This window comes from Arvicola amphibius, chromosome 6 (genome assembly GCF_903992535.2).
Source record: "Arvicola amphibius chromosome 6, mArvAmp1.2, whole genome shotgun sequence".
NCBI lineage: Eukaryota > Metazoa > Chordata > Mammalia > Rodentia > Cricetidae > Arvicola > Arvicola amphibius.
In genome coordinates, this window is record NC_052052.2 from 11884 (window position 1) to 83972 (window position 72089).

Here is a 72089-nt window from a genome sequence, read left to right on the forward strand (position 1 = left end):
GGACAAGGCATTGGCTTTCCCTTCCCGTCCCACATAAGCCAGATAGATAGATAGATAGATAGATAGATAGATAGATAGATAGATAGATAGATAGATAGCCAGCAGCAGCTTCTCAGACCCTTTAGAGCTCCTGAGTACTGGGGCTACAGTCATGGCAGAGGATACGACTAGGCCAGGGCTCCCTTCACAACTAACATCCAGGCCCCAAGCACTGCCTGCCTGGTATGCCTGCCTGCCTTCCTTCCTTCCTTCTTTCCTTTTTCTAAATGTCAGGGTTACTAAAATTTTAGTTATTTATTATTGCGTTGGGAGGCTAGAAACTTTTGGGTTTTCAGGAGTGGGCAGACATATGGAAGGAAGGAAGGAAGGAAGGAGGGAGGGAAGGAAGGAGAGAAAAAAACCAGAATGTCACCAAAAGGACAGCCTGGTCTATAAAAGTGAGTTCCAGGACAGCCAGGGCTATTACATGAAATTGCCTGAGTTCAAATCAGCAATTTCCCAACTCCAACAAGAATGTTTACAGGAAAGGCAACAGATATGCACATGAGGAAGTCCAGTCCAGTGTGGAAAGTCAGTCCAGTGGCTGAAAGAGTTCCCACAAGCAAATATTAGTTTAAAGGTTTATTTTTATTTTCGTTATGTCATGTCATTGTTTCTTTGTGTGGGTATGTACATGTGCATTCTGGTTTGCAGAAGGTTAGACTCTTGAAACTTTTTGTATCGGGAATGTACTGGAAGTTGTCAAAAACTTTACCTTGGTCCTGGGAATGAATTTGTATTCAGGTCTTGACCATGTCTCTAACACTTTAAATACTTTAAAACTTTCTTTGTATTATCTTAATATCAGGAAAAAGAGAGGTAGTCAAACAAGAGAAAAACCCTATTCATGTAAACAAACTGGTAAAACTTTTATCATCACGGTTGTCTTCAGATTCAAGAAAAAACTTGCTTCATCATACACTTGAAGTAAGCAAACTATTAACAAAGTTTACTAAAGAATGATGTAAAAATCACATTGTGGCTTCTATTTTGCAACATTTGAGGTAGATATGTCTGGTGCTATGTGTGCAGCAAATCTGTTCATTGGAGTTTATTTGTGGGTCCTTAATATTCCTTCCATGGCGATTGTTCATCTTCTGTTGTGAGGGGTATTTTTTCTGCAGCAATGTATAGAATGGGAATGGCCATCATCTAAGAGGTCCATTTTTATTTAAATATCAGCAGTGTGTGATCATACTTTTCAAGTAAGGAGTCTGTTAAGGGTAGTAGGGTTTTATTCCTAGTTTTATCTTTCATATTTTTTCACAAATTCCCTTGAAATGTTGTTATCCAGCTGGCTTGTAAGTCAGTAAATAGCTGGGATACGTTTTGAAGTCATGATCCTCCTGTGTCAGTCTCCTGAGTACAAGTATTAAGGGTAGATGATATACACCCAATGTTTGCTGTTTTGTCAAAACGTTTTAACAATGTTATATTAAAATGCTTTAACATTTAACATTGAGAAACATTTTTGTCTATCTGGAAGGAGTGTAATAAGGTAGGATAATCAGCAAACAACTGTATATTTCACTATATAACTTGATGTGCTTTGGGAATGTATATTATCTGAAGCTCCATGCATCTTCTTGTCTTCCTCAGTTATCTATTTGGCACATCATCTTGAAGTATTTGTCTCCCAGGGGGAATGACCAGAGATGCCAGATGATGTAATGGCAATGAGATTTATTTTTAAAACTTTGTCGTCTATGTAATGTGACTGGGCTTTTAGGCCATGACAGATATGTAGAGAGCAGGGAACAATTTCGTGGTGTCCTACTTTTGTATATCTCCATATGGTGACCATGATGAGGCCCAGCCTTACACAACCCAGACATTACCAATAGAGCTGCCAAAATTAGATTAGTTGAAACAACGCATCAGTAAAACATTGTCTTCTTTTCGGATTGTAAACATATTGTTTAATGAAAGATAATGGAAGACAGGAGGAATGGAATAATAAATCCTATTTGCAAATGAAACGATATACTGCTATCTCTTTGTTTTTCCTATTTGGTGTGTGGAATGTTTAAGTTTATTCTGAGCACTAAACCTTATTCATAACACTTTCTCAGAACTACAAATGAATGACAGAGAATAGTGTCTATGAGTAAAGGTGGTTGCTGCTAATTTGATGTCCTGAGTTCAATCTCTAGGAAACCCATATTACACCTATGAACTTTTATTTCTACACTTGTGTTGTGGCATCTGCACACTCACATAGCAGCCAAGACATACATAAATAATTTTAAAACCCAAACAAGTGTCATTGAAGTTACTTGCAGCCAAATGATTCCCTGGCTTTCATACTCTAGAACTCACATAGGATAGATAATAGATACCTATCCTCTCATTGGCACACAAACATCATAGCAAAGGTGTTGAAGGAAGGGTGGAGGACCTTCTTCCTGCCACCCGGCTAGCTTTACCCCAAAATAATTACATGGAAACTGTATACATGTTAAACACTGCCTGGCCCATTAGTTTCAGCCTCTATTGGATAATTCTCACATCTTGCTTTAACCCATATTTAGTAATCTGTGTAGGCACCAGGAGGTGGTCGCTTACCAGGAGAGATTCTTAACTTGCGTCCGTCTCAGAGAGGAGAGGCATGGCAACTGCTGAGGCATCTGCCTCACTACCTTCTACCAAGCATCCTGTTCTGTTTACTTTGCCTACCTAATTTTCTGCCCTATTAAAGAGCCCAAGGCAGTTTCTTTATTAACCAATGAAAAAAGTAACACATAGACAGATGACTCTCCTCCATCACAAAGGTATATATACACAAGCATAGCTCAAACATTTTAAATGGATAAAATTAAGAAGGCAAAGAAAATAACCCAATTATTGAGAACATATGAAATAATTTGCCAGTTTACATTGTTATAGAATTTTAGGAAGTATTACTGTTCATAAAAACATTGATGGTTCCATTTTAAATCTTATTTTAAATTTAATTATCTGATTCAAAGATAAGTCATTCTAGAAAAAAATCTCAGCTGGTCTTAGAGTTGCATGCCTGTAAATTGAGCATTTGGGGAGATAGTGGCATGCCACTCTCTCTTAGTTTGAAGGGTATCTTGGGTCCACATAGAGAGTTCCAGAACAGCCATAGGTATGTGGAGATATTCTATCTCCAAAAATTCCAGAATGAAAAGGTAATCTCAAATTATAAAATATCCTAATATAATCTGGCCAGACTCTGACCGGTTTCAACCAAACCTTTTGTTTGTCTTCACTCGCATTAAGAGAACTGTGTTAACAATAAAACTATAAAGCAATATAGAGAGTCCATTCACAGAGGTGTAGAAGGCCATTGAATCCTTTGTCAACCATCTAGGAGGGAACTTTCATCACCATCAATAATAGGAGACAGAATAATGGGGCATTTTCTCTTTGACATTATAATAACATTAGGAGCTGGAGAGTTTGTTCATAGTACTGATACTCTGAGGTACCTAGGTTTGGTCCTAGCACTTACATCAAATGGCTCAAAACTACTTGTATTCAGGTCCAGGAGATATAATACATTCTTCTGGTCTCCGAGGGCACCAGACATGCAGATAGTGAAAAGACAGATATATATGTAAGTCCATATTTTTTAACAAGTTCTCTTCTTGGATATGTTACTTTTAAACTGAATAAATTTAATTTAAGTGTAAAAGTTTTGCCATTGTGTAGATCAAGTACATGCCAGTGAAGTCAGGAGAGCATGTCTGATCCCCAGTGCTTGAAGTTACAGACGGTTGTCAGCTGTCTCTGGGTGTTGTGAATCAAAGGCAGGCACTGTAGATAAGCAGTCGATGCTCATAGGTGTTGAACCATCTATTCATTCACACAAACATTTCATTACAGCTATAAGGTGTAAATGGATGATCCTGATTTCATCTTTACCTCAGCCCCGATGATCCAGAGAAATACAGGATTGATAGAATCATAACTCACTTGACAACTGTGCTAAATAAGTTTCTAAGCCTAAATCTCCACAAAAATGAGGGAAGAGTACAAAAACGGTCAAGAGTGAAAACTGACTGTGCTCATCTGTGAAAAGTGGGTCACGACTTTACCAAAGCCACAAGACTGAGATTACCTAAGTGTGCTAAATAGGCAGCAATGGGAGGCTAACAAGAACACATGTCAGGTGTACCCTGCGGAAGTTTATGCCTCCTGTAAGGGAGAGAAACAGAACTTGCAGTATGAAGATGGAGTTGTCTAAATAGAATGGTAATCTGCTTCCTGATGCCTGTAAAACTTTCATTAGGAGGCCCTGAATGGTTGTTGGCTCCAGTTGACATGCAAGTTGTTAGGAGATCCTGAGACTTTAAACAGAAGTCACTCTAAGGATGGAGCACTCAGGCATTTACAAAGGTCTGTGGAGTCTGAAGAACTGTTATGGAGGGAGCTTTGGGTGTAAAAGCCAAAAGATCAAATGCCAGAGAGCAAAGCTTGGGGTGTAACTAAGGACAAGTTGGCTCCTATTGTGCTCTCTGTACTCACATACTTATGGTGGGATAGCCACCTCTAGGTCTCCACTATTCCCTTTTTTGGCAGCTATATGTACATGTCAGTAACAATATCCTACAGCTCCCACCTTTGCATCCCACTTGGACCTAAAGCTTCTCAGTCCCCACTCTGACACCCCTGTAACTGCCTTCAAGTCATGAATAAACATATTCTTAAAAGACATATCTTGCTTTGGCTAACATCCAACACAACAGTAGACTCCATGAAATTCTAATTTCCTGGGAATCTCCTTTTTGAGAACAGTCTGAGTCCTCAGGATGAGTATGTCTCTACTGAAGAACATTAACTCTCGTCTGACCATGTGGCAGGAGACACAGGAGCTAAAAATGGGAGCTGGAAAAAATTCATTATTTTATTGATTACTTATTTTTGTTTATCTTTGCCTTCTATCTAAACCTCTAAAGGGACCCCAAGAATGGATTAGTTACCTTATGCTTCATCACTGTACCAAATTAGTAAAAACTGAATAAATATTATGTTTTCAGTGTTTATTAATAACGTGTTTTTATCCTTTTCAATTCTTTTTCTTCTTTCTTTCTTTCTGTCATTCCTTCCTTTCTTTTTTTAAATAACAGTATTAATAGGAATCCTGGACTGTCCTGGACTCACTCTATAGATTCAGCTGATCCTTGGACATCAGAGAGTTCTGCTCACCTTGCTTCTAGACTGCCTACATTATAGGTGGTATGTCACAACTGGATAGCTTATTTTCATTTAAATGGCTTAATAAGGATGAATGGGTGAGCCTGGCTGGTAAGGACAGCCAAGACATAGGCTCTAGGTCCAACTCCAGTAACAGAAAAAGGTCCTGTCCAGTACAGTCCTCCTACCTTAAAGTCCACTGTCTTCCAACTATGAGCAATATTGTTTTTCTTTATCAATGATTCTAATTGTAACTCTCATGTGAGTAGGGTAGAGTCCTGTCCTTACTCTGAAGATGATGATACTCAAACTCACAAAGATATTTGGTTTTCAATAGATTTAGTGTAACTGTTCATATTATTTATCCTGTCATCTAAGGCCTCACTAAATGAAGTTGAAGCCACATAGGCAAGGCATGGAAGTACAGACCTGCACTATTTATGGTATTTAGAAAGTCAAGGAAGAAATTTCAGTATTTCAAAGTCATTCCAAGGTAAACATGATCAGCTGGATATGGTGTGAGATCCATAGCACCAAGGGAGACTCTGACTGGTTCAGGACAGTGTCCACAGTCTTCCTGCAAGTCCAGAACTTCAGAAACCATAGCTCCAGCATGTGTCGACTGAGGTATTAACACTCCAGGTTCTCTATTATTATTAATGTTCTCCTGACTAAGGCAGCCTACGTCACTTTGGGGTCAGATTACTGATGCTCATTAAAGAGTAGAATCCTGGTCAGAGTCATGGTGCACACCTTTAATCCCAGCACTTGGAAGGCAGAGAGGCAAGTAGATCTCTGTGAGTTTGAGACTACCCCTGGTTCTACAGAGTAAGTTCCAGGTCATTCTCCAAAGCAAAACAGAGGAAACCCTGTGCTGAAAAACACAAAACAAAGCAAAACAAAAAAAAAAGAATTCCTCCCTGCAGGTGAGAGAATTAGCCTCAGAATGGATGATTTCCCTAATTGCTTATCCAGTGTTGTGGTTCAGCTTTTGAAACCATGTACACAAAACCAAAAGAATTAGATTCAGCAGATTTCATTCATATATTTGTGCATATTTAATCACACATACTTAACAAGGAAAAAATGAAAGGGAAGACATTTGGGAAGGAGTGGGGAGTGAGAGACAAGGAAGAGGGAAAGTATGTAATACATTTTAATTAAAATGTATGAAAATAAATTTTAAACTAAAAAAAGCAACTCGAGACATAGCTTAGAAGTTCAGAGCATTGGATGCGTGTACAGAGTACACAGGTTCCATTCCCAGAAACTCATCTGGTAGCTAAACAGCTCTGTAGCACCAGTTTCTTCATTCTGGCTAGCCTCTCCTATCATGAGCTCCTTTTGTTCTAGGGTGTCCATAAGTTTTCCCAGAGAGCGAGCCAGAGTCCAATATGCCTCAGTAGTTTGATATTATTATTATTGGTAATGTCCTAGAACATCTTGATCTGCTGGCAAGGTAAAAGAACTACACAGAATACAGAAAACAAAGAACAGAAAGCTCAGTACAGGGCCAGGGCTAGCGAGGGCGAGTTTGCTGATCCGGAATCATGACTGTGGCTGATTGCAGGGAACCGCCGGGGCTCAGCTCCTGGGAGCGCAGACCCCAACCCTTCAGCGTCTTTCCACCTCAGCGCATTTTTCTGCTACACAGGCGTGACAGGCGTGACGCCGTGGGCGTAGCAAGCTTCTGTGACTATTTCAGACTAATCACAAGGTTGCATTGGAAGGCAACATCCTGTTCTTGAGAATCATGAATTCATGGTCACACCTTGAAACAAAAAAAAAAGGGATTAAATCAGATCCACTGTATATTTTTAATAACATCCCCTCTGGTTCACCCAGAGGAAACATCATCAGGGGCAAGTTTTTTTAATACAATAACCATTTCATCTATGGCTCTAAGAAAGTGAACTAAAGGCAATCAACAAAAATTGTGTAAGAAAACTAAGGAGCGCAAGGTAGCAATATGCTCCTGGAGTCATGCCCAGAATTATTCATCAAACTATCCATTGGTCTGTCAAAAATGGGTTTAAATTCTCCTAGGCCTTGCAAAAAGGATAACTTGTTTGTGCTATCCTCAGGCCTTGTCCCCTGAAGAAGTCACATGGCTCCTGGCAATTACTAATGAGATTTTTGTTTATTAATCATTTAAATATATGAAGTAATTTCTTCCTGGGAAAAGATACTAATTCCAAAACAGCTGTACCTCCAGTCATTAAGAAAATGTTTCTGAGACAAACTCTCTCATATTGACTCAGGTGAGCTTGATTCCAGTGTGTTCCTTCCCAGGGCAGTTAACCTTGCTGTCCTCTTGATTAAACTAAGTTCTTAAATTAAAAGGCTGTTCCACCACTGAGTGCCACGGACCGGCTCAGTGAAGTCACTTCGACTGTGGGAGAAGCCGACAGAATCTTGGTACTCAGGGAAGGCACGAGGGTCAGCAATGGCAGACAGACAAAACACAAGAGAGTAGTTTGAATCTGCTACAATTTTACTGATTTCAAGTCTTCATTATATAGTATTCAAACAAGGAACAAATCAGAAGGTCGTGTATCATCAGTTGGCACAGTATGAAAGCTTCTTTTAGTCAAATCAGCGATTTCTAAGAAAAGCATATTATCAGGAAGAGGTGTTAGACATAAAAGCATCCTTAGAAGAGGAAATCTTGTCCCTGGGAATAAATAAACCTCAGACAAGTGGTTTCATCTTATCTAGGAATAGAAAGTTTCTGTCTCATTGCCGCTTCATGCCCCCCCAACCTCCTCTTTCTAACCCTTTCTTTATCTCATCTAGTGACCAAATATGCCTGACAGCTCTCTTCACCTGCCAAAATATACTTTTTTGTACCTTCTTATGCAGCAGACACCATGGGGGTCAGGATCTAGCAAGCCTATTCATAAAATTAAAAGTATATATAACACTCTTTGTCCACCCAAAGGACTACATAGGTTGCCAAACTCAAAGGGGCCTAGTTTCAAATGTCGTCTAGAAGTTCTCCACTTCAAATTTGGAATTTTTATCTAAGGTCCCGATGTATTGAGAAAGTAAGAGAACGCCTTCTCTAAAACAGGGAAATTGTACGGTAGGGTCTTTGGCAGAGGACTGGCATCAGATCCTGAGAACCCACATTTTTCTACAGTTGGGGCTGCGGTTATCCATCCCAAGGCCGCTGTGGATTTTGTTTATAATGGCCTTGAGTTACCCTGTGTTCCTCTTGTGCAAAATTGTCTGAGTAGCCTCCTTCTGAATTTGTAAAACTGAACCCATTGGTGTTGAATTTGGCACAAATCTCCAGCCAACCTGGATAGGTCTGTCCTAAGATTGGAAGCCAGGGCTAGGAACTACTGTGCATTGTGCCTTAAGCTCACCGGTCCTGTCATTCAGGCCTCACTCTCCAATCAGAGCCTCTTGCGGACCCAGTCAGCTAAATGGGAAGGGTACTTCTGGGAGCCAGGCTTCTGGCTCAGCTTGTTTCCTGTGGAAGTCGGAAGTTGTCCTGTGTGTTGTGCCTTGGGCTCCAACGTGGGGAGAAAGCGGGTTAGCTTGGCAACTGCACCATGGTGAGTAAAAGAGTCTGTTCTCCACAGATAGGGAGAAACGGCTGGCTTTGGTGAGAAAGAGGCTGCTGTCTCTAGACTGTGTGGCGCCGCGCGGCTGACTGAGCTGCGAGAGGTGGTGTTGTGGCGAGCCCTCCCCTGGTTTGGTGGGAGTCTGGGGGCTAGACACTGAGTTGGGCGTGTTACTGCTGGTTCTGTGTGGTCCTGAGTGATCCTTGCAACTCCCTGGCCCAGGGAGGCAGCCCTGATAACCTCACTCCGCCGGCTGCATCGGCACACAGCATTGGGAGCAGGACTGTACTTAGAAATATCCTTGTTGTTGAAGTCACTATGAAAGGCGGGCGCCTGTAGTCCTTGTATTGTCTGTGTGCCACACTTGGAGAACCCTGGTCTCTAGCATCTTCCAAAAGTTCTGTAGTTTTAACATTTAACATTTAGGTTTCATATCCGCCTGGAGTTAATTTTATGGGGCTTGTAAACGATTATCTCCTGTGTAGAGTGTTAGGAACAGTCCTAAGAGGAGCACCTCCGCCGGCGCAAAGAAATCCAATCAGGTCAAATCAAACCAAATTAAAATGCCCATGTTTTATTAAATGCACACTCTCGGGTGGCCGAGAGCACAGCAGGAGAGAAAGAAAACCGAGGAGCAAGTGCAAAATCCGGGACCACGTGTTCTTCCTCTGGGCGCCCATGTAAACACCCTGTGGGAGTGGCCCTGAACCCTCCCTGGAATGCTGGGATTTGGAGTCCAGACCAATGCAACTCCTAGGCCAAGGGGCTGGGATGGAGGCCAAGGGCCCTGGTGACTCTCCCAATTTAACATCACATAGAGTAGCACTCCACTGCTAAACTGTGATGTAGAAGAGTAGAATTAATTTTAATAGAATTGATGGTATAAGGATTTCCTTTCTTAGGAGAACTTAAGTCACAAAGTAGAATTTAGGTAAGGGCGGGTTCCATCCCAAATACCCCTACGATAAGTCGTACACTAACCATGCCTGTTAGAGAATGCTATGGGAAGATGGAAAGTTGTTAAACGGTATTAACCACCTTTAGAGCTGAATTCCCATAACAAGGGAGACAAGCCTGATTTACAGCCAGCATGAAAGGCCCATCCCTTCATTAAAAGGCAGGCCTCTAAATGCTGTCAAGGGGCCATTCCAGGTACAGTCAACATTAAGTCCTGGTGTGCCATGAAGGTATATAATTCTAGAACAGCTGCATCTCTAGTCTTTTTGAAAATCATTTTGAGTCAAAGTCTTCCATATTGATTGAGGTGGACTCGAACCCTGTCTGTAGTCCTCCAGGGCATGGCCCTTGGCTCTCCTTCCCAACAGACTACCCTCAATTCTTAGTTTACAGGTATGCAGCACCACATTTCTAAAGTTAGCAGTTTGAGTCACATAGTGGGCTATCCATTGCAATAACAGGAAAAGGATTTGCACGTGGAGCATAGCTTCTCCCTGTAGAATGAAAGATCAGTGTGCTGTGTACGCTGCAGGGGGAAACAGACTAGACAATAGCTAGATCACAGACTGAAGCTGCAGGGGTCTTTATCATAAAGAATGACCTGATAGGGCACGGTGAATGACATTCTGTGTAATTTCCCAGCATACATTAATTTCTTGCATGTGAATGAAGACAGACAAAATTGATGGGTGTACGATTTAGGGAGGTAGCTTGAACTATTGAGTGTTCAGTTTCCAATTGTGGAGCTCTCCTATGCAGATGTGTGCAATCATGGTTGACACAGTAAGTTAGCTCAGAGGTTTGAGACACAGGCCATTGGCTGGAAATCTGTGTCAGCTTACAGCATTCAGCAACTAACAATTTACATGGGACAGTCATACAGTCTCTTATTAATGGCATCCATTGATGCTGGGAACCATATGACTTCATTGGGGGACAAGGCCTGAGAATAACTTGAATAAGTTTTCCTTTTGGCAAGGCCTAGGGGAATTTAAAACATTTTTGGTAAGGCCAATAGATAGTTTGCTGTATAATTCTGGGCATGACTCCAGGAGCATATTGCTACCTGCTCTCCTTGCTTTCCTTACAAAAATTATTGTTGATTGCCTTTAGTTTCACTTTCTCAGAGCGATAGATGAAATAAATATTTTATTAGGAAAACTATCCCCTGATGATTCTCCTCTGGGTGAGCCAGAGGGGATGTTGTTAAAAATATACAGTGGATCTGATTGAGCTTTTAAAGCCTTTGTTGTTTCAAGTGTGACCTTGAATTCAGGATTCTCAAGAACAGGATGTTGCCTTTCCAAAGCACCTTGTGAGTAGTCTGAAAGAGTCACAGTAGTTCAAGACATGATATTTTTGCATGATAGACCTGGAGAGAATGATTCTAACCACAGGAGTCTAAGAGTAATACAAAAGAATAGATGATATCAAGAGTTAATAGGAAGAATTTAAGAACAGGGAATGAAGTAGAATCATAGAAACCCACAATGCCCTCATTTCTCTAACTGTGTCAATACTGCAGGAGGCAGTGTGAGGAATAGCAGCAGTGCCAACTATGAAGAGCAAACTTTTTAGTTATGTAGCTTACAGGATGATAGGAAGAAGCCTGGTATACCCCCTATAGGACATAGAGTAGTATAAAATATAGACTGAAGTTATTCAGCCTTGACTGAGTTGATTTTAGATTTGATTAGAGCTGAAATTCTCTTTTAGTTTGCATCTTGATGTAACTGCAAATGTTGCCAACTGGACACACTGGTCCACCTGTAGCTGTGCCTAGTTAGTAAATACCTATACTCCTCAAGATGTTCCACATAATAGAAACAGGAGGAACATTGCCAAACTCCTTTTTGAGATTAGTTACCCAGATACTGAAACCACACAAAGACTCAACCAAGAAAGAGAATTACAGACCAATCTCCCTCATGAACATAGATGCAAATGTATTCAATAAAATACTGGCAAACTGAATCCAAGAACACATCATCCGTGGTCTCTGTGTCTACATAACACTTGACCAGGACCTTCTAGCTTTCATTGTTTCCACTGAGAAGTCAGGTGTAATTCTAATAAGTTTGCCTTTATATGCTACTTGGACATTTTCATTTTCAGTTCTTAATATTCTTTATTATGTATGTTTAGTGTTTTGATTATTATGTGACAAGGGGACATTATTTTGGTCCAGTCTATTTGGTGTTCTGTAAACTTCTTCTACCTTCATAGGCATTGGGAAAATTTTCTTCTATGGTTTTTGTTGAGTATATTTTCTGGGCCTTTAGGTTGGACTTTTTCCTCCTTTTATCCCTATTATTAAGTTTGGTGTCCCAGATTTTCTTTGACCTATGAATCTATTTCCTCTATTGTGTCTTCAGTACCTTAGATTCTTTCTTCCATCTCTTGTATTCTGCTGTTTATGCTTGCATTTGTGGTTCCTGACCATTTACCCATATTTTTCATATCCAGAATTCCCTTGGTTTCTGTTTTCTTTATTGTTTCTATTGTGGTTTTCAAGTCTTCAATCATTTTTTTTTTCATCTGCTTGATTGCTTTTTCTTGGTTTTCTCTAAGGAATTTGTTGATTTCTTCCAATTTTTTGTTTGTTTTTTCCCCCCACTTCTTTGAGGGAATTTTTCATTTCCTCTTTAAGGGCCTGAAACATTTTCCTAAAGTTATTTTTCGGGCATCTTCTGCTTCATCTGTGTTGAGGTGTTCAAGTCTTGCTACTGTAGAGCCACTGTTTTTTTTCATGGTGCTGTGTTCCCCTTTGTGTTGTTCAGTGTGTTCTTACCTTGTTGTCTACCCATCTTTTCCTGCAATTGGTGTAGTTGGGGTTGTGTCTCTGGTGGTTAGCCTTCCACGTGCCAGTGAATCCTAGGCTCAGATGGTCTCTCCTTGTGGTGGAGTAAGGGCCATGGTTCCAGTCACAACAGATGTTGCTCAATGGCAGAGCAGAGATTGGGAGCAGGAAGACCTTCTTTGTGTGCTGGCTTTGGTGGAGGTCAGAAGTGGGTGGGCCTTCCTTGCCTGCTGACTCTAGCAGTGGTTGGGATGGGCGGGCCTGCCTTGTCTGCTGGCACTGGTGGAGGTCTGGCATGTGCAGGCGACTGGGCCGTCTTTGCTTGCTGACTCAGGTGGTGGTTAGTCATGGGCAGACGGGCCTTCCTTGTCTGCTAGATCTGGCTAAGGTTGGACATGGCAGGTGGGCCTTTCTTGTCTGCTGGCTCTACCAGAGGTCGGGTGTGGACAGGCTAGTGGGATTTCCTTGCCGGGTGGATCTGGCAGAGGTCCCCAATGTAGTCTTGACCTCCAAAAATAGCAATCCTGCCTCCAGAAATCTCAGAATGAGACTCCAACTCTGTCTTTATAAAGCTTTCATAAGCCCCTTTGTCTGCCTTTCCTCTGGGATTTCCCTAGTATTTCTCAGCAGCCACAATGAGTTCAGCCAACCTCTTACCTTTAAAACCTTCTAGTCTTTGCAACTTATAGTGGATATCTGGTGCTGACTGGTTGACAAAAGCCAGGCTGACTACAGATCAATTCTCTGGTGCTTCCAGATCCAAGGGTGTATAGGTCTTATAAACTTCTGTCCACCTCTCTAGGAATGCTCCTGGTGTTTCCTCAGACCCCTGGCATACCTGACTAACTTTGGACAGGACCCCCCCCCCCATTAGAGTCTTGAGGTAGACTTTCAGCCTCTCCCTAAATTTGTCTGTGTAGAATCCCAACTGAGACACATCACAGAAAACCCAACATTTATGAGATCTGATTTGGTGGCCAGTCTTCCATCTGGGCCTGGAACCTATTTCTAATCTTCTATCCTAATCCTGTCCCTCTCCTCAGTAGTGAAGAGGACTTGGAGCAGTTGAAAACAATCATCCCAAGTTGGTTGGTGAGTGAAAAGAACTGAATCCAACAGGTTCATTGAGCCTTGCTGGCTTCTCAGAAAACAGGATTTTATAATTTCCAGTTATAAAGGTTGCTGGTGACAGAGGGCCAATGGACTAGATGTTGCCTGCCCTTAAGCATCAGGTTGGTCCACAGCATGCAATGGAAGGGCCATGGAATTATCCCCAGCTGGTGACTCCTCCCTTTGAGAATGGGTGTGTATGTGGGGAGCTCCTTCATCCCTCCCCCTCTGCCTTCCCATACCTCTCATCCTGGGGTACCTGGGGGTAAAGGTGGGATAAAAAAGCACCCTTTCTCCCTGTTGCCTGGAGAAAGAAAGGAAGGAAGGAAGGAAGGAAGGAAGGAAGGAAGGAAGGAAGGCTGCAGGGGTGCAGTAGGCAGTGGTCTGTTCCCCTCTCTCCTTTAAAGAGAATAACCCCATTCCTAACACAAACATTTTGTAGTGAATCATCAGCTTTGTTTTTTTAAATAAAACAAATGAGAATTAACATAACATGGCCAAATCTCATACCTCCTCTGGCCTTTTACAACTTTCTATACATCCTCAGGTTCCTGTCTCTGCTCAGACAGCCTTCTCTTTTATTTCTCTTCTCCTTATTATTTTAGTCTCCTGCCTTTTCTCTTACTTTCTATACACGAAAACTTTTTATCAAAGTCCTTTCTGTGGCTTCTTTTAGCAGTCTAGAATATTGTATGCCTTTAATATTTAAACAAGAACAGAAACATACATATACCAAAGCAGAAATAACTCTAAATTTGCATCATCACAGAAAAACTTGTACCATGAGAAACATCTAAGACTAGCAGTAGGGTTTTTTTTTTTTCACCCTAACCAATGATAATCAGCTTTCCCAGCCACCACAGTGATCAACCATTGGTTCTCTGTTAGGCACCCAAAATCCTACCATGTCCTTATCAAGAATGCCTTCACCCCCTCCAGATAATGAGCCCCAAGTCATTGACTTGGGTTTGAAAGTCCTTGGAATGGTCCAAAATAAGACTCCAGGGAAGAAGTTGGGTTTGACTGACCCACTCCTAAAAGAAGTAAATGAGGTAACATTACAAACAACAGGAAAACACAAAAATAACACTGACAGAATTATATCAACACAGCACTTTAAAAAGAAACCATGAACCAAAACAGGCTGATGGCATATCTCCCTGGGGAGTTCCGTTTTGAAACAAGTGTGACCTGTGTTCCCTGTTCAACCAAAGGGACCCTCTGTCCCATCCAGGTGGGCCCAGGACATCTCCCAGCCCACATGGCCTCTAATGCATCCATCGGTCAAAACCCCAGGCTACAGATTCAGTTATTTTGAGCCACCCAGAGGGGGAAGAAAACACAGACCATAAAACAAGGAACAGAACAGATCCAGACAAAAAAGGGCTCACTCACTTACCAGCCAGCCAGGTTATCAGACGCTCAGCATGGTGGGGTTCTCTGGGGAACTTTACGGACAATGCCCCAATTGTTAGGGTCTGAGAGAAGCCTCCAAGGAAAGACCAACAGCCATGTATGCGATAACAAGAGTGCTTTATTGATTCCAACGTTGGGGTAGCAGTTGGCAACCCCTAAAGAAGGTCACAAGCTCCTTTTAAGCAGAGTTAGGGAAATTCCAGGGAGGAGAGACTACTCTGTGACTGATTGGTGGAGGAAAGATTAGTCTGGGGCCTGATTGGTTAGAGGGAGGTCCTAATGCTTAGGGACCTTCTAGCAGCAGGGTAGGTAAAGCTATCTTTAGTTATCAGGAGACTGGGGGTCATGTGCTGAGCCAGCAGAAGGGGCCATGGGGTGACTGCTGAGCTAGCAGAAGACTGGGATGTCTGCTCCTAAGTTGTGGTTTTTCGGATGACTGTTTAGCTCTGTCCTATTTTAGTGAACCGAAACTAAGGCCTGATCTCTATTAGGGCTGCAAGGAGAGCCTGTCTTGGCTCTGGTCTACCCTCCCCCCCCCCCCCAAGCTTTCTCACTGGTAGTGATCTGGGGCCAGGGCTTTGGGGGAGGGGTTGATTCAGTTCCTGAGAATCCAACTCTTCCCATCACATGGAGCTATGGTTATCAGTCCAAGGCCTCTGTGGGCTTGGTCTTAAGATACACTGTTCCACTTATTTTATTAGTCCTCCCTGAACTTGTCCCACTGTATGGTAGTTTTTTTTTTTTTTTTTTTTTTTCTTTTTTTTTTTTTCTTTTTTCACTTTTTGGTTTTTCGAGACAGGGTTTCTCTGTAGCTTTTTTTTAGGCAGCCTGGGAGAGTTCAGCTCTCGGGGCTGCACCCAGGGTCACTAAGGAAATGCTTTTTAGAGTAGCAGGGCTTCATACAATCTGAGGATCATTCCCTTTTATTCTTCTTCAGCTCTAATTCTCTTCATTGTTTTATTCTCCTTTTTCTCTTTATTCCATTCTGCTCCAATTCTCCACAGCTTATTTCAACAACAACCTTTCTGCAATAAAAAAATTACAAAAACTGAGGGGAATGAGTAACCATGACAGTGCCTGAGCTCAAGGAACCTAGTTTCCCATCCTGAACCTGGGGCCACATTGCCTTGTGAGACACACTGCTGAGGAATTTATACAGGGAGTGATTGTGGCCTTTATCAGCTAGACTTTCAGTAAGCAAACAATCGGCATAGTATTTTACATTGCTTTCTATTAATAGCCTTGGATAGACATCTGCGACTGTCATTTTTCATATCTGTAAAGTTTTAAATTAAGATGTGTATACAAAACCATTCAGTCTAGTTTGAAATTGTTCTGAGGTTTCAAATCAGCTAAATGTGTGTAGCCTGTCTTAGACTGGGGGAAATTGTTGTTTTCTTATGTTATTCTGAGTGAAAAGAAAAACAAAACAGACTTTTAAGTGTCTTACAGTCCTCATGGGACAATAGATCTAGTTATGAAGCATATCCTAGCATATTCTGTTCTTTAAAATTATACAGATAAATGAGAAGTCATCTTCCTGAATATCCATGGATATATGTGTTCATAAGATTGAGATATAATCATGAGATTACATATACATATCACATGAGATACACATTACAGTGCAGATATTGGGGAGATACTACAGTTGTTTCTGCACATGTGGAATTACAGAGAGAAGCAACAGTTTCCAGAGTCAGTAGTTCCATAAGCCTTGCTTGAACAAGGTTTTCCTCCATCAGAGAATTATTCATCTGGTGGGTTGACATCAGATTTATCAATTGCTATCTGCTGCATTTGCATCCTGGCCCGCAATAGTTCATGACAGTTTCTGCTGACTTCATAAACATCTCCCATTTCTTTCCATTTCCCTCCTAGTAGTATACACGATGCTATTCTTTTTAAGAAGCTTACTTGGTAAGAGGCATAGCTTGTGCAGGACCACCTCACCCCAGCCTCTATCTTTTCTACCTTCTCCATTTCCTATCTTTCTCCTGGCACCTCCACCTCAGGACCCTGTCACTGGAGAATGACCTGCTATTTTATGTTGCTGTTATACTTAAGAAATAATTCTGGGAATATCTTTACTGTGTAAATCTCCCATGTGCTTATTTAAATTGTTCAAAGTGTAACCTGGAGCCTGAACCTAAAATAAGGATGACAGGAAGTGTGTGATGCAAAGTCTGTTCTAGGCTGGCTCCTCTTTGAGCATTAGAGTAAGGTGAAGCATACTAGTACTAAAGCGATTTTTCTTTATTAAACTCTTAAGTGTGTAGAGTGATTTCTTCTTGGGAAGGCATATTAATTCTAGAACATCTGCACTTCCAGCCTTTTAGAAGAATATTTCTAAAACAGGCTCTCCTATGTTGTTGACTCCAGTAGCCTTGATCCCAGTCTGTTGCTCTCCAGGTCATTGACCTTGCTATCCTCCATAGTACACTTCCTAAATTGTTAAATGACTGTACAACTTTGGAATTTAAAAAAAAATTAAATTATCAGCTATCTATTGCAGTCATAGAAAAAGATTTCCATGAGGAGCATGACTTCCCTGCCTTCAGACTAGAATATGAGGAATAGTTCATGGTCTACACTGCAGAGGGGAAACAAGGTCCACAATTAGCTGCTGGAGTCACAATTATGAAAAAGGACTTGATTGTGGCAGGGGGAGTAGTTTTGTAATTTCCAAGCGTGTATTAATTCATGTCCTGTGAATGAAGGCAGACCAGATTGGTAGTTTTTCCACGTTGAGAAGGTTAGCCTGAGCCAAATAAAGATCTTCCAATTAGGGAACTTTTCTGTGCCAATATGTTCAGTCCTGCTTGACACAAAGATTGGTAAACAGAACTTTGACTATTACTATGTCAGGTTACAGATTTCAGCAGTCAACATCTATCAGTCTCTTATTAATGGCATTCCCTCTACTAGGGAAGGGACTACTCTTTTTCTAAGTCAATACACCTAAGTTTTTTTATCTTAAAAATAAATCATTTTCACCATTTAAAAATGCCAATTACTGGTATCACGTTTGAAAATTTCATTTTCTTTAATTGCATTACTGCGCTAATCTCTATTTGTTTCTGTTCTCCAGTGTTTCTCAGTCGTTAGGAATTTCATTTCTTTTTATCAAGTACTATTGATTTATTTCTGTTTAGAGCAATGCCTTCTCTTTCCCACGCTAGCACCACACTATCAAGTCGATAATTGAATACCTACTCCTTCCTCTGCTGTCCAGTGCTGGGAAGACAGTTCTGCAGCACCTTCCAGGCTGGGCCTTGACTGGTAAGTAAGAAAGAAACATAGACCAGTTAATGAGTGTCCTGCAACATCTCTGGCTTTTATTTGGGAAAATGAAGAGTGACCTGTTCAAGAATTGAGTTCAATGACCAACTTTGAAGCTGATGTAGTCACAGTGCAGAAAGGGAGGGATAGGATGGAGGTTGAAAGCTTTCCTGCTTTGCAGTAGTTGAGGTTAGCAATGTGGATCAGGTAGTCAGGTTTAGATGATCAACAAATATCCTGACTGACCATTTACTGGTGTTCACAGAGGAGGGCAATCAAGAATCAGGATAAAATCTGACCCTATCACGAAACCCAATTACTATAGTTACACTTGTTCAAGTAGACTACAAAATCTGGATAAATTATGTGGCTTTGCCTAACAAGACTGTTATTTTTATGATTTAAGGTGCACATCCTGGGAGAAAAGGTATAAGTATCCCTTCATGTGCTCTCATACAAATCCCTAGTCTCTGGAGAACATGGTCATGAAGCCTGTTTCAAATTTTCAAAAGAATTCTTTGAGATTATAACTACATCGTATATAGTCTCTTTCCTGCCTCTAAGCCCTACCATGACCCTCATTGTTTTCTAATTCATGGCCCCTTTTGCTTTAACAATAGTTACACAGTAACAACAGTTACTGTTAGAGTGTGACTTGTGTTTGACTGCACTGGACATTGAGTATATAATGGAAGGTGTACAAAACTGGAAGAATTTCTACTAAATTACACGTTTCCTAGACCATGGCCCTGTCTGGGTCTAGGCAGGGGAGAAAAGGAGTTTCTAAGCTGCAGAGATTTTTCTAGTATGCTTGGTGTTAGGTGGGTGGATAAAATAGATTCAACATCTTGTGCCACAAATCTATGTTGCAGAAAATAGACATTAGATTGTTCTTTGACATTGTTTAGTGTGTAGGCATCTTTGAGACTGGGTTTATCTGAAAGCTCAAGGGGGCATGAGAGTTTTCAGAGCTATAGCAGGAGATTACCTCCATTTGTAGAGTGGTCTCTAGAACATGGGGATTCTCTTTGGAAGAAGTATCTGTAGCTGGAGGGTCAGAAACATAACAATTTTAGTGTCTGTTTGAGTTAATTTGGTAGGTGTTATGAAGTCTGTTTATTTAATTTTTATATGCATAGAATCGTAGGTAGTTGGATAACATTGGTCAACATCACACTTTTTCTGGCTGAGCTTCCTTTAGTCTTTTGATTAAAAGTTGACCATATCTTTCTGCTTTTATTCTTGGCTTTTTCTCACCATCCTTTTATTCTTTCACAAATATTGTACACATTTTTAATTGTTGTAACTTTATTGTAAGTATAGAAGGCACATTGTGTCAATGTGCATACTATTTTTCATTGAGGATTCTTTGTGTTTCCACTTTGCATGTAGCTTTGTAATCAGCTTTCCTGTTATAAATTGTTGGGAATCTTCCTTGGATCATATACAATTCATGCTGCAAATTTACCATAGACAACATATTAATATTGTTGCATTGTATTTCCAAGGGCCATTAATTTACTTCTTTATTTATTTGGGTTTTTTATTGTTGTTAATTTATGAAAGATGTTTAGTTTACTGGATAAAAATACTATGGTGCTGAGTAGGTTGCTCAGCAAAAATTCTTCTTGGGGATGACCTGAGTTCATATCCCAACACCTAAGTTGGGAGGCTTATAACCACCTGCTACTCCAAATCCAGGGGATCTGACACCTTCTTTAGTGGTTACCTGCAGGCACATGAAAAATTGGTCTCTCGCATACAAACAGACACAAAAAATGGGGATAAACTCATTTTCAGAATTTCTTGTGACTTACAAAACAATTAGAATAAAACAAGTTGCTTTGGATGTACAAGTCATACACTGTTTCTTTAAAAATCTGTTATCGTGCTTTTGGTTTGGAAGACTTTCCATTTCCTCATCTGATACAGACTTGCATCCATTCATCTATCTTGGGAAACAAAATGGTTTTCAAGTGGTCCTAACAAATATCCTGGGCTGGAGAGATGGCTCAGAGGTTAAGAGCATTGCCTGCTCTTCCAAAGGTCCTGAGTTCAATTCCCGGCAACCACATGGTGGCTCAAAACCATCTGTAATGAGGACTGGTGCCCTCTTCTGGCCTGCAGTCATGCACACAGACAGAATATTGTATACATAATAAATAAATATTTTTTAAAAAAAAGAAGGTCCTTTTAGTACACAAATCTATTTTCTACAAAGTTAAAACATCAGACGACTTCGATTGAATTTTTCTAGTTTTGGTTGAACATCCCTCTTTGAACACCCCATTTTCTACTATTAGCAAAGGAGAGAACTGGAGTTCACAAGATGAGTGCTAGCCAGTGATTTCTTGGATTTGGATTTTAAGTAGAATCTTGCAGTTATTGGTTAAAGGACCATGGTATGTATTTGCAGGTGTGCCTTTCTGTTTTGTCTGTAGTGCCATCTATGTTTCTGATTTTATTAATTATCATCTAACCATATTGTTGTTTCTCTGGAAAATGATGGGCCTTCACCAGCTTTTGTATTCAGAAAATTTACTACATTATATATATTATGAGTTCCTTGAGTTTTTGTTAGTTTGGGAACTTTCTGTGGAGAGATAGTTTTCTTGATCTTAGAGGCTTGCCTTTCCTCATTTCTTGGCATATATTTGTTTTCAAGTTGTTGCTCTTTTATGTTTGGGTATTTGCTGCTTAAATAATTGATATGGTTAATACATTGGTTTTGGGTTTTTAAAACCTCATGTGTTATTATTTCTTCATATTAATTTGCTTCATCTGTCAGTATGGCCTCATCTGAAGTAACATCAATTGAAGTCATGCCCCGTCAGAATGGCTGGTTGCTTTCTGTTAGGAAGTGTGTTGATGGTTGAGGGATGAAAGCTCTTCCACCGAGGCTGCAATGCTCTAAACAAGTGGGCCTGAGATGAATAAGTTGAGAATGAGGCAAGTGACCAAACAAGAAAAATGTTAGCAAAGTTAGCCCATGTTTTTTACCTTCAGCCATGAGCTTGAGTTTCCATTCTAAACTCCCACAATGGTAGATTGTGATCTGGCAGAATCAGCCCAATAAGCCTGTTCTTTACCTGAAACTCTTTTGGTCAGAGAACTGAATCACTGCAAGAAACCAGCAAGTTAGGAAAAAAAAAATGGTGCATCAAAGGTGTTTTTCTTATTGCAACCAACCTGGGAATGTTGACTTCTGAAGAATGTTGAATAGATCAAGACTTTAGATGGCAAAAATCAGAAAGCTTCACATAGAGCTTAATCATATGTACTTGTAGGACTTTAAACTTGGGAGTGTTTTGAGTAATGCAGACAGTAGGTTTTCAGTGGGAAATAGACTCCATGGAAAATTTAGCTAGTGGTCATTTGTATAAATTTTGTGTCAACGTTGTTCTTATTTTCTCTATTCCCTGAGAGATTGAGTAAGGAAAAATTAAAAGCTAACTGGGCTGATTTCTTAGACGAAGTATTAATTCCGTTGGATGGTTATTACTAATATAACTCATTTAGGTCTATAGTGAAAAAAGAAACAAGTGGGGAAGAAAGAAATGAAAAGTCTGTGTTTTGTAGAGAAAAACAGCACTAGGTAGTTGGAGATGACAGCCCAGTAGTGAGACAGAGGGAGGAATTAAAGTGTTTGGCGCCATTGACGAGAAGGCCCTCGCTCTGCATTGGAAGCCAAGGAAGGTACCCAAGGGTACCTAAGCCTTCAATTTATGGGAGGAATAGGCATACAACTTCTCATGTAAACTGACTACAGTTTCCCCTACCTCCACTCCTTCCAGTGCCCTCCCCACTCCCCTGGCCCCAGATCTCCTCCTCCTCCATTTCCCTTCAAAACAGAGGAGATTTCATAAGAATATCAGCCAAACATGGCGTAACAAGTTACAGCAAGACTAGGCATAAACACCTGTAAATGGAGACTACTTACTCATTTCCTGGCCACCTAGATCCAAATAACCACTCAAAAACTATATTAATTACAACACTGGTGTATTCCTAACCAGATCTTATATCTTAAATTAACACATTTTTATTAATCTGTATATTGCCACGAGGCTGTGACTTACCAGTAAGGTTCTAGCATCCTTCTGCTTCAGCAATTACATGACATCTCTTTGACTCCTTCTTTCCTACTTGCTATATTCTGCCCTGCCATAGGCCAAAGAACTTTTTTATTAACCAGTGGTAATAAAACATATTCATAGCATACAGAGGGAAATCCTACACCAAACCCCATATCAAGCCTGGACTAGGCAAACCAGGAGGAGAAAAAGGGTCTTACGAGCAGACAAAAGAGTCAGAGACACCCTCCCCCACTCTCACTGTTAGAAGTCTCACAGATACACCAAGCTACACAACCTTAATGTATATGCAGTGGACCTAGCTAAGACCCTTGAAGTCCACATGATTGCTGCATTAGTCTCTGTGCACCCCACAAGCCCTGTTAAGGTGATTCTGTGGGGTTTGTTTTCCTGGTGTCTTTTAGGAAAATCTTTGACTAAGATGCATTTGAAAATATTTTCTGGGCTTTTGAGCTGGAATTCTTCTCCTTCATTTCTATTATTCTTAGCTTTGATCTTTTCATAGTGTTCCAGACTTCCTGAATGTTATATTTCAGGAAACTTTATATTTAACATTTTCTTTGACTGAAATTTCCATTTCTTCTATTGTATCTGTACTGCTTGAATTTCTCTGCTCCATGTCTTGTATTCTTTTTTTTGAAGCTTGCCTTTATAATTCCCATTCACTTACCTAGATTTTCATTTCTAGAATTCCTTCAGGTTGTGTTTTTTTTTTATTGTTTCTATTTCCATTTTCAGGACTAGAACAGATTCATTCATTTGTATCAACTTTTTTTCCTTAGCTTTCTTTAATGTATTCATTTCCTCTTTAAGGACCTCTATCATCTTCATAAAGTTGGTCTTATTGTCTTTTGCTTGTGCTTTAGTTGTGAAATATTCAGGGCTTGCTGTCATAGGATAGCGAGAATCTGGTAGTGACATATTGCCCTGGCTGTTGTTGATTGTGCTCTTACTCTGGTGTCTAGGTATCTGGGTTTGAGGTGTTTATGGGTCTAGGTGCTGATTTCTCAATTTGTCTTTGTTGGTTGGTTGTTTTGTTCCTCAGTTTCTATCTGCTCTCTGATCTTCTGGTTTGTGTGGCCTATGGTTAGACATGTGTTCCCCCTCCCAAGATAGGGAGGGGCCAGAAATCTGGCAGTAGGCATGGCTATCGTTCCATCAGAGTGTCTCTGTCCAAGTTAGGGGTTGAAAAAAGCAAAGAGGGGAAGGGTCTTGAGGATAGTGTTGAAGGGACACTGAGAGAGTGTGGGAGGTCTGCAGGCAGGTGGCCTTCATGAACTTCTGGCAGACGGTGTTTCCTTTGTTCAAGCAGGGGTCTGTGTCCAAGTTGGGGGCTAGCTCACAATAATGAGGGATAGTGTATGGGGGTTACTTATTAAGGGCCTTTGGGGTCCAGCCCCAAGACCCTTTTCAGGGTTCAGATGAAATGCTACAACAAGCGAAAGGACTTAAAATATCTGAGGGATAACATGCTGTTCCAAACATGTCTCTATTCTTCTGCCTCTATTCCAATTCTTTCCTAATTCTAATACCTCCTAGCTTCTTCTCCTCTCGCCTGAGATTTCTTCTCCTTCAGGAGGCTTGAAGCTAAAGAAAAAGTTACGTCTCATTGGTCAAAAGCACATTCTTAGAGTAAGTGATAAGGAATTGAGCCAATGACCATGGCAACAAGGTCTTAGGAGTAAGGCTGTGATCAGAGAAAGCAGGGACACAGTGCACAGTGACAATCTTTGAGACGTGGGTGTCTATTTCCAGCTAGACTTAGCACGTGAAGAATTGGCAAGCTTTTCTTAGGTGTTTTGTGTTAGCAACCTTGGTTTGGACACCTGCAACTCTGACCTTGTTGCTCTGGAATGGAAACCTATCAAGGTGCCCTAAGGGTAAGACTCCACTCACCTTTAATTCATATAAGGATTAAGCATAGTGATTCCTACTCCCAGGAAGCAATTTCTTACAAAACCTGCTGCACGTGTGGTCCAGGTATGTTAATGTCCATCCCAATTAAGAAGTCAAATTTTACAAGATCACCCTTGATGTGGCAGCCCTGGAAACAAGAAAGAATCAAAATTTAAGGTTATGGATTCTCAGTCTGTGGTTTCAGTTCAGCATTGTTGCAGGCATCTATGTTTAGGAGTGACAGAAACCCAGTATGGAGACTGTGAGAGTCCATTACATGAAGCTGTGAGGATAAAGCCTGGGTTGCATTTTGAGACCACAAGATGTTGAAATACCAAAGCTGTAAGATATCTGCCATGGAGGGGTAGCTGTATATATGGAATAGCAGTACACAAAAAGAGATGTATGAGAAGTTTCAGGGGTAGAGCTATCTAAGCCCTTGGAAACTGAAGCCCCATCCATCTGAGACAGAGCTACAGGATTTGATGTTCTGTCCTGTTGTGCTTCAATCTTGCCTTGGTCCAATCTTCCTTCACTATGTTCCCATTCCTCTCTTTTGGAGTGCAAATGGATATTCTTTGCCATTGTAAATTGGAAAGATGTAACTTGTTTTCTGATTTTACAACATCTCACACACAAGAGATTGCCTTGAGTGTTAGAAGATACTTTGGACATTTCAACAGTGTAGGGGCTGTTGCAGAATATGAAAATCTTTGAAGTGACTAAATGCATTTTCTTCACGGATGACCATGAACCTATAGTGACATGGGTCAGAATGCTAAAGTAAAAAATCTCCCAGATAGGATGATGTATTTGAACATGTGTTTCTCTTTGATGTCTTGCTTTGTGTTGCTTATAAAACCTTTGGTAGGAGAAGCCTTTCTGGATGAAATTCTTCATTGGGGGTATGATATGAGTGCTTATAACCCATTTCATGTTCTTTGTGTATAGTGTGTTGCAGTATCCTTCCTGTGCTGTCATGCCTTCACCACCATTACAGATTCTATTCCTAAGTTACATAAGATATAGTAGAAAAACTTGCTATTCTGTGTAAGCCTGGCTGTCCTCACAGTAGCTCTGTACACCAGGCTTGCCTTGACCTCAGAGATCCCCCTGGACTCTGGCTCCCAAGTGCTAAGATTAAAAATGGGCCAACATTCTCGACTTTGTTTTTATAGTATTGGGTGATGGTCCTGGAATGCAGGTTTTTGTACATGTCAAGCATATACTTGTAGTGATATTTTATTTGTATTTTAGTAAATAAAGCTTGCCTAGGGGCTGGAGAGATTGCTCAATGGTTAAGAGCATTGTCTGCTCTTCCAAAGATCCTGAGTTCAATTTCCAGCAACCACATGGTGGCTCACAACCATCTGTAATGAGGTCTGGTGCCCTCTCCTGGCCTGCAGGCATACACACAGACAGAATATTGTATACATAATAAATAAATAAATATTAAAAAAATAAAGCTTGCCTAAAGATCAGAGTGCAGAGTTAAGCCACTAGAGGTCAGGAAGTGGTGGCACACACCTTTAATCCTAGAACTCAAGCCACCCTGGCCTATGTGAGATTGAATCTTTCTAAAAAGAGAAATAGAACTCACACAAAGGTGCTCCCAGCACTCAGGAATCACAGGTCTTCACCCTAGCACTAGGAAGGTGGATCAAGAGTGATATGGCTGGGCAGAAAGAAGTATATAAGGCAGAAGGAGACAAGACTTCCTTGCAGTCTGAGGTTTGATGGAAATCATTGCAGTCTGCAGTCATGCCAAGGACAGGATCATCCCTTTGTTTGTCAGAACCTTGCTAGAGGTGAGCACTCTCTAGTGACTTGGCTATGGCTGTTTTGCTTTTCTGATCTTCAGCTTCATAATATCTGGCTCTGGGTTTTTATTATTTGTGCTTCATATTCTGCTGTGCTGAGCTTCATGCATATTTTGAATTTGGAAATTTGGCAGACTCTATCATTGTTTTTCCCAGGATGGCATGTGTTCATGATATTAGTACTTCCTGAGCCTTCTGAGTCATTGGATTGCATGTGTATGACCTTCTTTCTGTCTGTTTTGTTTGTTTTTTGGTACTTTTAATGGATATGAGTATTTTTCCTGTATTCATGGATATGCACCGCGTGGGTACCTCATCCTCGTTGTGGCCAAAAGATTGTCTTAGAAACCTTGAACATGGAATAATGGATAAATGTGATACCCCATGTAAATACTGGCAATTAAGCCCTATATGCAAGACCAGAAGAGCTCTTTATTATTGAGTCATCTCTGCTCTGTGTTGATTGTTTGTAATCAATATTTATTTATTTATTTATTTATTTATTTATTTATTTATTTTTGGTTTTTCAAGACAGGGTTTCCCTGTAGTTTCTAGAGCCTGTCCTGGAACTAGCTCTTGTAGACCAGGCTGGCCTCGAACTCAGAGATCCGCCTGCCTCTGCCTCCCGAGTGCTGGGATTAAAGGCGTGCGCCACCACAGCCCTGCTGTAATCAATATTTATATTTCATTGTCCATTTGTAACTGTTTAAACATGCAGTGCTTTTTAGTAAGATCTTAGTGACATTACACTTTAAACTGGGGCATTTCAGGTTTTGGAAAGATGAATCCCTAACACTTTGCAAGAATTTCAGCATAGATAGATAGATAGATAGATAGATAGATAGATAGATAGATAGATAGATAGATAGATAGATAGATAAATAGATAGATAAATAGATAGATAAATAAATAAATGTGAGCTCTGAGATCTATTTTGTTTCTATGAACGATTTTTACCCAGGAGTCCAGGTCTTAACATGTACTTCTGAACTGATGCATAGACTAGGTTGGAACACAACTCAGGGGCAGATAAACCTGCCTCTGCCTTCTGAGTGCTGGGGTTAAAGGCATGAATCAATACACTCAGATTGCCCATCTTATTTTTCATTTTTTGTAGTTAGTAATTGTTTAAATAATTTCTCTAATATGTACTTTATACTGCTGATTGTTTAATTGTCTCTTTATGTTTGTTAATAGTTATTTCTCTTGCAAGGTGATAGCCCATTCAAACAGTACAGAAATGTCAGAGGTTAACCTCCTATTTAGTTTCCTTCTAAACTTGGTAAACACATTATAATATCCTTGTCATAGAATAAGCATGGGGAGCACCAGAATTATATGACTATATTGTCAAAGAATTATACATTTACAATGTTGTCAGTATCACAACATTGTCAGTTTTGTTGTTTACATGTGTGGGATATTTTAGAATACAGTGACCTATGATGATTTACATATCGACTTCACTTGGAAAGAGTGGGCTTTGCTGAATCCTTCCCAGAAAAATCTCTACAAAGATGTGATGCTGGAGACCTACAGGAATCTTGCTACTATAGGTAAGGCTGATTTTCCTTTATGTTTCCAAATAAGGGAACAACTGTTCCTTGGTTATTAATGTTCTTCTGTAATTTGATTGAGAAAGAGGACGAATAAGGTATGTAACAGGAATTCTAATTGTTCTTAATAATAACCCAGAGACATATTGGGGTTAAACCTGAAGATCAGAGAAGTAGCAAGAGAGTTCTCACCTCTCTCAATACTCAGACTGAATAGGTAATCCTGTCCTCAGAATGACTGCAGACTGCATTGAGCTCCTGTCTCCTCCCCTTTATATTCCTCTCTAGTGCTGGGATTAAAGGCTTGTGATCCCAAGTGCTGAGATCATCTTTTATGAGCTCTGTTTCCCTTTTAGACTGGATCAGTTTTGTATAGTTCAGGGTGGCCTTGAACTAACAGAGATCCATTTGCTTCTGTCTCCCAAGTGCTGGGATTAAAGGTGTGTACCACCACCGCCTGGCCTCTTTGGCTAACTAATATGGCTATTGATATTAACAGTGTGTAACACCACTGACTGGCCTCTATGACTGTGTCTAGCTTTGTACTCTGATCTTCAGGCAAACTTTGTTAGATCATAAACAAAATATTACTATAGAGGTGAATAAATCAGGCATGGATCTAGGGTTCACTGAAGATGGTAACTTAAATTTTACACAATTTTAAATAATAAACCATACACTTTCTTGTAATATATTTTAGGATACAGTTGGGAAGACCATAGAATTGAGGAATATTATCAGAGTTCTAGAAGACCTAAAAGGTAATTTTTTTTTCTTTTTTGAGACCTGGTTTCTCTGTAGCTTTTAAGTCTGTCCTGGAACTTACTCTTGTAGGCTAGGGTGGCCTTGAACTCACAAAGATCCACCTGTCTCTGCCTCCCGAGTGCTGGGATTAAAGGCGTGCGCCACCACCCGGCTACATAAAAGGTAATTTTTACGTGCAAGGTAATACAAATGTGCCTCTGAAGAAATTGTAATGTGTCCTGAAAGTTTTAAAGAAAAGAAACAGTGTAAATAAGCACAACTTAAAGTGTATGGATGTTTACCAAATTCTCACAAAACCATATACCTCAATTTCAGAAAGATGAATTGAGTTTGCCAGGCATTGCAATAAGGAAGAAGACAAAGAAACAATGCCTTAACAGATATCACTATTTGAATCAAAGCCCCATTATAGCTATGGTGTAGAACTGCCGATCCATTTAGTTTTGTACCACTCATGTTACAGAAGGCATACACATTGAAGAGGTGATATGTATATGTCCAAACCTTCTAATAAGCAAATGGTCCATAGTAAAGCAATGTTATTCATATGCTTGTTTTAACTTTACTAAGTGAGAGGAACAGTTAGAGTCAAGAGTCAAGGGGTGTTGTGGGGAAACCTTTAACACTATACCACATTTATGAGGAACAGAAAGTAAAACTATAAATTCAATGTGGAAACCTTTTATTTGTTATTCTTTCTTTACTAGGTATATCATATGTCACTCTGGATATAAGACATATGAGCATAGGGACATGGAAATATGTAATATAACCTCCCCCTCAGAAAAATTAGAAGATTTGTAGTAGTCTCCATTTTTTAGTAGATTTGTTAAGTTTGATTCAGCTTTACAAGTGGTTGGGTTTGCAACTTTATTGTTAATACATCGACAAAAATCACACTGCAGAAAAGCCCTGTGAGTGCTAGGAATGTGTAAATACTTCTTTTTGTTCTAGTTCACTTAGCTATAATTCACAGCATAGGAAACATTTTGAATGCAATAAGTGTGGTAAAGATCTGAGTTTTTCCAGGTCTTTTCAAATATGTAAAAAATCCCATTTAGAAAAAAGATTCCATAAATGTGAGCCATGTAATAAAGGCTTTTACTATCACAGTTACCTTCAAAGATGCAAAACAGCCCTTAATGAAGGGGAAAAGCATGAGTGTAAATAAAGTGATAAAACTTTAAGATCTCATTCCTCTTTACAATCAGACTAAATTGATGAAATTAATTCATAAAAATATGGAGATTCAACAGTGTAATGAATGTGGTAAAACTTACATGTGCCAATTATTCTTACAGGTATGAAAGAAGTCATACTGGAGGGAAAACATCTAAATATACTCTATGTCTTAAAGACTTTGCAAATGATAGTCATCTTCAAAGGCTTGAAAGAATTCAGACTGGAAAGAAACCCTATAAATGTAATCAATGTGGTAAAGCATTTGCACATCACGGTAGTTTCCGAGTCCATAAAAGAACACATACAGGAGAGAAACCGTATAAATGTAATCAGTGTGGTAAATCCTTTGCATGCCCCAGTAATCAACGATTACATGAAAGAACACATACTGGAGACAAACCCTATGAATGTGATCAATGTGATAAAGCCTTTGCACGTTCTTCTAATCTCCATATACATAAAAGAACACATACTGCAGAGAAGCCCTATGAATGTAATCAATGTGGCAAAGCCTTTGCACGTCAGAGTCATCTTCAGAGCCATGAAAGGACCCATACTGGAGAGAAACCCTACGAATGTAACCAGTGTGGTAAAGCCTTTACACGTCACTTTACTCTTCAAATACATAAAGGAACACATACTGGAGAGAAACCCTATGAATGTAATCTGTGTGGTAAATCCTTTGCTTGTCACCGTACTCTCAAATTGCATAAAAGAACACATACTGGAGAGAAACCTTATGAATGTAACCAATGTGGTAAAGTCTTTACATATCGCTGTAATCTTCATATGCATAAAAAAATACATACTGGAGAGAAACCCTATGAATGTCATCAGTGTGGTAAAACCTTTACACATCACAATAAACTTCAAAGTCATAAAAGAACACATACTGGAGAGAAACCCTATGAATGTAATCAATGTGGCAAAACCTTTGCATATCATAGTGCACTCCAAGTACATAAAAGAATACATACTGGAGAGAAACCATATGAGTGTAGTCAATGTGGTAACACCTTTGCACATTACAGTACTTTTATAAGACATGAAAGTATACATACTGGAGAGAAGCCCTATAAATGTAATCAATGTGGTAAAGCCTTTGCACGTAAGAGTCATCTTCAAAACCATGAAAGGACCCATACTGGAGAGAAACCCTATGAATGTAATTAGTGTGGTAAAGGTTTTCTATGTGTCAGTACACTTCAAAGTCATGAGAAAATACTACAAAGAAACCCTATAAATGTGGTCAATGTGGTGAAGCTATTCCCTTTATATAGAGGTAAAACTTTTGTGTGCAATCTGTTAAAGCCTTTGTATATTATAGCAGTAATTGAGTACCAAAAAAAAAAAAAAACTAATACTGAAAGGGCTTCTTACCATAAAAGTATTTGGTAAGATCTTTAGCCAACAAACCTACATGCAGTTACACAAGAGTATTCTGGAGAAAAACAATTGACAATGTCAGCAATCTGTTCAAGCATTATGGTGTCCATCTTTATTTTGTTTGTACCTGCAAATCCTGGTGGGGGGGAGACCCTTTGAATTTAAACGATAAGGTAACCCTTTTATATTTCATACTTCTCTTTAAGTACATGTAATAACTAATTCAGTTGTAAACTTTTATGGATTTGTGGCAGTGCCTTTTCTGTTGTGATAAAGTATGTCTACATCAACTTATGAAAGTTTAATTTGGTCCTTGGTTCCAGAGAGATACAGGATCAACATGAAAGTGGCAGCAAGTGTCAGATATATCACTTAAATCAGGAGGCTAAGAACTCACATCCTTAATTTGTAGCATGAAGCAGAGTGGGAACTAGAGGTGTGTGACTATAAATTTTCAAAGCATACAACCACTGACAAATTTCCTCCAGCATGGCAGCATTTCCTAAATCTTCCCAAATGATGCCACCAACTGAGAAAGACTAATTTCTCCAACTTTAAGCCTACATACTTGTTTTCTGTTACATGAACCAATTCATGATGAAAAAAAAATTCTTTAAATAACCCTTTAGATGCCTCAACATCTTTGTCACAAGAATAAATGCTTATAAAATAAAAATTTTCATGAGTGAAATTTTGTTTAAAGATTTGCTTTAATTTTAATTATGTGATGTCACTGTGTATTTCTTTGAGTATATGCATGTGTATGCTGGTTCCTCAGAAGGTTAGACCCTTGGATCTTCTTGTAGCAGGAATTACAGGAAGTTGTCAAAAACCAGACCTTAGTCCTGGGAATGAACTTTTCTTAATGGCTCAGCCATGTCTCTAGCTCTGTAAATATTTTAAAGCCTATTTGTATAATTTTGAAATAGGGAAGAGCTCATACATGGGAAAAAAAACCTACTTGTTCATGTAAATGATTTCATAAAGATTTAAGACATCACAGTTGTCTTCTGGCTCAAGCCAAAAAGTTTGTTTCATTTCTTATTCATATAACCTTCAGAGATTATGACCCTTACCATGCTCACTGAAGACAGATGTTGGAGATCACTGCATTGTGGTTTCGATTTTGAAACATTTGAGGGAGATTCTAAAGTGGCAAATCCACTTAGTGAGGTCTTCGTATTTCTTCTGTGGCTTTCATTCATCTTCTGTTGTTTTTCTTAGCAGTAAGTATTTTTCTGCTGCAATGTATAGAATGGGATTTCCATCATGTAAGTGGTCCATTGTTTGTTTAAATATGAGGCAGTGTGTCATCATACTTTCCTACAAGGGTGTCTGGAAGGGTGATAGGTTGCTGTTCCTGGTTTTGTTTTTCATATTTTTCACAAATTCCCTTGAGATTTTGTTGATTGTTTTTCAGCCTGCCTTGGATATCAGTAATTATTCAGGGATACATTTGAACTCATGACCCACATTTGTCAACCTCTTGAGTACAAGTCCAAGGATAGATGATGTACCCCCAATGTATGCTGTTTTGTCAACATGTTTTAACAATGTTAATGTTAAAATGCTTAATAGCAGAGAATATAAGAAACAGTAAATATCTCATGTGTATCCATAGAAATATTTTCATATATCTGATAGGGAAGTACTAATGTAGGATAATCAGCAATAAATTGTACATTTCACAACACAGCTTGATGTGCTATGAATATGTATAATTTGAAGTTACATGTGTCTTTATATTCGCATCAGTTGTCCATTTGGCACTTCATCTCGAAGTACTGCATTCTAAGGATATTATCCAGAGATGCCAGATAATGTAATAGCAAGATTTAAGCATAAAAATGGCAAGATTAGCCGGGCGGTAGTGGCGCACGCTTTTAATCCCAGCACTCGGGAGGCAGAGGCAGGCAGATCTCTGTGAGTTCGAGACCAGCCTGGTCTACAAGAGCTAGCTCCAGGACAGGCTCTAAAGCTGCAGAGAAACCCTGTCTCGAAAAACCAAAAAAAAAAAAAAAAAAAAAAAAAATGCCAAGAATAAATAAACATTTCTGGGGTGTGTGTGTTTGTATGTGTGTGTGTTTGTGCACATGTGTGTATGTGTAATATTACGTTCTTTTAGGTCATGACAGATATGTGGAGACCATAAGACAACTTTGTGGGGTCTACTTTTCTCCTTCAAATAGTGATCAAAATGAGGTTACAAGCCTTGAACACCAAATGCATTTCCCACTGAGCCATGTCGCTGATGCTCAAGTATGACTAGTTGAAAATTTGCATCACAAAATAGTGTCTTCCTTTCAGGTTGTAAAAACATATTTTCCTCTGTGGATAGATAAAAAATAAGATAATTTGAATAATAAATCCTATTTGCAGATGAAAATGATATCCTGCTATTTTTTTCAGTGCAATGATCTGAGTTCAATCTCTAGGAAACCCATATTACTATTAGAAATTTTTCTTTTATTTCTTCTACATTTAGGCTGCAGTATACTGATGGGGTATTGCTTTCAGCCAATGGCCTAAAGAGGCCTAACCAATTGGGTGAGGCTTTTTTGTACCAAAAAGCCCACAGGAGCACCTGCTTGGCCTCTTCCTGCTCACCACACCTGGATGTTGGACCCCTTTCTGTTTTCTCATTGTGATCCATGAGTTTCCCTTTTAATAAAGAAAAACCTTAGTATACCCTATTCAGAGCTAGTGGGTATTATTTCTTTCGCGTCCCCCCCCCCCCCACAATTTGATGCATTCAGCATCATCTGTCACCCAACATTGAGGCCAAGTCCACATTTACCAGGAATCCCCCGCCCCCTACCATGCTACCTATTTGCCAGTCTGGGCACATTTCTCACCCACCTGTGGGCTACCTGCCACTGCTCAGGAACCTGACTTTCCCCGCTGCAGCCCGACATTGAGGGGACTTACGACTGAGGGGAAGCTTTCGGTGTCCTTATCCCAGCCACCAACTGGTGTGGGCCGTCTTTCTGTCTGTGTGTTGCTTTTGTTTGTTAATGAATAAAGAACCAGCATGACCTATAGTATCTGAGGAGGAAGGCAGGAGCATACAGAAGCTATGGAGCTACCAGAGACAGACGCTGGGAACTTTAGCTGATAAGCCACAGCTACATGGTGATATATAAAAATGGGTTAAATTAAGATATAAGTGTTACCCAATAAGAAGCTAGAGATAATGGGCCAATTTTCATTAATACATTTTCTGTGTGGTTATGTCGGGGCTGGGCAGCCGTGAACCAGCAAGCAGCCTTGCTTGCAACAACCAACTCTCTCCATGTACAGAATCTCTTTAATTGTCTGTAATAACTGCTCTTATTTTGTTAAACAAAGCATATTTGTCAGTATCTAAGTAGGCAACAGTGCATGCAAAATCTGTGCAATAACACAACAGTGTACCTTTGGCACACAGCTGCAATTGCGACACCTACTGGCTAATAAAGATTATTACACCTACTCCACTAAAATTCCTAAGGCAGGTATGTAAATTGTAAAATTTGAAAGTTATATGATGACAGACAATATTACCATTCAGGAATTTAATACCATATTGCTTACACTATGGATGATATTCTGCAAGGCTTATGTGATTTTCCTTATGCATCCATTTATTTGATTTTGTAAATTAGCTTCATTTTTCATATTATATCTTCAATAAAATGCTTTGATAACAGAGCCAACAGGCACTTTTAAAACTGATACAGTCCTTACAGACTAATAATAAACAGCTAGCTTTAAAAATTAATACTATTAAAAGGATAACATTAATTTGAGAGACAAAATTCAATTCATGTCAAAGGGTGCTAAAAGAATTATCTGAATGAATTCATAGTGTTGAATTTACCAATCGGAATCTGTTAAAAAGTATGATAGGTTATTGGATAAGGTATCTACAGAAAGGCATGTACATGTCATCCAAATAATGTCAGGGATGAGATGTTGTCTTTACTGGACAAATTTCTTACCTTGGAATCATATGTGCCAAATAAGGACCAGAAGCCAAATAAATCAATGAGGGTACCAAAACAGTACACAGGACTGGAGATTTAGACTGTACAAAAGGTAAAATGCTGCCATTCATTTGGGCATAGATTTTTTCCCACACAGCAGCCCTGATTAGCTGCTACCAGCTGAAATCTGGGTCGAGCTTTTTCTGTGCCTGGGGAAGCTCAGGCAGTGCCAAGGGCACAACAGGCAGGGACGTGCGGGAGACCTAGGCGGAAAAGGTTGAGGAGGTCCCGCCCAGCGCCACCACTACCGCCACGGGCAACACGCCCTCTGTCCCGAGTAGGAGGCGCCAGTCTCCCTCTGCCAACTGTCTCATGTAGCTGTTGAATAGCCAGAGACCTCCGCTGAGTACACAGTCTGTGATTTATATTTACACTAAATAACCGTTTTTAATCTGAGCATATCTTTTAGCATTGAATCAGATTTAAACCAGCCACACAGCTCCAAGTGCACAGTGACCCCCTACTGGCAGGTAACAGTAATTATACCTACTTCAGCTACCTAAACCACAGGTAAGATTTTTTATGGACAATATAACCTTTCAAGGTTTCAATAGCCTCTTTACTTACACCATGTACGAGGTTTTGCAAGACTTATATAATTTCCCTCCTGCATCACTATTTCTAGAGCTAATGGGCCAAGCAGTGATTTAATTAATACAGTTTCTGTGATTATTTCTGATCTAAGCTAGCCAGGTAGCCCAGAACCAAGAAGCAGGCCCCTCCTCCAAAAAAGATTCTGATTAAATTGTTACATCTGCACCTGTGACTACCAGATCTTCAATGACAATGTCACTTATTTCTGTTTTTAATTTTGGTCTTTGTTCATTTATTGAAACTTGCCAAAATAGTTGCTTTATGGTTTCTCCTGAATTTTTTGTCCTCTCTTCTATAGCTGTTCAATTATCCAGAGCAGTATAGTTTCTTACAATAGACATTAGGTTTTTTCATTGCTTTGGGAAGGGGTTTCCTCTACGTTGGCAAGAAACTACTGAACCAGATTTGGCATAGGGGCCAAATGTCTGCAAGAGGCCCCTCATGGACTTTCCCAATGCAAAGTATTATTTTGAATATTCCTCACTGACCTACATTTATTAGTCCAATGCCTGCCCTTGCCATACCTTCTGCATAATCCAGAATGGAGGTGCATTCTGAATGGATTATTTTTAGAAAAAAAAACATTGTTTCTAGAATGCCCTGTTGACAATCTCTTTTAAAGTGACCTTGTTTGTCACAATTATAACACTTGACATTTTGATTTTTCCTCAAACCTCTGGAAATCACCTCTCCTATCCATGTAGCATCATGGTCATGAGAGTCTATATTAATTGTACTCAGATCCTTTACTGCAGATAATGACCTTGCCTTTAATGGCCTAATTATCCATTTGCATAGAGAATTGGCATTTTTAGAAGCCAGAGATTTAATTATTATTTGTCTAGCTTCTGAATTTGGTTTCATTCTGTTTACTGTTGAAGTCAATCTTTGTAAGAAATCCATAAAGGCTTTCTTTGGGGTCTGTATAACTTTAGTAAATGACTCAATTTTATTCCTATTTCTCCAATTCTGTCCCAAGCACTCAAAGCTGCTATGTGGCATAAATCCAGAGTGCAGTCATCATATACAATTTGCATTCTTATAGTAAGTAGTGTAGTATCCTTCTCCAAATCTTTGATCTTGGGAGATTTCCCTATCTCTAGCTTTAGTCCATTTTTCAATACCTCAGCTTCTTCTCTGAACCAGGGACTCCATTGTAATTGTGCACCAGTCTCTAAAACGCCATTAACCAAATCTTTCTGGTCACTACGGATAATTCTATTACAAATTGACCATGAGTTTAACATTTGCTTCACAAAAGGTGATGCATGCCATATGGGACTACTGCTTCCTTGAATCTCCTTAAATCTAACATTGGCACAATAGTCCAGTTAGCTGTAACAGATTCTGCCATTTGGCAATTCCTGTAAGGTTACTGGATATATTAAGGTTGGTTGTCTGAAAAACTTAGACTGTTCCTCTCTATTCTTATAATGTAATGCTGAAATTGGCTCTCTATTAAATTATTCTGTCTGGATTTGAATCTATGATGTTTTAATAGATTTTTCTGAATTCTATATCTTAGCACTTAATCAATTTTTTTAGTGATAAGACAAAAATCATGCTGATAATGTTCACAATTGACATCACATAAATCCCATCTAAATTAGATATCCTCTAATTTAATGATTCTATTTATAAAATATCTAGCATATCACCATACCTGGAGCCCCAGTTGCAGCTCAGATGGAAGCCTCACATGCAACCCTGGCCTGTACTGACAGCTATAAAGCCTCAGGCAAATGTTTTTTTTTTTTGGTTTTTTTTTTTTTTTTTGTGTGTGTGTGTGTGTGTGTGTGTATTTGTACCCCAAACATTGGGCACCAAATGTTGCATGAATAATAAAAACTCAGAGACAGAAATTGGGGTTCAACCCAAAAATCAGAAAATAAGTGTAGCCAAGCGACTAGAGAAGTCTTACCTCTACCAAGGCTGGGTGACCACAAATAAGCAGGCAGCCTCTCTCCTCTCATTTTATATTCCCTCTAGTGATGGAATTAAAGGTGTAGGCCACCACCACCTGGATTTATTTCTGCATCGATCAGGGTGGCCTTGAACTCACAGAGATCCATCTGCTTCTATCTCCCAAATCCTGGGATTAAAGTTGTGTATCACTATTACCTCGAGTGGCTTTAGCTTTGCCTCTGGCAAGTTGTGCCTCCTCTGTCTTCCCTCAGGGTCACTTTTGGGACTGAAGGTGTTGGTGAATCAGTTGCTAAAATGGAGAAATTATTTTGGACTGAGGATAATTCTGAATCGAGGAGGCAAGTGTCATCTTCATCAAAATATCTCATCCAGAGCTTTGTTCTTTCAAACCTCCATTCAATATCAGCACAGTACAATGAAAGATACAAGTGCAAGGTTTGAGAGGAAATTGGAAAATAGACCTATGTTTCATTTTAAGCTCCTGGAGTTGCTTCTAGAGAGGGCAACCTTACAGTAGTTATATAAATTTAAACTATATATATATATACCTTATAAATGCAAATTACACAGATCTGAAATCCAGTTTAAGAAATACATTTTATTATGTATGGTGGTGCGTGCTCCTAAACTAGTTAACTCAGGAAGCTGAGGCAGGAGGATTTTGAGACTGGCCTGAGTGTAATATCCTACATCAAATACACAAATAAATGGTAGGGGTATGGCTCAGTATTGGAGCGCTTCCTTCACCTGTGTGAAGTTCTCAAGCCAAATCCCAGAACAGAAAATTCAAAAACAAGAAATGGGAGGATAAAGGGAGGTGCCACGGATCGGCTTAGGGGAGCCACTCAGACGGTGGGCGAAGCAGGGTCTTGGTACTCAGGAAGTCATGAGGTCAGTGACAACAGACAGACACAACACACAAGAGAGTGGTTGGAATCTACTGCGATTTTACTGAATTCATGTTTTCATTATATAGTATTCAAACAAAGAACACATCAGAAGGTCATGTATCATTAGTTGGCACAGTATGAAAGCCTGTTTTAGTCACATCAGCGATTTATAAGAAAAGCATATTATCAGGGACAGGTGTTAGACATAAAGCATCATTAGAAGAGGAAATCTTTTTTTTTAAGATTTATTTATTTATTTAGTATCCTGCCTCTAGGCCAGAAGAGGGCACCAGATCTCATTACAGGTGGTTGTGAGCCACCAAGTGGTTGCTGGGAATTGAACTCAGGACCTCTGGAAGAGCAGTCAGTGCTCTTACCCACTGAGCCATCTCTCCAGCCCTAGAAGAGGAAATCTTGTCCTTGGGAACATAAACCTCAGACAAGTGGCTTCATCTTAGGTAAGAAAAGAAAGCTTGTCTCATTATCACTATCATGGCCCTTCCTCTCTCTGACCCTTTATCTCATCTAGTGACCAAATATGACTAACAGCTCTCTGCACCTGCTTTATTCATAAAGAGCAGATCCCTCTGCCAAGAATGATTTTTGCGTTATTTAAAATACACATTCAACAAATAAGCTATGTGGAGACTAGCCATGGGAGGACCTACACGCTCCTATGGAGCCTTCCTTTATGTTCTATGACACAGTTCTGGATGTAACTGTGTCATTAATTTTTCTCCCCCTTTGTAGTGGTTTGAAAAGAGTCGTCCCCAAAGGGAGGCACTATTAGGAAATGTGGCTTTGTTGGTGTAGGTGTGACCTTGTGGGAGGAAGTATGTTGCTGTGGAGGCATGCTTTAAGGTCTCATATATGCTTAAGATACCACCCAGTTTCTCAGATCAATTCCTGGTGTGAGAGGTCCTTCTATCTATGTGTAGCTTTTATTGGTTAATGAATAAAGAAACTGGCTTAGCCTTTAGCAAGGTAGAACTTAGTTAGGCAGGGAAAACTAAACTAAATGTTGGGGGAAAGGAGGCAGAGTCAGAGAGAAGCCATGTAGCCCTCCTGGAGACAGATGCCAGAACTTTACCCAGTAAGTCACAGCCTTGTGGCGATACACAGATTAATGGAGATGGCTTAATTTAAGATTTGAGTTAGCTAGAAATACGCTTAAGCTATTGGCCGAACAGTATTGCAAATAATATGATTTCTGTGTGATCATTTCAGGGCTGAGCAGCTGGAAACAAACAAGAGGTATCCCACAACAACTTCCCGTTGCCTGCAAGATGTAAGACTCTCAGTTACTTATCCAGTACCATGTGTGCCTATATATTGCCATGTCACCACCATGATGACAACGGACTGAATCTCTGAACTGTAAGCAAGCCACACCAATTAAATGTTTTCCTTTATAAAAGTTTCTGTGGTTATGGGGTCTCTTCACAGCAATAGAAACCCTAAGACAACCCTCCTACCTCCTAATGTTAGTATTGAACCTAAGACCACCGAGTTACATTTCAAGTCTATAATATCATTCATCTGCTAGAACAAGCCCAAGACAGGCTGCAAGAAGATAATCAGCTGTCCATTTGGCCACCACAAGGCTGATACTTGAGGATGACTGACAGAATTCTTTCAAGACTGGGAATGTTTAGCTATCTGAGAGAAAAGAGGAAAGGCTTTAAGAGAGTTTCACCTAAGAAAGGCTGAAGTCAAACTACTATTTACCTGTACAAATGCCAGAAAAAGCCAGGTTAATCGACCCATCTGGTAGCATTTTAAAACTGAACAAGTATTATGCAGAGGACCTAAAGGTGAATAAGGTATAGTCCCTGGCTCATTCCAGATACTGAGATGAACACAGCGACCCATTCAGTATAGTAGTAACTTATTAGTGCGGCCTAAACCAATTCTGTAATGGTCTGTCCTGTCCCTTTAAGAGACAAGCCACTCCCATTCCCCCACCTCCATCTGCTGAGGCAAGCTGATCTTCAGCTTCCAGTCTGGGTCCCTTCCTTCTTTAAGAGGCAGCTTCTGTCTCACTTCTCCCCACTTCTCCCCCCATTTCTCTCTTTCTCTCTCTCTGCTCTTCCTCCTTCTCCCCTTCCCTTCCCTAACCCACTAAATAATTATCCAACTTCACTCTGCATGGCGTGCCTGTCCATCTCTGTCTCTCACCCACCACATGGCTTCCTTCCTGGGACCCGGCTGCATTTTACTTAAACTATTACAAATTCTTGTCTAGTTTCATGTCTACTGATGTGGGATGTCCTTCTGTACATATGTGGTTTTTATTAGTTGATGAATAAAGCTGTTATGGCCAATGGCTTAGCAGAGTAAAGCCAGGCGGGAAATTGAACAGAGAAAAAGAGAATGGGCAGAGTCAAGGGATGCCATGTAGCCACTGAAGGAGAAAGATGCCAGAACATTACCAGTAAGTCATAGACTCACAGCAATACATAGATAAATAGAAATGGTTTAATCTAAGATCTAGCTAGGAATATGCCTAAGCCATTGGCCAAACAATGTTGTAATTAATATAGTTTCTGTGAAATTATCCGGGTCTGGGTGACCAGGAAACTAAAGCAGTCTCTGTCTACAGTCTACAGATGGCCTTTCTGAGTCAGGGTCATCTCAGAAAGAGAAAATGACTTACAGCAGAGAGTAACCAAAGCCTCTACCCTACATCTCTGGCTGCCGAGCTTTTAGAAGCCCTGGTTTGTCAGCACCTGTCTGTGGACTCACAGAATTACTTCCTCCACACTTGTATTATCTGACTCACCTCCAGTCTAAGAAGTCAGATCAGTTCCAGGGACAGCTTTACAATAACAGAACAGTCAGTCATCTGGATGAAGTCACTTCAGATTTACTTTCAAGATTATACTTGAGATTTGCCATGGTAAAAGGGTAGCTTCAACTGCCCCTCTTATGTCCAGGCTTCCACAGGAAAAGTCCTCACGGAAAGCATGTGGGCTCTGCTGCAGACCACATCCACTGTGGCTCCTCGGGGGCTTCCTACTTACACTGCTTACCTGGAGCTTTTTCTTAGTATCAAGAAGCATTTCTTACTCCACTCCCAGTCCCCAGAAGGGTCATCTCAACTCTGCTTTCCATCATCAGGTGGGCCTAATCTACACTATCATCCTAGAAGAGAGGTGACAGATCTGCTCCAACTCTGATAATAAATGAAGCTGGGGCATGATCCTGAACTCACAGAGATGCAGTAAGAAGGGCCCTGAAATAATCACACAGAAACTATATTATTTAAATCACTGCTTGGCCCATTAGCTCGAGCTGCTTATTAGCTAACTTTTACATATTAATTTAACCCATCTCCATTAATCTGTATATTGTCATGTGGCAGCAGCTTACTGGGTAAAGTTCCATCCTGTTCCAGCAGGGCTACATGGCTTCTCCCTGACTCTACCTCCTTTCTCCCAGAATTCTGCTTAGTTTTCCCTGCCTAGCTCTGTTCCCCTATAGCTCTGCTATAGGCCAAAAGCAGTTCCTTCATTAACCAATGATATTCACAGCATACAGAGGGGAATCCCACCTCACAGAGAGAAGTGGGTACACCAGATCCCTGTATAGATACCTGGTATCTAAAGAGTTAGCATGCCTACCTCATGTACCTGTCCCTACCGACCTCCAGAAACCTCTCTTTCTGGCTGGTATTGGTCCAGTCCAACAAATACAGCACATGGTCCTGGAAGGACAGAAGTCAAATGCAGGTGCTGGAGAGATGTCTCATAAGAGCATTTACTGCTCCAATAGATTTTCTTAAAAAGAAATTTCTCCTTACATGTGTTTTTCTTGGATTTAATTATGTACCTAGTGCCTATGCAAGTAAGAAGAAAGGACCAGATCCATTTAAACTGGAGGGATATAAAGTGGCAAGATTCCCAGTGGGTGCTGCGAACTGAATCCAGATCCTGTACGAGAGAAGTATGCTGCTATTGCCCACTGGATCATCTCTCCCGCTTCTATGTTGTTTTATATTCTCTCTCTCACTTGTGGGGTTTTCCAGCTTGTTTTCAGTCAGTATTTTCAATGTGCCAGCTCACTGACCTTTAGTGTCCAAAGCTTTTCTTCTATAAAATCTGTTGGTAGTCTTTATTATGGATCCTTGTATGATAAAAGGTCATTTTTCTTTTCTGTTTCCAATATTATTTTTTGGTGATAATTTGATGATAATTTTTGTTAGGTTTTTTTTTTTTTTTTTTTTGATTTTTCGAGACAGAGTTTCTCTGTGGCTTTGGAGCCTGTCCTAATTTTTGTTAGTTTTGATTTTTGAGACAAAATCTCATAATGTAGCCAAGCCTTAAGATAGATTAAAAAGTCAGGGGAGTGCTTGGAAAATGAAATAAGTGGGGCAAAACCAATATAAAAATAAAGATAGCCAACTTCACAAAGTCGCCTTCTGTCCTCCATGTGAATGTGAACGACAACCTCTACCATATACATATGCAATAATAATTTTTTTAAATAGGCAAATTAAGTCTGGTTGTGAAAACTCCAGCTAAGGACTATGAATTCTAAAGCAATAAAGGTTGACTGCAGTCTATAGTCATCTTATATAGAGATTTCAATTGAGAACGTCAGCACTGATGAGCCTCACTAACCAGATGACCTTAATTTGACTTTTCCCAGTTGTAAACCTAAAAAAATCAAAGAGATAGTAAGTTTTCTTTGTTGACAGTCAAAAGTTATGTCTTAACCCCTTGTAACCTGGTATATTAAGAACAGCTTGAACCCTTGCCATCTATGGACTTATCCAATGATCTCATTTAACAAATACAAAAAAGGATAAGTGGGGGTAAAACTTCACTGAACAATTCTCTTAAAAAGCCACCCAAATCATAAACATGGCTATTATTAAGACACTTGACTTACTTTATACCTAGTTGTCCTGAGAATCTTTTGTGGCATGGTTCAGAATCCCAGCATCAGTGACAAAAATTCCCTGAAAGAACTGGGGCTGAGACAGGCAGCAGCACAGAGCCTTATCTTCTCTTCCAAATCCTGCTGCCACTGACAGGATAGCCTGGACCTCCCAATACTCCTGCTCCGGCCTCTCAGGTGGTAACATTGCATGTCTGTCAGCCTTGGGAAGCATTTTAAATTACTGATAGATATTACCTCACTGTCCTGAGAAACTATTCTCAGGAATAGAATCTTCTACTCTCACCAGCAATGTGAGAATGTCTTAACCCTTACCAACAGTAAAAATTATCATTCTCCCCCACACCTCTGTCATTCAGTACCAAGGATTGAGCCCAGAACTTGTCATATGCTAGGCAAGTGATCTAATACCCAAATACATCTTCATTCAAAGAAGACTATGTGGCTCTCCTTTGTAACAGAATCAGTGAAAGGAGATAGTCAACAGAGTTCTAAAGGCTTGAAAATAACCACAGATCAAAGATTTCAAAGTCAGCTTTTGTTTGTGAATTACTCATCCACACTATTTAAGGACTCTGAAAACATTAGATGTGTTATGTTCATAAGAGGATACTGATATTTTAGATTTCCTTACTATCTGCATTCTTTATCATGTATATGACTGTCCAGTTGCATGGAAAGGACCAGAGCTTCCATCATAAAATATATGCCCACTATATAGAGTAATCTCACTAGTAATTCTAGCAAATAAGTAACTTTTCTAAATTTATTGAAGTTTTAATAGGCTTTTGAATGTGGCTCAAACACAGACTTTTGTAAGTGCTAGGCATAGGCTCTATTGTGGCCCTTTCTCCCTAGCTGAAAATAGAAAATATTTTTGGTTACTTTTAAATTCCTATCAACATCATTCAGAAAATCCAAATAACAGAAGTTTGTTTAGTTATTAATCATACAAGCTGTATCGTGTCAGTCCTGAATTTTAAAGTGCTTTTCAATGATTTTGTGGATATTTTTATAATTGTTCTAGAGAGAAAAAATACAAATTATCTTAAAAATTAAATGGCTGGAGATATAGCTCAGTTGACTGAGTTACTTGTCTGTATGCATGAGGCTCAGAGTTCAATGCCCAGCACTGCATAGAATGAACATAGTTTACATGCCTATCATCTTAATACTTCTGAGACAGAGGCAAGAGGAATAGGAGGTTCAAGATTATCTTTGGCTATAAACCAAGTTTCTAGTTCTAATGGTAGTAAGGAAATATCAACTACCCACTATATAAACACAAAGAATAAAGGAACAAAACCATGTGTATTTCCCAAGGACCCGAGGCCCCTGTGCATTAAGGTTTTTATCTGCTGACCTGCAGAGGACCTGTTTCACCCTCGTCCTCCACCACAGAAGAGTTAGCTTCCTATCACACAGCAAAGACCTTCAGCACACAAAGTCAGGGCTGCAGCTGGGAAGCCCTGCCCCTAGTCTCTCCAGCGATGTCCACACTGAGCATTGCAGCACTTGTAGAAGGTGGTCATTGGCTCATCTGCAGAACGGGTCTGAAGCTGCATGAAATAGGCACGCGGATGTTCACATTTGGGACATGGCTCTGACAAAGAGAAAAACCAGTCATCCACATTACACAAATACTATTAAGTATGGGTAAATATCTCATTCCCACGTTCATCCAGACTATGCTGCCAATGGTAAATTTGCCAATAGCAACATCCGACCCACAGCATACCAATACTAAGGGGACTGGAGAGACTGTGACTTTGAAAGCACCTTCCTAGTATCACTTTCTCAAATTTTACTGAAGACTGGATGGAAGCATAGCATGGGAAGGGTCTCTTGTAGTCTGTTTTGAGAGGCTATAAACAAAAATACCTGCCCAGGGTGGTAGTACACAGCTATATTCCAGGACGTAAGAGACTGAGACAAGAGGCTTGCCACAAGGCCAGCCTGGGCTATATATTAAGAGTCTATCTCAAAAATAAACAAATAGCCAGGCGGTGGTGGCGCACGCCTTTAATCCCAGCACTCGGGAGGCAGAGGCAGGCGGATCTCTGTGAATTCGGGACCGGCCTGGTCTACAAGAGCTAGTTCCAGGATAGGCTCCAAAGCTACAGAGAAACCCTGTCTCGAAAAACCAAAAAAAAAAAAAAAAAAAAAAAAAAAAAAAAAAAAAAAAAAAAAATACTTCCTGTATTTGCAAACACAAGATATTTGTAATTACTGATATTTGTCATTATTTATATTTCCTTAATTCTTTCATACTTACTGGGGGAGGGTGGAAAACAACTTTCCTTGAGTCAGCTATCTGAGCTTCAAGGATCAAATTCAGGTTAACAGGTTTGGCAACAAGAGCTTTTACCTGCTAAACCATGTCATTGGTCCTAATAATATACAGGGCTGTATTATAATAATAATAATAATAATAAGCAGGGTTGAGTCACTGGCGTTGTAATGGAAAACTTCCCACCTGCAGTAGAGTCCACGTTCTCCCAGGCAGCTGCTCCACCAAGCACATCATCCACTTCTTTCAGTTTTGGATACTTTCGGTTTGTTACCTAACAAAAACAAGCCATCAGATTTCAAGTAATCATACAGTTTTAAAAGTGGGACACCAAACCATAACCCACCTGCAGCATTTCCTCTACTTGGTAAATGGATACAAAATTTATCTTCTTCAAAGAGCACCAAGAGCCATTAAAATGTTGGGGTTTTGTGACTGAGATGTTCCCAAAACAACCCAGAGGTTCAATGTCAGAGACCTCTAGAGACTGGAGAAAACACCAGGCAGAGCAGGAAGAAGAGTTGAGTTAAACCCTACTCTTTTCTCACACCCATAAAACACCTAAGCCTAGCAGTATCATTTATCTGGGTATCCCAGCGTTTCCCGGGGACACGTTTGGCTGCTTTCCTAAGTTTGTCAGTCATCTCTCAAACTTCGAAACTACGTCACCATCCATATTATCACAGATCCAGACTCTAAACTGCACATAGCTCTAAAGTGTCACCGAGGTCTGGTGATGCGCATCTGCAGTCACAGAACTCAGGACACCAAGGGAAGGAGACACATATTTGTCTACATGTAAACTTACGTGGTTATTGGTCTCAAAATTCTCTAGACCGTATTGTTATAGAATACTTCAATAAGATATTGAAAAGAACATAATTCATGTTAGGTTTAGTAATAGCTACAATTTTTAACCATATTGCTGTTGTTCCTACTGCATATGTGGCTGATATTGCTTTACATACATCCTTGCAAACACTATAGGGCAATGGCATAAAGTGGAGAATAAAGGTAATTCCACTAAAATAAGGAAGATGAGGATGTACACTCCATATAGAATATAGTTCTTCAAGTTCTGATAAAGCAGTAAGACAACAAAAGGCAATCAAGGGGATTCAAATTATGAAGGAAGAAGTCAAACTTATTATTTGCGAACAATAAGTATTAGATTATGTGTGTAAGTAGCCTCAAAAACTCTACAGGGAAACTCCTACATAGGATAAATACCTTCAGTGATGTGGCAGGATACAAGGTCAACTCAAAAAAACATCAGTAGCCACCTATGTACAAATGATAAATGAGTTGAGAAAGAAATAAGAGAAACATCACATTTGAAAAAAGCCACAAATTACATAAACTATCTTGGGGTGATGTAGAGACACAAAGAAAACATTCTAGTATTGGCAATGGCACAATTATCTTTATGGAAGCGACCTCGATGACATAGGTCTTACCCTTACCAACATTGGGTCACGTGAGATCTCTGGCATCCCAGGGTTGGATTATTTTCCATCAGTCTAGAAGACCGGTTATAGCTGAACATCTTTTTCTGGCCATATATGATCTGGTATCTGTCTCTTCTGACTATGATCAGCTGTAAATTATTGGGCTTATGTCCCTAACCCACCAACATTTGAGCCTGTCTTTTGGGGAGATACTGATGTGTTAGTGTATACCATCCCAGTATCCTCTCTCCTTCTTGGAATAATTTGACTTATCTGAATAATTTTGAGGCGTCTCAATATAATTTGACTTGTGTGGATAAAAAGAAACCAATAGGATTTGAAATGGTCCTTGTTTTCCAATGGGATTTCAACATTGCTTACAACCTGGTATTTAAAATAGGCAGATATTGTACTTATCTTCAAAGACTATGATCATAGTCTATTAATCATTCCTGGGATAATATCACAGAAAATTAGAAAATGGCATATTCTGTATGCCCAGATTTTACATATTATATTTTAAAATATCAGCAAATTATTTGGAAAACATGTTTGGCCAAATTTGGAAAATGATTCAAAAATCAATGGATCAATTATGGACCATACGGTCAATTTTTTAAAACTTATTCTAAATGGAATCTTACCACTTGTGATTTGCTCAGTATTACCAGGATGAATTTAGATGAGAATAAGTGATAAATGGAAGCAGTTTTCTGGCACTGGGAGAAGGAAGAGTCATTGATGATCGCATTGCCTTACTCGCAGTCCTTAATGCACTGCAGATGCATATTTGGAAAAAAGTGTCTTAAAACCTGTTCAGCTTTTTAATGCATCATTTGTTGGAACATAATGCACTTCTGCTTATATATTTCCCGTATATACAAGAGTAATGTTACTGCTTGTGTGCTACTACCACATATATTTTTAATAGGAAGAATAAATTTTACTACTGGAATTACTTTTCATCTTAAGTTTAACCCTCATAACCAATCACTTATGATACTGAACAGTAAACACATATTTGTCTACGTGTAAGCTTAGGTAGTTAGTTATTGGTCTCAAAATTCTCTAGATCATATTGTTATAGAATATTTCAAGAAGATATTGAAAAGAACAAAATTCATGTTAGGTTTAGTAATAGCTGCAATTTTTAACTGTATTGCTGTTGTTACTACTGCATATGTGGCTGGTATTGCTTTACATACATCCTTGCAAAAAAAAAAAAACACTATAGGGAAATGGCATAAAGATTCTCATGAATCTTGATTCAGCAAGTTCAAATATATGCTGGACTTCAGACAGATTGATGTACTTAAGCAATCTGTGGGATGGTTGGGAAAGAAATTTGTGTCTTTGCAAGATACAAATAACTGTGTGGAGATTGGAATTCAACCACTTTTTTGAATTAATGATTAGGCTTATAACAATTCGTTACATGAAATCTTTTGGGAAATGCCTATGTTCAATCTTTCAATGATCACTTACATAATGATATAGGACTTTTGCTAAATCATTTCCCGATTCAGATGCCTCTAACATTGGCCAAATTGTTTGGCGACAAATTTACAGGATTAGGTGTTAGGCGGTTCTTACAACCTTATACTTTTATTTTGGATTATGAGTTTTATATTCGACAACTCCTTATACTTTTATTTTGGATTGAGTTTTATATCCAACAACACACAAAATATGTACATACTTTATGGTTAAAGCTCCTTTTGACTTGAAATAAAAATAACATAGGAAACTGGAGACACAGAACTGGCTCAGAGTGCAGGCTCCTCATGGGACAGGTGAGATGAACTTGGGACACAGTTGCTTGGCAAATCAAGCATAGATGAAAACAAACTTATCTCAAATGTTCTGTCAGAATGTGGACCCTGGATAAAAGATTGGACTTTGAGCTCATTTCTTCATGGCCTACCAGTTATAAAGAACTGCTTTGCTTCTGTATACTTTTTGCCTTGTTTTTATGTACTTGTTTTCATTTTCATTACTGCTATTAATTGAGGTATTGTTTATTGCAAGGAGCGAAGAGTTTCTAATGACCATGTACATGAGTAAAGGGGGGTTTCAGATTTGTGTTAATGCTTTTTACTAACCTGAACACTAAGCCATACCATAAACTCGAACATGAATGATGCCTAAATCCTCATGTGAATCTAAACCATAACCTGAACCCTAAAATATACTTCAAATCAGAAACACAGACAAAAACCTGAATACTAACCAAAACATGATCCCTAACCGGAACCCTAAACCTTACCCCAAAACCGAACCGTACCCTAACAGAAAACTTAACCCAACTCGTATCCCTGAAGAAACACTAACAAACCCACTTCCAGAACCTTGACCTGATCCCTGAAAGCAAACCGTTAAACCAGTATCTGAACCCAAACACAAACCATAAACCATACCTTAAATGGAACCCAAACACAAACATGAACACTAAACCAAACGTGAACCCCCTAACTCTAAACAAACTCTAAATCAAACCCGAAGACAAACACATACCATAAGCAAAACCAAAACACTAACAAAAACAAGAACTATAACCATAACACATATTAATCCAAACCTGTACTCCACCAAATTAAGAAACACAAAAGGACAATTTTCTGGTTAGGTACCATATACCAAAATTAAATCAACAGGTGAAAAATTTAAAGACATATAAACTCCAAGGATATAGAAGCTGTCATAGAAACCCTCACAAACAGAAATATCACAGGAGCAAATAGTTTTATAGTTACTCTGATACCAAAACCACAAAGACTCAAACAAGAAAGAATTACAAACTAGTCGTACTTATGAACATGGATGCAACAATACTCCAGAAAATGCTGGCAAACCAAATCCAAGACAACATCAAAAAAATCCTTCATAATCAAATCACCTTCATCCCAGAGATGCAAGAATGATAAAACATTCAAAAATCTATTCATGTGATCCATCATATAAATAAACTGAAAGAAAAACATGACCAACATATTACATACTAAAAAAGGAATTGACAAAATCTGATACACATTTATGATACAGGTCAGGGAGAGATCAGGGATACGAGGAGAATATTTAAACATAATCAACGCAATATACAGCAACCTGACGCCCAGAAACAAATTAAGTGGAGAAGAAAGGTAATTCCACTAAAATAAGGAAGATGAGGATATACACTGCATATAGAATATAGTTCTTCAAGTTCTGATAAAGCAGTAAGACAACAAAAGGCAATCAAGGTGATTCAAATTATAAAGGAAGAAGTCAAACTTATTAGTTGCGAACATTATTAGATTATGTGTAAGTAGCCTCAAAAACTCTACAGGGAAACTCCTACATAGGATAAATACCTTCAGTGAAGTGGCAGGATACAAGGTCAACTCAAAAAAACATCAGTAGCCCCCTATATACAAATGATGAAGGAGATGAGAGAGAAATCAGAAAAATATCACTTTTGAAAAAAGCCACAAATTACATAAACTATCTTGGGGTAATGTAGAGACACAAAGATGACATTCTAGTATTGGCAATGGCACAATTATCTTTATGGAAGCGACCTCGATGACATAGGTCTTTACCCTTACCAACATGGGGTCACGTAATATCTCTGGCATCCCAGGGTTAGATTATTTTCCAGCAGAAGACTGGTTATAGCTGAACATCATTTTCTGGCCATATGTGCTCTGGTATCTGTCTCTACTGATCAGTGATCAGCCCTAAGTTATTGGGCTTATGTACCTAACCCACCAACATTTGAGCCTGTCTTTTGGGGAGATACTGATGTGTTAGTGTATACCATCCCAGTATCTTCTCTCCTTCTTGGAATAATTTGACTTATCTGAATAATTTTGAGGCGTCTCAATATAATTTGACTTGTGTGGATAAAAAGAAACCAATAGGATTTGGAAATGGTCCTTGTTTTCCAATGGGATTTCAGCATTGCTTACAACCTGGTATTTAAAATAGGCAGATATCGTACTTATCTTCAAAGACTATGATCATAGTCCATTAATCATACCTGGGATAATATCACAAAAAATAATGAATTGGCATATTCTGTATGTCCAGATTTTACATATTATAATTTAAAATATCAGCAAATTATTTGGAAAACATGTTTGGGAAAATATGGAAAATAATTCAAAAATCAATGGATCAATTGTGGACCATACGGACAGTTTTTTAAAACTTGTTCTGAATGGAATCTTACCACTTGTGACTCGATTAATTGTACCAGGATGAATTTAGATGAGAATAAATGATAAATGGAAAGTTCTCTGGCATTGGGAGAAGGGAGAGTCAGTGATGATCACATTGTCTTATTCACAGTCCTTACTGCACTGCAGATGCATATTTGGAAAATCGTAACTGCCTTAAAACCTGTTCAGCTTTTTAGTGCATCACTTGTTGGAACAGAAGAATGCACTTATGCTTATATATTTACCTTATATACAAGAGTAATGATACTGCTTGTGTGCTACTACCACATGTATTTTTAATAGGAAGGATCAATTTTACTACTGGAATTACTTATGATTAGCAAATGTATTCATGTATTAATTCCTCTTAAGTTTAACCCTCATAATCAATGCCTTATGATTCTACATCAGTGAACACATATTTGTCTACGTGTAAACTTAGGTCATTCTTGAGCTCAAAATTCTCTAGATAATATTGATATAGAATTCTATAAGATTTTGAAAAACACCAAGTTAATGTTAGGTTTAGTAGTAGCTGTATTTTTTAACCTTATTGCTGTTGTTGCTACAGCTTATGTGGCTGTGGTGCTTTACATACATTCTTGCAGGCTTATGGGGCTGTTGTGCTTTACATACATTTATTGCAGGCTTATGTGTATGTTGTGCTTTACATACATTCTTGCAGACTTATATGGCTGTGGTGCTTTACATACATTCTTGCAGGCTTATGTGGATATTGTGCTTTACATACATTCTTGCAGGCTTATGGGCCTGTTGCGCTTTACATACATTCTTGCAGGGTTATGTGGATGTTGTGCTTTACATACATTCTTACAGATGAAACACTTTGTAGGGCAATGGCATAAAGATTCTCATGAATCTTGATTAAGCCATTTCAAACATATGCTTGACTTCAGACAGAGATTGATGTACTTAAGTTATTTGTATCTTTACAAACATATGCTTGACTTTTCAAACATATGCTTGACTTCAGACAGAGATTGATGTACTTAAGTTATTTGTATCTTTACAAGATACAAATAACTGTGTTGAGATTGGAGTTCAACCACTTTTTGCATTAATGATTGGGCTTATAACAATTCTTTACATGAAATCTTTTGGGCAATGCCTATGTTCAATCTTTCAATGATCACTTACATAATGATATAGGACTTTTGCTAAATCATTTCCTGATTCAGATACCTTTAACATTGGACAAATTTTTTGTGAAAAACTGACAGGGTTAGATCCTAGGGGGTTCTTACAACCTTATACTTTTATTTTGGTTTATGAATGAGTTTTATATTAAACACACAGAATATGTACATACTTTATGGTTAAAGCTCCTTTTGACTTGAAATTAAAAATAACATAGGAAACTGGAGACACAGAACTGGCTCAGAGTGCAGGCTCCTCATGGGACAGGTGAGATGAACTTGGGAAACAGATGCTTGGCAAATCAAGCATAGATGAAAACAAACTTATCTCAAATGTTCTGTCACAATCTGGACCATGGATAAAAGAATGGACTTTGAGCTCATTTATTCATACCCTACCAGTTTATAAAGAACTGCTTTGCTTCTGTATACTTTTTGCCTTGTTTTTATGTACTTGTTTTCATTTTCATTACTGCTATTAATTGAGGTATTGTTTATTGCAAAGAGGCAAGAGTTTCTAATGACTATGTACATGAGTAAAAAGGGATTTCAGATTTGAGGTAATGCTTTTTACAAACCTGAACACTATACCATACCATAAACTCAAACCCGAATGATACCTAAATCCTCATGAATATAAAACATAACCTGAACCATAAAATATACTTCAAATCAGAAGCCCAGACCAAAACCTGAAGACTAACCTGAAGACTAACCAAAAACTTGTTTGGGAAAATTTGGAAAATAATTCAACATAAATGGATCAATTGTGGTCCATATGGTGAATTTATTAACACTTGTTCTGAATGGAATCCTACCACTTGTGACTTGATTAATGTTACCAGGATGAATAGAAATGAGAATAAATGATAAATGGAAAGTTTTCTGGCATTGGGAGAAGGGAGAGTCAGTGATGATCTCATTGCCTTATTCACAGTCCTTACTGAAATACAGACGCATATTTGGAAAATCATAACTGCCTTAAAACATGTTCAGCTTTTTAATGCATCACTTGTTGGAACAGAAGAATTCACTTCTGCTTATATATTTATCCCTATATACAAGAGTAATGTTACTGCTTGTGTGCTACTACCATATGTATTTTTATTTGGAAGATTCAATTTTACTACTGGAATTAGTTATGATTAGCAATTGCATTCATGTATTAATTCCTCTTAAGTTTAACCCTCAAAATGAATCCCTTATGATACTACATCAGTGAGCACATATTTGTCTACATGTAAACTTAGGTCATTCTTGGGCTCAAAATTCTCTGGACCATACTGTTATAGAATTCTTCTATAAGATATTTAAAAAATCCAAATTTATGTTAGGTTTAGTAATAGCTGTACTTTTTAACCTTATTGCTGTTGTTGCTACAGCTCATGTGGCTGTTGTGCTTTACATACATTCTTGCAGGCTTATGGGGCTGTGGTGCTTTACATACATTCTTGCAGGCTTATGGGACTGTTGTGGTTTACATACATTCTTGCAGGCTTATGGGGCTGTTGTGCTTTACTTACATTATTGCAGGCTTATGTGGATGTTGTGCTTTACATACATTCTTGAAGGCTTATGTGGCTGTGGTGCTTTACATACATTCTTGCAGGCTTATGGGGCTTTTGTGCTTTACATACATTCTTGCAGGCTTATGTGAATGTTGTGCTTTATGTACATTGGAACAGAAGAATTCACTTCTGCTTATATATTTATCATTATATACAAGAGTAATGTTACTGCTTGTGTGCTACTACCATATGTATTTTTATTTGGAAGATTCAATTTTACTACTGGAATTAGTTATGATTAGCAATTGCATTCATGTATTAATTCCTCTTAAGTTTAACCCTCAAAATGAATCCCTTATGATACTACATCAGTGAGCACATATTTGTCTACATGTAAACTTAGGTCATTCTGGGCTCAAAATTCTCTGGACCATACTGTTATAGAATTCTTCTATAAGATATTTAAAAAATCCAAATTTATGTTAGGTTTAGTAATAGCTGTACTTTTTAACCTTATTGCTGTTGTTGCTACAGCTCATGTGGCTGTTGTGCTTTACATACATCCTTGCAGGCTTATGGGGCTGTGGTGCTTTACATACATTCTTGCAGGCTTATGGGGCTGTTGTGCTTTACATACATTCTTGCAGGCTTATGGGGCTGTTGTGCTTTACTTACATTATTGCAGGCTTATGTGGATGTTGTGCTTTACATACATTCTTGCAGGCTTATGGGGCTTTTGTGCTTTACATACATTCTTGCAGGCTTATGTGAATGTTGTGCTTTACGTACATTGGAACAGAAGAATTCACTTCTGCTTATATATTTATCCTTATATACAAGAGTAATGTTACTGCTTGTGTGCTACTACCATATGTATTTTTATTTGGAAGATTCAATTTTACTACTGGAATTAGTTATGATTAGCAATTGCATTCATGTATTAATTCCTAAGTTTAACCCTCAAAATGAATCCCTTATGATACTACATCAGTGAACACATATTTGTCTACATGTAAACTTAGGTCATTCTTGGGCTCAAAATTCTCTGGACCATACTGTTATAGAATTCTTCTATAAGATATTTAAAGAATCCAAATTTATGTTAGGTTTAGTAATAGCTGTACTATTGGATCACCATGTTTTAAAGTTAGAACTTCACAACAATACTATCAAGAATCCTACAAATTCATGGAAATTGAACTGTAAATAATTGAACCAACCATGGATCAAGGAAAATATAAAGAAATTAATGACTTCCTAAAATTAAACAAAAATGAAGCCACAGAGTACCCAAAACTATAGAACACTATTAAAGTAGTGCTAAGAGGAAAGTTCAAAACACATAAAGAAAGTGGAGAAAGGTCACTAGACAAACCCTTATCCAAACTAATAAAAAAGCAGCGAGATAACATCAAAATTAACATAATCAGAAATTAAAAGGGATACATAACAGACACTAAGGAAATCCAGAGAATTGTCAGATCACACTACAAAAATGTATAGTCCACAAAATCGAAAACATAAAAGAAATGGACAATTTTCTAGTTAAGTAGTATATATCAAAATTAAATCAAGACCAGGTGAGCAATTTAAATAGATGAATAAACTGTAAAGAAACAGAAGCTGTCATCAAAAACTATCTTTTAGTTAGAGTACTACTGAGTGGTTAAAAAAACAATGATGTTAAATTTTGCATGCAAAAGGATGGAACTAGAAAACACCATCCTGGGTGAGGTAACTCAGACCCAAAAAGATGAATATGGTATGTACTCACTCATAAGTGGATACTAGCTATAAATAAAGAATATTGAGCCTATAGTTCATGATCCTAGAATAGCTAAGTAACAAAGTATACACTAAGAAAAACATACATAGATCAACTTGAAAAGTTAAAATATACAAGATCACTTGAATAAAAATGGGAACCCAGGAATGGAGGAAAAGGGAAGGTAGAGGAGGGGAAAAGGAAGGGGTGAGAATAGATGAAATGGGATAGTTGAAAGGGAGGGAGGTCAGAGATGAGAGCAAGGAAAGAGATATCTTGATTGAGGGAGCCATTATGGAGTTAGAAACCTGACTCTAGAAAAATTCCCAGGAATCCACAAGCATAACCCCAGATAAGACCCTAAGCAAGAGTGGAGGTGACCTGAGCTGGCCTTGTCTTGCAGTCAGACTAATGAATAACTTACATATCACCAAAGAACCTTCATCCAGCAACTGACCCACATCACAGCTATGGACTGACCTTTCAAAGTCCAATTGAAGAGTGGAAGAAATGAGAATATGAGCAAAGAGGTCAAGACCACGATGGGTCCACCCACTGAAATAGTTTAAATGAGCTTCTTGTGAGCTCACCATCACCACTCAGACTAGGAAGGAACCATCATAGGTACAAACTATTCCCTTGAATGTGGTTGACAGTGGTATGGCTGGGGCAGACGGATGGGCCACTGGGAGTGGCACCAGATTTATCTCTATTGCTTGTACTGGTTTTCGGATACCTGTTCTCTTTGGATGGATACATTGCTCAGCCTAGATATAGTAATAGGGGCTTGGACCTTCCACAAAGCAATGTGCCTTACCTTCTCGAAGGAATGGATGGGTGGCTGCTTGTTTGTTCCCAGCTGCTCAGACCTAAAATAATCACACAGAAGCCATATTATTTGTAATGCTGTTTTGTAAGATGAAGGGCCAGCATTAAAACAATTCAAAGACTGCATAACATACAGTATCAAGATTCTCCGTGTATTTTCCATCTTTATGTGGATTTACTTAACCTCCATTTCTTTTATTTTTACTTTTACTTTTTGAGACAGGTTCTCTGTATATCTTCATCCAGGAACAACTCAGTAGAGCAGGCAGTCCCTGAACTCACAGAGATCTGCCTCCCCAGTGCTGGGATTAAAGGTGTGTGCTACCACACCTTGAACTCACAGAGCTGTCTGTCCCTGCCTCCCAGGCATTGGGATTAAAGGTGTGTTCCACCACACCCTGAAGTACCAAGGTCTCAGAGGTCAATCTACCTCTGGCTCCAAAGTGTTGGGATTAAAGGTGTGTACCACAACACCCAACTACTCTTTTTTCACTTTAAGAACTTTAACCTATAGCCTACATATTTTAAACACACTATAAACCATTTAGAGGTTTTCTTCATCTTTGACTCTCTCTTTACTGTATATCTCTTTTTCTGACCACATGAGTCTTTATGGAGAGGATTAAAGCCATGGCTTTGACAGCTGGATCTAGCTTTCTCTGATTCCAGCCTTGTGGCTCAGGTACTGGCCAGAGCAGCATTGATTTCCACAACTCTACAGTGTTTCAAGGTCCCTACCACCAAGCAAGCTGCAGCATTCTGCTCACAGACCATACTCAAGTGCTTTCGTAATCGGACTTACTGACTGAAAGAATCAGAGTTTGCCCTGGCAGGACAGCCAAGAAAGTCAGCATTTTAAAACTGCTCAGCTTTTTTTCTGCTATGGCTGAAAACTGAAAAGCATATGTTTACCTTTTCATCAACACCGTTTAAATGTTTCATGGCAGGAACTCTTAAAATAGCTGCAGGGTTTTGCAGCTAAAGCTGGGTCAGGAAGCTTCCCTTACATGAGAGTGCTTACTTTCCTCTAGGAAGCAGACCCAAGAAATTACTGCTACCCAGAAAACATGCTTAACTGTATTCTTTCTATAGCTTTCTCAGACATTCTGTGGATGCAGTTATCCATGTGGACGCCATTCTGTAACATGAGGGGGGCCTGCATGTTGAGGTTTCTGCCCAGTTCCCCACCAGCTGACAAGCCGTAAACAAAATCAGAGATCTCCATAAGATATAAAACTGATTGGCCCAGTAGCTCTGGCTACTTATTAGCTCTTGTGGCTTAAAGTAATCCATTATTCTGATCTATGTTAGCCATGTGGCTCAGTACCTTTCATCGCAGGGCAGATCACATGTTGCTTCTTAGGAGTCTGGGCAGGCGTAGAGGAAGAGCTATAACAATCAAGAATGGGAAAAATATTCATGATCAATATTTATAAAAACATTGAGGATAAATATTTATAGAAATATTTAAAAAATGGAATAATTTAGTATCTCCTTCCTGTCACATCGATTATAGCAAAAAATGTAGATTCTGCCCTATCTACCTCCACAAAACCATGAACACCTGAGAAACCTTGGTAGCTCCTTTTGTCCACTGGTACTAAACATCACTGAATCATGTCATTATAGCTGGTGATAGCAGAAAGTTAGAAGTATCTAATCATGTATTGCTAAGAGACAATAAACATCACCATAAGACTACCAGCTTTTAAACTATTTAAAGATTCATAAGACAAACTTGAAAGTGAAATGCAATATCCAGAAATTCTAGAAACCACAACATCAATTTTCAAATCTCTTCCCAATGCACATCAAGAGCATGACTGTTTGTACACTGAACAGTGATATTACAAGCATAATATCCTACCATGACAGGGCTGCAGAGTCTCCCTCTACCCAGGAAATCCATACTCAGGGATGCTCAGAGGACAAGACAAACAGAACCATAGCTTGGCTCATGGCCAATCAAAATCCCAGGAGAAATGACAGATGAACAGACCTTCTCTGAGCACCCTACACTCACCATGGCATAGCTTGTGGTCTTCCTTACAACTCATTACAACAGAAGCAGAGAAGACTCCTGGAAAAACCACTTGTAAGCTACCTACTGCTTACTAAGCTTTCCCAGAGTCTCTAACTGTCTACCACCACCCAGCAGGGCCTCAGAATATTATCAGCTCCCATAATGAGTAATCAGAGATCAAATTACTCAGATATCACAAAACTTTCTGCTCTGCCCTTCCAGTTCAGTGGACAGGGCTGTAGTCTAGAAGGTTAGTATTTTAGTAGACATTCCTCTACTTTCCTAAAGCTTACCCTGCTCCTCATCCAAAGCACAGGGTGCTTTGTATGCACATTCCATACACACTCAATGTGCACTGCAGCCAAATGCAGGTCACATTCACAACTGCTGTTAAACAAAAGCAAGACAAGAATGAGAAGACACTGAAGGGTCATGGTAAGGCTTGAGGATAAGAGAATGTGGATGATATAGTTATAATCTCAAGAAATTATTTTGAAAAGTTGAAACAGGATTTATGACAATGTGTTCCAGAAACTAGGAATTTGTACTAGAGCACAAAGATCTCTCTCAAACTTGTACCTCAGGATGTCTATCTAAAACCAGTAAAATAACAGTCCTGTTAGGCAGACACACAAAATTTCACTCTGATCTATTTTGGTTGAACTACTGTAACTATAGCAATTTGATTTCATGATATGTTCAGTTCTTTATCCAGATTCTTGATTGCCTGGTCTGTAGACATCAAGTTATGACAATCAGGACATTTAGGGAGCACCTAAAATTCATTATCTAGTTCCACATTGCTAATCTCAACTACTGTTGATGTAGGAAAGTTCTCAACCAATGTCCCGTCTCTCCCTTTCTGCACTGTGAATCTACCAGCTTCACTTATAGATAAAATCTACAGAAATTGAAGGATTCTCATTCACTGATCTATTTCTCCTTCACACAGACCAGTCAAGGTCCAGCCTGGTAAGAGTTGCTGGACTATCTTTCCATCAATGGGGTAACAGAGGCAGGATTATGGAATTCACAGCAATTCTCAGTTACAAAGCATGATACAAGTTTTAGCTAGAGGAGACATTAATCTAAACCAGTTGTTCTCAATATCCCTAGTACTATGACCCTTTAATACAATTACTCATGTAGTGACACCCCATCTATAAATTTATTTTTGCTGCTACTTCATAACTATATTTTTGCTACTGTTATGAATTATAATATAAATATCTGTACTTTATGATGATCTTAGGCCAGTCCTATGCTAGGTTCATTTGATCAATCCAAAATGAGCCATGACCCACCAGGTTGATAACCACTGCTCTAAACTGATAATTCAAATACTGGGAAACACTGGAAAATAGAAAAAAGATAAAAGCAGTAATGCCTTTGAAGAAAATGAAATCTAAAAAATTATAATAATTCAATTATAAAAATGATAAAAATAGTTGAACACTTAGTTATACTGACTTTGAAACAGAGTAGGTACTTCCCTGGTAGGGAGAATACCATTAATAAGAGAATGCATGACTTTGTCCCTTGTAAAAAGTTAGCTGCTGAGTGCTCAAAGCTGAAACATGGAGATACAACCAATGGCCTGTGTCTCAAACATCTGAGCTGACATAACTATGTCAACCAGGATTGAATACATCTGTACGTGAGTTTATTAATTGGAAACTAAATATGTAGTAATTCAAGCTATCCCTAAATTGTACATACACCAGTGTCTGTCTTCAATTGCATGAAAGGAAATAATGTATGATGGGTCCTTCTTTGTTATGGAAACCCCTGAAAAACATGGCCCTAAACTTCAGTCTAAAATCTAGCTGTTATACAGTGTGTTTACCCATGCAGTGTACACAGTACACTGTTCATACTCTTCTGGTATGAAGGGAGAAGCCTTGTTCCAAACACTAATCCTTCTGTTGTTATTGATAATGGACGCCTCACCATATGGCTAAAACTGGTAATTGTAGACCTCTGTGGTGCAGCAAAGGTACAGAAAGGCTACAAAAGTCCAACTCAATCTGTATAGGGGACATTGACTCTAAATTGCTTTTCTAAAAGGTAAAAAATGCAGCTGATCTAGAATTATTATATTTTCATGGCACACAAGTTGTGACCCTGTAATTACCCCTTGAGCAGCATGTTAGATGCCTTTGATCGGAGAGTAGGTAGGTCTTTGGCTGGTTGTAAATCATGGTTGTCTCTTTATTATAGGACTATACCTTAATGGCTGATTAATCCTGGTGAACAAAATTTGAATCTCATGATACTAATTTCTAACCAGCATGGTTTGCATACTACTTATATTTGGGGTATCTGGGATGTGTGTGGTCCTCCCTTATTTAAATTCTACTTTGTGTGACAATGTAGTCTATGTACTGGTAAATTCTTATACTATTAATTCTATTATCAATTATCCTCTCCTACTTCAGTTTAGCAGAAGTGCTACTCTACACAGGAGAAACTGTTTACGAGCTCCACAAAATTAACTACAGATGATCCTAAACCTAAATGTTAAAAGTGCTGAACTTCTGAAGATACTAGAGAGACTAGTAGTCCCCGAGTCTTGAAAATTTGATAATATCTCTCCAAATACAACAATAAAAGCACTACAGGCACCATCATTTGTGACTCCAAATGCTCTGCTCTGTGCAGACACAGCCCAGGAAGTGAAGTTATTCAGAGACTGTCACCAGAGTGTTTCAAGGATCACTTAGGACTCTTAGGACAAGGCAGGATCACACTAAACTCTGTTTATCCACTGATTCCCACACAGCCAGGAGAAGATGCACCACACCAGCCACAAGCCTCAGCAGGCCGCTGCACCTAGTTTGGGAACAGTGGCCCCTCACCCACCAAGCCCAGTCACTCCTCTGCAGGTGGGGAGAGCGGCTACAAGCACCAAAGCTTGCCACTCTTCCCCACCTGGGGACATTGGTCCCTAACTCACCTTGGCCCACTGCTATTCCAATCTATGGAGAGCAACCACTCACCATGGTGCAGCTGCTGAGCGGATAAATGGTCTTTCCCAACAAGAGAGCCCAAGGCACAGTGCATGAGACTATGATTTCTTCAGGATTCACTAAACAAGAAGCGTGGTTCCCTGGAGAACCATCCCATTTGACTGGTGGGTCTTCTGGAAGCTCTGATTGGTTAGTGAGGTATGAGTGACAGAACCAGGTGAGCAGAAGGGACAGAGCACAGCATTCCCAGCACTGTCTGCTAATCTACAGAAAGACAAATCCCAGATTGGCTGGATATTTATGCCAAATTCAACAGCAAGTGTCTTGCTAATGTAAATCAATGAGTTTGGTTTTAAAAGGAAGTATACAAATTCAGAAAGAGGCTAATCAGACAATGTTGCACAAGAGGAACATTGGGTAAATCAAGAACATTATAAACAAAGTCCACAGTGGTGTTGGAACTGATAACCAGTTTTCACCCTCCAGGATAGCAAGGGCAGGCCTAAGAATTTAAACTCCTTTACAGTAAGAAAATTACATTTGAGGTATCATTTTTTTGTTTCAACATTCTTCTCTGTTGCTGTGATTAAATTCTCTATCAAAAAGCAACTCAGGTAATGAAGTTTCTCTGATTGATATTCCTAGATCACAATCCAACCTTCTGGGAGCTTAGGATATAAACTCAAGCTAATAAATGAAGGCAAAACATGGGGAAACGTTGCTTCCTAGCTTTCTCTCGTGTTGCAACAAAGCCTAAGCCATGCAGGGTTAATTATTGCTCCTGAGAAAGCACAGAGGCACCCGCCTTTTCAATGTGGGTTATATGTTATACCCCAAAGAAATCAAGACTCAGAAGATAAAAATCAGGAAGGATGACTTAAAACTCAAAGGTTATTAGGAAATATACAATGGCCAAGGCCAAGAGGTTTCTTAAAGGAGACCTTCAGCCTTTAAATGAAATACTTAAAGGAGTCAGTGATCCAAATTATGACAGCTTTCAGAAGCTGCCAGACAGACTCTCTAACAGATAGAGCAGGCTATACAGGAACAGCAGGTGTGCTAGATTGATTACAGCCAAACATGGCAAGCATGTATTTTACATACAAGACTGGCACCTACAGCAGTCTTATGGCAGAATGGACCACTGTTGTGGCTGCATCTGTCTGTATCACCAGTAAAAGTATTAATTAAATGCTTATTTTGAAGAAGTAGCATGCTTAGCACAGAAAAGCAGAATGCAATCTAGAAAAAATTTTGTCAAAGAACGAGCTGTAATCAATGTTCCTTACACAGCAGCAAATTGAATGGTTATTTCAAAACAGTGATTCATGGGCAATTGCACTTGCTCAGTTTCAGGGTCAGATTAATAATCTTTTCCCAGCTGACTGGTTATTGCAGTTTACTCAACAGCATTCATTCATTTTTCCTAAAATAACAGCAAAGAATCGCACGAAGGATGCTTTGTTGATTTTCACTGATGGCTCATCTAATGGAAAAGCTGTTTATGTAGTCAATGGTAAAGGACACCTGGTACAGACAGAACCAGCTTCAGCTCAAATAGTTGAGCTGCAGGCTGTAGCTCTGATATTTAAGAATTTTGATAATAAGGCTTTTAATCTATATACTGATAGCCTGTATATTTGAGGTATTGCAAATCTTAGAAACTGTGTCATATATAGGAACTAGTAATGAACAAGTTAAAATATTGTTTCAGCATACTCAGGAAGCAAAATAATTGCTATATCTCAGGTTGAACTTGCACAGCAATCAAATGCTTTGCACCATCAAAACAGCTTAAGTTTAAGAAAGCAATTTAAGCTAACCAGAGAAGCTGCCCGACAAATTGTGAAACAATGTGAAAGATGCCCACAATATTTACCTGTGTCTCATTTGGGGGTAAATCACGGTGGACTGCTTCCTAACCATATATGGCAAATGGATGTAACTCACATTACTGAGTTTGGAAAATTGAGATATGTACATGTGACAATTGATACGTACTCAGGATTCATGATGGCCACAGCACAAACTGGGGAAGCTGCCAAACATGTAATAACTCATAGCTTAAAATGCTTTTCATGCATGGGAACCCCAAAGGTAATAAAGACGGACAATGGATCCGGATGTTAACAAAGCTTTTCAAAGATTTTGTACTCAATGGAATATTGTTAATAAAACTAGTATTACATAGAATCCTCAAGGACAAGGAGTTGTGGAGTGTGCACATAGCTACTTGAAAACACAACTCAAAAAATAGGCAAAAAATAGTCCTCAGACGCCACACAATGCCTTAAATCATGCATTGTTTACACTGACTTTCTAAATACGGATGTCCAGAGTGATTAACTGCGGACAGATAGTGGCATAATAGTACAAAAACCACATTTGCTAAAGCAAGGTGGAAGGATCCTTGCTCTGGAATTTGGAAAGGACCTGATCCCATCCTAATGTGGGGTCGAGGGCATGTCTGTGTTTTCTCACAGGATGAAAATCAAGCCAGATGGCTTCCAGACTGACTAATTCGATGCACTCAGCAGAAGGACAATGGACATGAGGACAGACTAAGGGTTTAACAGTTGCAGTGAATGAAAATGGGATTTAATAACAGCAAATGGTATTATATTCTTAACACTAAAGACCTGATATTTACAGCTGAGTAAGGTGAAGGGAAAAATCTGGTAATGACCAATAGTGCTAAATACATCGGTAATGACAGAAAAGAATTTGAAATTATGGTAACAAGCTACTTTAAAAACTCAGCAATACCACTTTGGTGCCTATATACAAAAGATGCTCAACCACGCCAAAAGCACATGTGCTCAACCATATTCACAGCAAAATTACTTAATCATACACAGAATCTGAAAACGACCTAAATGTATCCCACACCAAAAGCACATGTGCTCAACCATATTCACCGCAAAATTACTTAATCATACACAGAATCTGAAAACGACCTAAATGTATCCCTTCGACACACATCATAAATGAGATAGCCACAAATACCACAAATCTCTTTGAGTAATTCTAATCACACAAATTTAAAAACCTGTATAACAAAAACTTTGAATCTCTGAAGGAAGAAATTTAAGTCAGACAATGGAAAGATCTCCGATTCTCTTGTAAAAACAGCGACAACATAGGAAAATTGACAATCTTACTGAAAGCAATCCACAGATTTAATGCAAATGCCCATTAAATTCTAACAAAAATCTTCAGACTTCGAAAAAACAACCCTCAACCTTATGAGAAAGGACAAAATCAGGATAGCCTAAACAATCTTTAAATCCTGTACAATCAAGGAACTTTTGAATGTATTACTTTAAACTTTACTACAGAGCCACAGTACTGAAATGAACACACCTTGACTACAAATTCACCTGCCTACAAACAGCAGACTTTTGACAGAGAAGCAAAATTGTGAAACAGAAAAGCATTTTAACCTGCTTATCATAAAGGCTACCCTAATTTAAACCTTTTTTCTCCAGGCTCACTTTGTTAGCCTGCCTTCCGGAGCTCTGGTGGGCAGAATTTTAACTATCTCTTTTATTTTAACTTGTAAAACATAAAATTAGAAGAATTTTTGAATCCTCTCCTATGTTCTATAGACTGTGAGGTTAAATTTGCTCTCTAAACTTACTCTTGCTCCAGCTTGCCTTTTACCCGTAGGTGAGTTGTATTAGCTGGCTACTGTGAGCACATGGCTCCTCAATCTCAGAGGTAATTAGTTGATTCTTAGGCCAAAAGTGATTTTTCCTTCACCTTTGCTACTAATTTAGCAAGTAATAAAAGTTTCAATTCTGCATCTATCACGCTTACAGATTCTTAATAACTCTGCCATTGTTCCTGCTCCATTCTCACTCGCTTTAGTTACCAACATATATAACTGAATACTTTTTCCTTGCACCATAACTTATTTAAAAATTTTTACACACCATTTAAATTTTGTCCTGCTTTTCTACATTTCTTTCTCTATTCTACATCTCTATTTCTGAGAGCTCGCTACTCACGCATCAACAGATTTTTTTTCTCGCGGGTCCTCACGTCTGGTCACCTCTTCCCTGCTTTTTGGGGAGGGACGATCAGCCTCACTTTCCTCTCATTCCTTTCTCCGATTTCTCATGGGGTTCAGAGGACAGCATTTGCGGTCTTCCATCGTCGTCTCCTTTCTCTGGCTTTTTATGGAGTTCGGCGGTCAGCACCACGTTCTTTTTCATACTTCTTCCTCCGGCATTCGTCTCAGAGTTCAATGGTCAGCACCACGTTGGCTTTAATCTTGGGGTTCGGTGGTCAGCACCACGTTGTGGCGCCATTATCTCGAGGCACGTGTGGGTGCAACATAGATAACTATTTTCCCTAACTAGACTGAAACGGAGTCGTGAAAACTAGGACACAACTTACATGGTCATCCTTGAAGGACAAGATCTCTCGTTTATTCAAACAGTTTGTATATCATCATGTCAATTGGGGGAGGGAATACATTCCTCTGTCTCCTAGGTAACCCAGTGAATGGCTTTTTTGTCACGTTCGCACCTACCTGTTTGCGAGTATGCTAACTGTCACGTAGGCCTGAATTAGCATCTCTATAAGACATCCACCAAGCAACAAAAGGAAGGAGCACCAAACAGCCTGATCAGCTTCAGCTAACACCTCTCCTCAGGCGACACACATTAATAACAAAAGAGGAAGGAGCAGCACATCCTGGCTATTGTTAGGCTGAGACAGCTTGTCTGCAAAGCTACGTGACCACCTCCAACCAGGCCTATGGCTCTTGCGCCGCAACAAAATATGGACCTACAGTAATCCAAAAATTTATGGTGGTTCATCAATAGGATAGCAAGGGAAATGCTCTGTGGGGCTACAGACAGGATTCAAGTCCACCTCAATCATTATAGGGGACATTGACTATAAAATGTGTTTCTAAAAACTGAAAACTGCAGCTGTTCTAGAATTATTAAACTTTCATAGTACACAGATTGTGACTCTGTAATGGCCCCTTGAGCAGCATACAAATCAAAGGGCACATCAAAGATTTCTCAAACCTTTTATCTCAGGGTGTATATTTAAAACCAGTAAAATAACAGTCCTCTAAGGCAGGGCCACATTTTACTCAGATCTATTTTGGTTGAACTACTATAACTATAGCAATTTGGCTTTATGACAAGGTCAGTTCTTTGTCCACATTCTTGATTATCCTGGACTGTGGACAACAAGAAATGGCCACCCGGGACATCTATGGAGCATCTAACATTTATTACCTAATTTCTAATTAGGTAATTAGTACATAGCTAAACACTGCTAATCTCAACTACTGTTGAAGTAGGAAAATTCTCAACCACTGTCCTGTCTCTCCCTTTCTGCACTGTAAATCTACCAGCTTCAAGCTTGACCTATGTACTCAAGTTCTTGTACAGATCCCTCTTCATTTATAAGCAACACTAAAAGACAGAGATACTGGAGGTCACTGATTAACTGTTCTATTTTTCCTTCTCACAGACCAGTCAAGGCCAAGTCCTGAAGGAGTTGCAGGACTATCTACCCAGCACTGGGCAGCAGAGGCAGGATTAGGTGTTTAAAGCAATTTTCAAGTTCATAGCCTCCGATGCCAGTATGGCCAAGCCTCCCCCTCTGCCAGGGAATTCACAATCAACAAAGCTCAGAGGCCAAGGGCCACTACCCAGGTCACCACACAAACTAACAGAACCTGTCTGGCTCATGGTGCATTGCTTTCTAAGCAGCTAATAGCTCAGCCAACCTGCTCTTCCTGGTGCTCCATTCAGCAGAAAAAGAATCCTTTAAAGAACCAACCAGTAAGCTACTGGTGCTCCTGATTACCAAGGAGAGTCCTTGATTAGCTAGGATCACCCATCTGGGCTTCAAGACATTAGCAGTTAACCTACTGGGTGAACAGAGATCAAATGTCTCAGAGAGCAAAAGTCCTCCAGGTTTGTCCTTCCCCACTATCGTGAGACAAGACCCTAATTTGTAGTTTAGTAAAATCTTCTATTCTCCCAGAGCAATTCCTGTTCCTCCTCCAAAACACACAGTCCTATGTGTACACATTCCATTATACACTCAATGTCCAGTGTAGCCAACCCTTTACTTCATAGTTGGGAGGTCCTGAAACCAAACACAGGTCACATTCAAACAATAATTGTTAAAAAGAGGACATGGATTAGAACACGATAAAGGGACCATGGAAACAGGAGCGAGAGAGAGATTGTGAAAATAATGTAATTACAGTATCAAAAATTACAGTTAAAAAGTTGAAACAAGGTCAGATGCCACGCCTCTCCTGAGTTAGATAGACAGACTGCCATGCATCTGCTCAGGGAGAGAGTTGGGATGAAGCCAGCCGCCAGGTCAGACGTGCTGAATCTTTCCCGGTAAGATACCATTTGTGGTATTACACAGATTATTAGATATGGGTTAGTCAAGATGTGAGAAAGAGGCTGGAATTAATGGGCCAGACAGTGTTTAAAAGAAAAAAAAAAAAAGTTGAAACAAGCTTCATGCTCATGTGCTCCAGAGACTAGGGATCTGTATTGGAGCACACCAAGTAAAACATCATTCTCTGAGGGTATACAGTCATGTTAAGCAGGACCACACCTTTTTATCTAGTTGTTCTAGTTTGCTTGAGCTATTGTAACTACAGTAATTTGGTTTAATAAGTTCAGTTTTTATACAGATTCTTGAATGCATGGTTTGTGGTGAGTTACTACTCATTGCTAATGTCAACTACTGTCACAGCAGAAAAGCTTTCTCCCTCTTTTTTTGCCCATTCCTTTTTCTGTTGTGACTATGCTTGATTTACAGCTGATCAGTGAACTAAATTCTTACACCTAAGAAAGCTCTGGAGGTCAGAAACTACCTTTGTCCCCTGGAACTAAACATCAATGAATCACACCATTGCAGCTAGTGGTAGCAGAAAGTTAGAAACATTTTAACATGCATTGCTAAATCAACATCACTGTAGTTCTACCAGCTTTTAAACTATTTGAAACATTTATAAGACAAACTTGAAAGTAGACTGCAATATTCAGAATTTCTAGAAACCATATCATAAGTTTCCAAATCTCTCTTTTTACATCACACCAAAAGCATGACTCTGTACACTGGACAGTGATATTACAAGCATAATATCCTATCATACCAGGACTGCAGAGTCTCCCTCTCCCCAGGAAATTCAAACACAAGGAGGCTCAGAGGACAAGGAGCACTACTCAGGTCATTACATATAGCAATAGAATCACAGCCTGGCTCATGATCCATCAAGATCCCAGCAGAAATGACAGCTCAACAGACCTTCTCTGAACACCCTGTACTCACCATGGCATAGCTTGTGGTCTTCCTTACAAGTCATTACAAGAGAAGCAGAGAAGAATCCTGGAAAGAACAACCTTTAAGCTAGCACACACTATTATTTCTGCTTGCTAGGCCTTCCCAGAGTCCCTCACTGGCTAACACTACCCTGCTGGGACTAAGAATATTATCAGCTCCCATAATGGGTGATCAGAGATCAAATTACTCAGATATCACAGAACTTTCTGTTCTGCCCTTCAAGCACAGTAGACAGGGCCTTAGTCAAGAAAGTTTGTATTTTAGTAGAGATTCCTCCACTTTCATGGAGCATATATGTTACTCATCCAAAGCCCAGGGTCCTTTGTGTGCACAACACATTACGTACTCAATGTGCAGTGCAGCCAACACATCACCTTCATACATGGAAAAAATCCTGCAGCAAAAGACAGGTCACATTCACAACTGTTGTTAAATTAAAGCAGGCAATAAATTAGAAGACACTGATGGACCATGGTAGGGCTTGAGGACCAAAAAGAGAATGTAGATATGATATAGTTATAATCTCAAGAAATTATTTCGAAAAGTTAAAACAGGATTTATGGCCATGTGCTCCAGAAACTAGGGATTTGTATTAGAGCACATCAAAGATATCTCAAACCTTTTACCTCAGGGTATATATCTAAAACCAGTAAAATAAAAGTCATGTTGGACAAGGCCAAAACACTTCACTCTGATCTATTTTGGTTGAACTATTATAACTATAGCAATTTGGTTTCATAATAAGGTCAGTCCAGATTCTTGATTGCCTGGTCTGTGGACACCAAGAAATGAACATCAGGACATTTACTGAGCATCTAAAATTAATTACCTAGTTCCACATTACTAATCTCAGCTACTGTTGAAGTAGGAAAATTCTCAACCACTGTCCTCTCTCTCCCTTTCTGCACTGTGAATCTATCAGCTTCAAGCTTTGGCTATGCACTCAATTCTTGCACAGATCCCTCTTCATCTATAATCAAACACTAAATCAAACACAGATCCCTCTTCATCTATAATCACAAACTACAAGTCAGAGAGACTGAAGGTTTATTTTTCCTTCTCATAGACCAGTCAAAGCCTAGAACTGAAATCTACCCAGCACTGGACAGCAGAAACAAGATTAGGTGTTTAAAGAAATTCTCAATTACTTAGCATGACACAACAATATTACAAGCTCATAGTTTCCCATGCCAGGATGGCCACGGCCGAGGACACCACAAACAACAGAACACTTATGAACATAGATGCAAAAATACTCAACAAAATGCGTCAAACTGAATCCAAGAACCCTTTTTAAGAAATTCACCATGATCAAGGCAGCTTCATAACAGAGATCCAGCTCATCTATTTTACTGAACTACTGTAAATACAGTAATTTGGTTTAATGGTAAGTTCAGTTCTTTAGATAGATTCATGGTCTCTGGACAAACAAAATGGCCAGACAGAACATTTATGGAACATCTGAAATTGATTACCTCACTACTCACTGCTAATATCAACTATAGTCACAGCAGGAAAGCTTTCACCCTCTTTCTTGCCAATCCCTTCTGTTGGGACTACACTGTCTTTACAACTGTGAACTCAGTTTTTATACAGGTACCACTTCACTTGTAAGTTCACAATGAAATCGGTAGAAATTGGAGGATACTCATTCACTGATCTATTCCTCCTTCACACAGACCAGTCAAGGCCCAGCCTGATATGAGTTGCTGGGTTGTCTTTGCAGCACTGGGTAGCAGAGGCAGGATTAGGTATTCAGAGCAATTTTCAGTTACATAGTATGAGGTAAGCCTGAGCTACAGGAGACATTAATCTAAACCAGTTGTTCTCAATCTTCCTAGGGCTATGAACTTTTAATACAGTTACTCATGATGTAGTCAACCCCCCTATAAAATTATTTTTGTTGCTACTTCATAACTATATTTTTGCTACTGCTATGAATTATAATATAAATATCTGTACTTTCTGATGATCTTAGGCCAGTCCTATGATAGGTTCATTTGATCACTCCAAAAAGTCATGACCCACCAGGTTGAGAACCACTGCTATAAACTGATAATTCAAAAACTGGGAAATATTGGAAAATAGAAACAAAAAGATTATAGCAGTAATGCATTTGAAGAAAATGAAATCTAAAAACTGATAAACAATATTTCACTTCTAAAAATGATAAAGATAACTGAAAACTTACTTATACTGACTTTGAAACAGAGTAGGCTTCTCCTGGTAGGGAGAATGCCATTAATAAGAGAATGCATGACTTTGTCCCATGTAAAATGTTAGCTGCTGAGTGCTCTAAGCTGACACATGGAGTTACAGGCAATAGCCTGTGTCTCAAACATCTGAGCTGATTAACTGTGTCAACCAAGACTGAACATATCTGCATGGGAGAGTTCACTCTCCCATTGGAAAATGGATACTTAGAAGTTCAAGTTCTCCTCCCTGAACTGTACACCCACTGGTGTCTGTCTTCATTCACATGAAAGAAAATAATGTATGATGGGAAATTATACAGAAAGTCACACACTGTGCCCCATCATGTCCTTCTTTGTTATGGAAACACCTGCAGTCCATGGTCTTAAACTTCAGTCTAATATCTAGCTATTGTCCAGTGTGTTTAACCCTGCAGTGTACACAGTGCATTGTTCCTACTCTTCTGGTCTGAGGGAGAAGCCTTGCTCCACACACAAATACTTTTATTGTTATGCCAATGGATGCCCCACAATATGGCTCAAACTGATAATTTCAGAGCTCTGTGGTGCAGCAAGGTTAATGCCCTGTGGGGCTACAAATAGGGTACAAGTCCACATCAATCAGTATAGGGGACATTGACTCTAAATTGCTTTTCTAAGAGATGAAAAATGGAGCTGTTCTAAAATTATTATACTTTCATGGCACACAGGTCGTGACCCTGTAATGGCAACTTCAGAAGCATATTAAAGGTCTTTGATGGGGAAGTGGGTCTTTTCGCTGGTTGTAAATCATGGTTGTCTCATTTGTTATAAAAATGTACCTTAATGGCTGATTAATACTGGCGAACAAACACTTGAATCTCATTTTGCATACTACTTATCTTTGGGGTATCTGGGATGAGGTCCTCCCTTACTTAAAATTCTACTTTGTGTGACTTAATGTCTCCTAAAAACTGGTAAATCCTTATACCACTAATTCTATAATCAATCATTA

The 72089-nt window shown here is 39.1% G+C and overlaps 2 protein-coding genes and 1 long non-coding RNA gene across 16 annotated transcripts; 1 reads left to right on the top strand and 2 right to left on the bottom strand.

Annotated features, from left to right (window-relative positions):
• The first annotated feature begins 8650 nt into the window (after positions 1 to 8650).
• Positions 8651 to 44435, top strand: LOC119816572 (zinc finger protein 431-like). Of its 14 annotated transcripts, XM_042055352.1 has the most exons (6): positions 8673 to 8765; positions 9201 to 9454; positions 18240 to 18339; positions 27579 to 27705; positions 28406 to 28466; positions 29772 to 31451. In XM_042055352.1, the coding sequence occupies exons 4-6, from the start codon at positions 27672 to 27674 to the stop codon at positions 30823 to 30825; spliced, it is 1149 nt and encodes a 382-aa protein (XP_041911286.1). In that variant the 5' UTR covers positions 8673 to 8765; positions 9201 to 9454; positions 18240 to 18339; positions 27579 to 27671; the 3' UTR covers positions 30826 to 31451. The 14 variants fall into 14 exon arrangements, 10 of the variants coding, with proteins under 10 accessions (XP_038189257.1, XP_041911290.1, XP_038189256.1 ...); XR_005285784.2 differs by lacking the exons at positions 9201 to 9454; positions 28406 to 28466; positions 29772 to 31451 and adding exons at positions 39701 to 39850; positions 42309 to 44435 and having other exon boundaries at positions 8661 to 8765; XM_042055353.1 differs by lacking the exon at positions 9201 to 9454 and having other exon boundaries at positions 8661 to 8765; positions 27563 to 27705.
• LOC119816574 lies at positions 15158 to 18745 on the bottom strand. The gene is made up of 2 exons (XR_005285788.2): positions 18274 to 18745; positions 15158 to 16082 (listed from the first exon to the last, which is right to left on the bottom strand). It is a non-coding gene; the product is annotated as an uncharacterized LOC119816574 (long non-coding RNA).
• Positions 44436 to 44667: 232 nt separating the features above from the next.
• On the bottom strand, positions 44668 to 47158 carry LOC119816573 (DNA-directed RNA polymerase III subunit RPC10-like). The gene is made up of 4 exons (XM_038333330.2): positions 47123 to 47158; positions 46012 to 46152; positions 45852 to 45939; positions 44668 to 44978 (listed from the first exon to the last, which is right to left on the bottom strand). The coding sequence occupies exons 1-4, from the start codon at positions 47156 to 47158 to the stop codon at positions 44851 to 44853; spliced, it is 393 nt and encodes a 130-aa protein (XP_038189258.2). The 3' UTR covers positions 44668 to 44850.
• Positions 47159 to 72089: the final 24931 nt, after the last annotated feature.

What these genes read in the sequence shown, in the direction of transcription:
- LOC119816572 (XM_038333327.2), top strand. An exon ending in CAGGAATCTTGCTACTATAG is followed by an intron (nt 27,706 to 28,405) that starts GTAAGGCTGATT and finishes AATATATTTTAG; the next exon opens with GATACAGTTGGGAAGACCAT. An exon ending in AGTTCTAGAAGACCTAAAAG is followed by an intron (nt 28,467 to 29,771) that starts GTAATTTTTTTT and finishes TTATTCTTACAG; the next exon opens with GTATGAAAGAAGTCATACTG.
- LOC119816573 (XM_038333330.2), bottom strand. Translation starts at nt 47,158, where the DNA reads ATGCCAGAGATCTCACGTGACCCAATGTTGGTAAGG. An exon ending in GTGACCCAATGTTGGTAAGG is followed by an intron (nt 46,153 to 47,122) that starts GTAAGACCTATG and finishes TGTTTTCTCCAG; the next exon opens with TCTCTAGAGGTCTCTGACAT. An exon ending in AAGTAGAGGAAATGCTGCAG is followed by an intron (nt 45,940 to 46,011) that starts GTGGGTTATGGT and finishes TGTTTTTGTTAG; the next exon opens with GTAACAAACCGAAAGTATCC.